Source organism: Cupressus sempervirens, chromosome 10, assembly GCF_028749045.1.
Source record: "Cupressus sempervirens isolate cs-2001-9-10 chromosome 10, ASM2874904v1, whole genome shotgun sequence".
NCBI lineage: Eukaryota > Viridiplantae > Streptophyta > Pinopsida > Cupressales > Cupressaceae > Cupressus > Cupressus sempervirens.
Genome location: NC_143127.1, coordinates 126459446 through 126531534, shown reverse-complemented (window position 1 = coordinate 126531534; position 72089 = coordinate 126459446). Strand labels below are relative to the sequence as shown.

General features: G+C 34.7%; 2 pseudogenes; both read left to right on the top strand.

The window, feature by feature from the left end:
- The first annotated feature begins 15367 nt into the window (after window positions 1–15367).
- LOC149532945 (non-specific lipid-transfer protein pseudogene) lies at window positions 15368–15727 on the top strand (annotated as a pseudogene).
- A 9210-nt stretch (window positions 15728–24937) lies between these two features.
- LOC149532944 (putative E3 ubiquitin-protein ligase XBAT31) lies at window positions 24938–56740 on the top strand (annotated as a pseudogene).
- The last annotated feature ends 15349 nt before the right edge of the window (window positions 56741–72089 follow it).

The window sequence follows — 72089 nt, the reverse complement described above, 5'->3', positions numbered from 1 at the left end:
CTACACAAATTCAAGAGTTATTTGTGCAAATACCTATACAAGTTGTTTCACCTACAACTATTCAACAACAAGTTCCAGCAATGGCCTAGCAATGGCGTCTGTAGAATGCATCACCCCTTGCAACATTTTTCGCATACAATAATATGCCAAAGAATATTGAACACTTTTGTTCTAAATTGTTTGTGAATGATGTGAATCGCACTACTGATGAACACATTAAATTTTTTGAGGATGTCCTCCAGAAAAGAAACATGCAAGATGAGGATGTTGCATGTAGACTATTCCCTTATTCATTGGGTGAGGAAGCATTTTACTGGTATATCAACCTACCTTCAAATTCAATACAGACTTGGCAACAATTGAGGGATGCATTCCTCGAGAAGTTCAGATTGCCTATCACCCCTACAGAATTGTATAGACAGTTTATTGAGATAAGGAGACAAGAACATGAATCAATTGGTGCTTTCAATAATAAATTTCAAAGGGCTTATTCAAGATTGCATGATCCATATCGCATAGGAGATGATGCAGCATGACCTATCTACTATGTAGCCCTAGACTGTTTCACATCTATGTTTGTTCAAAAAACTCATCTGGCTCCTGCAAGTTTGATCCAAGCATATGCTGAGGCAGAGAAAGTTAGTTTACAATCACCGGCAACTACGAATGGAGCACCTAGCTATTTTGGAAATGCAAATGCATTGAATAAAGGAGCTTTGAATTATGCTCCAACTATCAATCCAGTTCCTGCCCCTCCGACCCAGTTGGTGTTGCACCCTGGAGCACCTATGTCACAGGCAATGCCCACACAACCAATTTATCTCCAGAACACGACAAATTTTACAAGGACCCAAGAAGAAAAAGATGAGATGAGAGATTTGATTGAACAAGTGAAAAAGTTGTCCACTGAGGTCACTTACCTTAGAAATCAAAATAATCAGTTGCAAAATGTACAAAGGAATTATCAGTCATATCAAGGTAGCAATCAATGTTATCAAGGGAATACCCTCCACATCATGATAGTAATCAAGGACACAACCAAGGATTCAATGAAGGTAATCAAGGATATCGTAATAATAACCAAGGTCATCAAAGAAGATCATGGAACACTAATCCAAATAATGGGGGCGTACCATCACCATTCGATAATCCTCCATCAAAGAATCGCCCAGCTGATAAAGTTTTCTTAGCAGAAGCTGCACTATCTTGATGGTGTAGATTACATGAGACTAGTCAACATTCTGAATTATAGTGTCACAAATTTCAAAGAGCAATGGATATTTTCAAGGGAGAAGTGAGGAACACTACCACATCTAAGAATCCTCCTCCTACGGGATATGAGATGGTACCCTCACCAAGATATGACCAAGCATTGGTTTTTGATGATTTTAAGTTTCCTCCTCCTAATTCTCAAGATTACATGCCAATACAAGCTAATCAGAAATTCCCACAAGCTTCAGAAAATGGTCCTATAGAGATGCCGCATTATCAAGTCCCACCAAAAAATCAACCTCCACCAGTATCCCTAAATGAATCACTACATAAGGATGGATTTTTATTCCCTCCTCTATACAATAGTGTCTTGGTGGAAGGGACAAGTGAAGTGCAAGCTTATCAACAAACATCTGGTAATACTCCAATAAAGACATATCAGAGGAATTATAGGAACCATGAGCCATTAACATCATCAGTTCCTCCAAATAACTTTTCAACTCCCCCGCATCCAAATGCGAACAATAATCCTGAGCCTCTCAAAGACTCCCCTGAATATCGACAACTCATGAGCTCTCAAGAAGATAGAGGCCAATCTCCCATGACAAATTCTTCACAAAGTGATAAAGGAAGGAATAATCTTCAATCCTCTACTCGACAAGGAGAACAAAGGCAATGTGAAAATCCAGGACAAACACAGAGAGGAAGTCCTTCTAGTGAGGAATTGAAGAGGTTGAGTTATTTTGTACTAGAGGAATTCAAGAAAATTAAAGTGAGTCTTCCACTATATGAATTGATGAAGATTTCAAAAACTAGAGATACATTATTGGAAAGTTTCAATGACGCCCCCACAAAGATTGTTTCTCAAAATGTATCACATCCTCCAAGAGGGGTATCAAATGTCCAACAATACAATTTTGCGCAAAACAACAATGTTGCAGATGATGTATCACCATATGCATCTAAGCTTTCTCAGAATCCTTCAAGTTTCATTGGAATGGTGCAAAACTCTCAGGATGATAAGAAGGTTACATCAAATGGACAAGTATCTTCAAAAGATCCATCACTAGAAATGATCAAAGATAATTCTCCTATAGTGGAAAGTTCCATGATAACTCAAAATGGGAGAAATTCTATACATAACAATGAGACATTTGATTCAAAAGGGCAGAAGCCAGTGGTTTTTTATCAAGGGAAAGAGGAACCTGCACCTTTCCTAGTATCTATTAGAATTTTTGGAAAAATGTTACATAATTCTTTAATTGACTCTAGTACATCAAGTAATGTAATGCCATTGGACATACGTAGAAAGTTGGGATTAATTCCACTTCAGACTAACAAGAAAGTCACACAATTGGATAAAACTAAAGTCCCAGTCGTGGGAGAGTTGAATAATATTCACATGCAATTGGCCTCTGATCCACGTGTTCAAAGTTGTATTGACATATCTGTTGTGGATATTCCTGAAGGGTATGGCATGCTTCTTAGTAGAGATTGAGCAAGGAAATTGAATGGTTATATTGCAATGGACTTTTCACACATGTGGCTCCCATGGAAGGGAATTCCCAATCAGATAAGGATAGAGAGCACTCCAAGGCTCCAGTTGTTGATCACTGAGTATGGTGAACACAATAAGATCTTGTTTATGGAAACCACTTTGGGATCATATATTCCCAAAATTGGAGAGGATTTAATAATGTTGCAAGGTTACAATCAAGGGAAATGTCCTGATGTGACTCCAACTTTTACTAAGGTACCAGTTATAGATAATTCAAAACCATCACTGAATGAAGGAATGTTTGAGAATTTTAGGAATTTTGTCCTAAAAAGCATTAAGTAGGAAGTTGAACTAGGAAAAGATGCATCCATTCAAAATCTGTTGTTACCCAACTGGTGTAGAATACATGATGCTTTTCATTCTGAGATATCATGCACCCTATGCAAAGAAGCAATTGCACAAGTTTCCAAAATGGTTCCACAAGCATGGACAACAGAAAATGTGGTCAGAATGAACTCATCCTGTATGAAAATTTTAGACCCACAGTAAGAAATAATTCAAGAAGGTGAAATAGGACAAGAAGAACATCAAAAATAATCCAAGGATTCAAAGGTAAGATCACCCATGGAATATGAAAATGAACAAGTGTGGAGCCTATCCTTTGATGGATCCAAATCAAAGAAAGGTAGTGGAGCTGGTGTTGAACTCATCAGCCCAACTGGAGAAACATATTTGGCAGCACATAGGTTGCAATTCCCTTATACTAATAATGTGGCTAAGTATGAATCATTGGTCATTGGATTGCTCCTCGCTATCCAAAAGGGTGCCAAAATCCTACATGTACGTGGAGATTCATAAATAGTCATTGGACAGGTATGCAAGAAATATACATGCCATGATAAAAGATTGGGCTAGTATCACAATAGAGTTTGGGACCTAATCGAAAGCTTTGATGCTTTCAATATTAAAAGGGTAAGTCGAACAAGCAATCCAGTAGCAAACTCTTTGGCTCAATCTACAAGTTCATTAGAAACATTAGCCATGGATTGTGTGAAGAAATTTACAGTTGAGCTGACTTCAGTACCATCAGTTCCTGACAACATCACAAATTTTCAAGTGTTTGAAGATGACAAGCATATTCTTGATTTTTTGACAAGCTTGAGGGTATTTGAAGCACAAGTCATAGATGAAGGAGAACAACAACAAGCTCAATTTGAAATTGATGAGATTATGAATTTAAGGACAAATACCATTCCAAAAGGAATGATTGAACTAGAGAGAATTTTTGATGCCGACAGACTAAGTTCCCTCAAGTACCAAAGTACTGAAAGAGGGGAATGTGAAAAGGTGAACTTGGGAACGAGAGAAAATGTCAAGAATGTATTTATTGGGAAAGTTTGTACCCCCGCAGAAAATGAAGGAATATTGAAGCTTATGAAGGAATTCCCTTACGTGATAGCTTAGGGATATGAAGATCGAAAGACATATGATACATCTCTCATTACACATACTATTCCACTAAAGCCAAATAATAAACCATTTAGACAAAGGCAAAGACCAATAAATCCATTGTTAGAACCACTAATACATCAAGAAGTGAAGAAGTTATTCTCAGCAAGGATTATATTCCCAGTTCGACACTCAACGTGGGTCGCCAACCTTGTACCTATTAGAAAGAAGAATGGAGAGATAAGGTTGTGTGTGGATTTTAGAAATCTCAATAGAGCTTCAGAGAAGGATAATTATCTAGTACCATCATTAGATGAAGTGATACAAGTTGTTAATGGTTCTAAAATGATGTCATTTTTAGATGGTTATTCTGGGTATAACCAAGTGATGGTAGAAGCAGAAGATAGACTAAAGATGACATTCACAACTAAGTGGGGTACATTTTCTTATAGAAGAATGCCTTTCGGTTTGATCAATGCAGGAGCCACTTTTCAAAGGACCATGGATTATGCTTTTAGAAACTTGGTAAAGAAGTGCATCATCATTTACATGGATGATCTCATAGTATTCTCTCGATGCAAGGAAGATCACATCGGTGATTTGAGGAGAATCTTCCAAAGATGTAGAAGATATGGGATTTCCTTGAATCCAAAGAAATGCATGTTCGCTGTCACTGAAGGGAAATTGTTAGGACATGTAATATCAGAACAAGGAATCTCAATTGATCTTGAGCGCATTGAGGCAATATCAAAGATAGGATTGCCAACTAGTCAAAAAGAATTAAAGTCATTCTTTGGGAAAATTAACTTTGTAAGGAAGTTCATAACTGGATTCGCAGAGATAGTAAGGCCATTAAATGACATGCTAAAGAAAGGAGCAAGGATAGATTGGACACCTACAGCAAAAAAGGCATTTGAAGAAATCAAGCAAGCAATTATGGATGCTCTTGTTTTGTTGAGTCCTGACTACACCAAGCCTTGTTATATATATTATTTTGCCTCAGAACACACTTGTGCAACTATCATCACCCAGAAGGCAGATGATTAGGATGGACATCCTATTGCATTCATGAGTTCACCCATGAAAGATGCAAAATTGAGATATCCGAATGTTGAAAAACAAGCTTATGCTTTAGTGAAAGCAATAAAGAAATTCTAACATTACATCCTAAGAAGAAAGGTTTATGCAATAGTTCCTGATGCAGCAGTAAACACTTTGCTAATGCAGAATGAATTGGGAGAAAGAAGAGGAAAGTGGATGGCAATTATTCAAGAATATGACATGGAGATACAACCAATGAAGTTAGTACAAGGACAAGCTCTAGCCCAAACCCTGTCTACAACTTGTCCCGGGTTAGTACAACAAGTATATGTGTTAGAAGAAGTATCCCTAGATGAGTGGTATGATGATATTGTTCATTATTTGTTGAACCATAAGTCTCCATCACACTTGAACTTTGTTCAAAAGCATTCATTGAGAATGAAGAGTCAAAATTTTATGCTTCAAGGATTTGTGCTATATAGAAAGAATCATGATGGGGTTTATTTGAAATGTGTTGGAAAGGAAGAGGCTGGACACATAATTGAGCATTTTCATAGTAGATATGGAACCAGTCATGGAAGTGGTTTGGCTATGGCTCATCAAATATCAAGAGCAGGGTATTATTGGCCAACCTTGTTTAAAGACACTTATGAACACGTGAAGACTTATCACACATGTCAGATAGCTGCGACACGTCAAAGAAATCCTGCTATGCCATTCCAACCTATTATTGAAGTAAAATCGTTTGCAAAATGGGGGTTAGATTTCATCGGTCCCATCAATCCACCATCATCAAGACACCACCAGTATATCCTGACTACTACAGACTATTGCACCAGATGGATTGAGGCTCAATCGTTAAAAAATTGTACAATAGAGGTTGTTATCAAATTTCTTGAAGAAAATATCATTACCAGGTTTGGATGTCCCCATGCATTTGTATGTGATAATGGGCCAGCATTTAGATCGTTGAAGTTCTCAAACTGGGCATTTGACTATGGGATCACACTAAACTTTTCATCAAACCATTATCCGCAAGGGAATGGATTGGCAGAATCAACAAAAAAAAATCTATTGAGTGCAATGAAGAAGTTATTAGAAAATAACCCTAGAGATTGGCATACACAGCTGGGATTCGCACTTTGGGCGGATAGGATCAGAATAAAGAGTTCTTTGGGGGCATCTCCATATCATTTGGTCTATGGACAAGATCCAGTTTTTCCTATTCAATTGAGGATTCCAACACTACGATTTATGCAAGATTTTATGGAAGGAGAAGATAGAGTGCAGACAAGTTTGACCCAATTATTGCACTTGGAAGAGAAGAGGGACGAAGAATTGGAAAAGTTTGCTAAACATCAAGGAGTTGTTAAGAGATGGTTTGACAAAATGGCAAAGGTTAAAGAATTTTGAATTTTAGATCTGGTACTTCGCTGGGATAAGGCACATGAAAAGAAAGGTGGACATGACAAGTTTGATAATCTATGGAAAGGTCCTTATCAGATTTTTGAAATTTTGGGAGATAATGTATTCAAGCTTAAGACTCTAACAGGAAAGGAAGTCCAATTGCCTATCAATGGGCAATTCCTCAAGCATTATTTCTGCCCTTAGGTTTTCTTTGTGAAGCCTAAGTTGTACATAGTTAGTTTAGGGTTTCATTTGTGGTGTGTTTTTGTTTTTGTTTTTTTTCCTTTTTTCAGTTAGGTGGGCATTTTGGTTTGTCTCCCCTCTTCTGGTTAGGAGTTTTGGCTTTTCATAGTTTAGGTTTCTTTCCCTTGTTTGTTTTGTTTTCTTTTTTTCCCTGGGTTTCTTTCCTCAAGTGGTTTGGTTTTTCTTCTTCTTTTGGTTTTTTCTTTGGTTTTGGCTTTTGCTAGGTGGCTCATAGCTGTGAGAATCTCCTTTTTGCAGGTGGAGTGGTGTCATGATTTGGTTACTTCATCTGAAGACTTCGTTGAGTTTTGTTTATTTCATTTCTTGGATAATTGTTATGAAGAGCGTTAAAATCTCAGCTATCCTTCATATATTTTCAGTAGGTTAGAAAAAATACTTGACTCGAAAGGTTAATCATACATTGTGTCTTGACGCATGAACTCTAAGGTTGCCACATATTTCACACTCTTAACTATTGCTCTAAGTCCATTTATGTGTCTTTGGAAAGGTCATGACTTGTGAAAATCTTAAGAATCTTTCTTTAGCGCCACTGTAACTCCTAAACCCATGGTAAGCTTCATTGCTTACAAGCCAAGAGAAAAGAGAGAAATGAAATGCAAATTCAAAAAAAAAAAAAAAAAAAAAAGAGAAAAATGATGAAATAATGAGATTGGCTTTGGGGGTACACGGAAATCTCCATAGGTGTTCTAAAGAATAATTTTTCGGAAGTGGAGCAATCTCCGTTGGTTTTACAGCGACAACTCCGTCGGGGCTATGGACGCTTGACAGGCAATGGGGAATTGTCCAGGATGCTTTTGAAGTCAAGAGGAATCAATGACTTGTTATGATTAATCCTAGGATTTCTGAGTGGTCTTGTTGAGATGGAATTAATATAAATTGCACACACTCAGGTTGTTGCAGAGTAAATGTGTTTTTGATCCAATATATGATTATTCTCCTTGTTTGAGCTTGTTTTCTCTCTTATTGATGATGTAAGATTGAGAAACCAGATATTTTGAGTTCAGATTAAGTCTTCTCCTTGAAATGTTTGTAACATTTCACTCATGGAGTCGCCAGATGTTGTGACCGCCAGTCACCATCACCCTTGTCAAGGGGCCCCTTTCTATTTTTTTAATTTTTTGCCAGCTTTTTTCCTTCTTCTACAGAGCGCAAGAATGAAGAAGTCACGGAAAAACCAAAAATCCTCCAATCCTCAAAAACCCCGACCTATTAAGGCATGGAGCACAGTTTTAAAGGAGTCATGAAAAGTTGCAAAATCCTTCACTCCATAAGAATCTCACTTTCCATAAAGCGTGGACCGCAAGTCAGTAGGAGTGGAGGAATATGGGAAAATCTACCAGTTTTGAAAAGGCCCAACCCTGAAAATTGCAGAGTGCAATTTTGTGATAGTGAAGAAATATTATGTGAAGGATGAAATCCTTCGTTCCAGGAAAACCCCGCTCCCACAAATTGTGGAGTGCATAATTGGGTGGGCTAAGGAAAGTTTCCTTTGGAAAGTTAATCTGTGACTGATTAAAAATGGCGAAAAATGCATTTTTTCATTTACAATGCCTTTCCCAAGTTGAGGTGCTAGAGGATTGTTACAATCACCTGTATGTTTTATATGGCACCCCAACTCATACAACTCATCCGTGTGTCTTTATTTTAATTATGCTAAAAATAAACGAATTTAACCAGGTAATCCATTCTATAGGGTGAAAAATTGATTCAAGAAATTAGAATTCGGTTGAGGATGATTATAAGATGAATCTCCTTCTAAAGAATACCCAAATATCATGCGTATGATTCTAAGGAGATATAGAGCCGAGAATAGCTTGAATGAAATTCCTTGAGGAGTAAAAAATTGGTCTAAGAGAAAAAGAAAAAAGCAATGTTGCTTCCAAAAAAAAAAAGTTTTTTGGATTTACATAAAAATAAAATTAAATATTAGTTTTACTAATATTTAATTTGATTTTTTTTTGAATAATAATCAAAAAAATAAAAATGGAGAAAACGTTGCAAATAAATTTGATTTTTCATTTAAAAATGGAAGTTAATTAAATATTGATTTTTTTAATTGATATTTAATTAATAAAACTAAAAAAAAATCAAAATAGAAATACTTAGCTTCATCATGAAGTTAAGAGCATTAAAGATAGCAACTTTTTGAATCAAGTAGAAAAAAGCGACAAGTGGCACAAAAAATGGAAACCTTAATGGTTAAGTAAAGTAGCTGCCTAATTTTGGTCTGCAGCCTTAAAGGCATCTTTTTTAAGGATGATTTCTATAAGAAATCCTCTCATTCATTCAGGCTCACACAAAAATTTGAAGAGCAGATTGAGAATAGGAGTAAGATTTGAGGAGTTCAAGGAAGCAGATTTTTTGAGAATTTTTTTGAAATTGTTGAGTTTTTTGGGAATTCAAGTCAGAAGATTTTGAATCCTATCAGAAAGGAATTTTCTTTGCAGTGAGTTGTGGAATTTCATATTTCTCGCGGAAGTGTTAAAAGTGAATCTTGAAAGGAGTATGGAAATTTTGGCAAAAATCCAAAATCTTTGTCTTATGGACAAGTCATATCTATTGCTTTTAATGCTTTCCTTGCATAGTCTTATCTATGTACGTTTTCTATTTTGCAAGAAAGGAAAATGGCAGAGCCCAGGGGAACAGGAGAAGCCCAGGGGAACAGGAGAAACACGAGGACAATTGATAAAGAATGAAAGGAGAGGATTCTATCCTGAATCCAAAATCATGTGAAAGTGGACAGAAATTGGAGATACAAGTCTTGGCAGCCTTGATTTGAAAGATTTTAACCGGAGAATGCTCGGATATAACGACTATCACCCAACACATCTGGCTACAAAAATTGTGAGAAGTGGAATTTTTGTTGCAGCTGGTTTCCCTCCTTCTTTTCAGCATCCAGAGTTAATCGTGGAATGTACCAAGCATTACAGTCCTAGATACAGAACCATCTGAGATTCTGAACGAAATATTCTGGCAAATTTTTCTCTGACATCCATGTTTGAAGCATTTGGAATTCCTTCAAATCCAAGGATGGTCACAAAAACACAAGAGCAAGCACTGAGAATCTATACATTTGGAATCAATTTTTGTGAAGAAATAATCAACAAAAGATGGTCGAAAAATAATAGACCACATCATTCCAAGATTCCTAAAGAAATAGTATGGCTCGACTTGCAGAGGGAATATAGTGATATGGTCATGATGTTGAGTCGCATATTTGGCATGCCTTATTCTTATAGGTTTGAATCTTGGATGTGGTATTTTGTTGACCAGGTAATGGAGGAAGGTGACAGAATAGATTGGGTTGGGCTCATAAGTGATAACCTAAATGAGTAGTTGATGAATCTAGAGCATACAAGGAAATTTTACATGAGCTCCTATGTCATCTACATGCTAGCACAAAGGAAAAATTATGATGGACTATGATGCAAAGGACCAATTGGAAGCGAAAGCCAACACCTCAAAGTCCACGAATGTTACCCGCAATTGCATTTGTATTCAAAGGATGATTACATGATGGTTAATGATATATTTTCCATGCGCATAGTAAGAACACCTGGTTCGTTCAGTTTCCTACCCTTTCATACATCCGAGTTCAAGGATTCTCCACAGAGCCATACAAACTTCCTAGATATCCAACGGATAAGATGGTCTTATTAGAGCTTACTCGAAAACTTACTGCCTATGACAAGATTCAGAAAGGGAAGAAGAAGTTGGGATTGTAGTTTCCAATTTCCATAGGAGAAGGGAAAACTGAGGTATGCCCATGTCTAAAAGCTGCAGAGAAATCATCAGATGAGCTCCACTTCTTTCGCCTTTCGCTTTATCCAAAGAGGAATGATTTTGATCCTTTCAAAAAGATCTCATTAGTAGGAGGGTCAAAGTACCAACACAAGGTTCACCTTGAAGACTTTTGGGCAAATGCAATAGACAAGAATGAGATTAGAAAAAGATTGCATTCAAGACTACCATTGAACATTAGTAGAACATGCAACATATTCAAGGTTCCTAATCAAATGGAGGAGGACCCAAATGTGATGCGAAAAGGATTCAATCCAAAAATGACAGCTCAACCATTTGATTGGAAGAAGAAAGAAATTACAAATCTCGAAACCCTTTCAAAACTAGTCTTAGATTTTACAAAGTGGTGGATCGAGCGTAAGCTTGAAAAATTAGTTGCACCAGCTAATGGATTCACATATAGGTTGCTTGGCCACAGACCACTCAGGGAGGAAAGATCAAGACAAATATCTGAAGGGACTGTTGAAGAAAGGGGAACTCCATCCGAAGATGTAGGAACCAAGAAAGGGAAGGAGGTACCTCAAGAAAAGCATCCTAGGATTGAGGAAGTCATCCAGGAATCTCAAAATAAGAAGCAAAAACACGGAGATGCTCCCTCTTCTCCAAGTCAAACTCCAAGTGTCCAAGAGATAGAAACTTTTGAAAGGCAGGATGTAGAGACAAGTATAAGGAGATTTGAGCAAGAAGAGAATTTGGATAGGCCAATTCATGATAGGTTGAGTATAAATGCTTATGAAAAATCCATGCAAGAAAGAGGGAGAGATCAAGATATTGCTACAGAAGAAAGTCTTGCTACGATCTTAGAGTGAGAAATGATTCATGATGGAGATGGTCCAATAGAGGAAGAAACTCCAAGGGTTGCAATAAATCTTCCAAGTGCCGAAGCTATAGCTCCTGAGGTTACAATGGATAGTCCAGGAGGTGAAGAGGAGATTGACATTCAAGCGGTCCAAAGGAAAGAACAATTGGTAATTCTGGGGACCAAAGTATACCCATTCCGAAATGGTTGAGGCAACAAATTCAATTACATCAACAAAAGGAGGTTGATCCAGAAATTGAATTACAAGAAATTTTTGACCGATCAAACCGATCAGAAGAACAAGGGAAAGCAAAAAGATAAACTAAATTCATCAGAGGAGAATACGGATCCAGAATCTTGCAGATTGTGACTCCCACAGTTGACAAAGGGAAAAATCAAATTGCTCCAGATGAATATCATGTTACAGAAGTAAATCTTGGTCGGGCCTCCCGAGAGCAAATATTGGAAGAATTTGATGACTCCATACAGGCTTTGAAGGATAGGCTGAAGAAAGTAGAAGAAGGGTATGAAAAGAAGAAAAGAGAAATTCAGGCCTTATGTCAGTACATCAATAACTTGCCTCATCCAGTAAGAGAGGAAGGTCCATCATTTGTCCCTCCAATAGGTGTTTCCAGTGAAGTGGTAGGTGATATTGACAGAATCAAGCGGATTACTCAGGGTGCAAAGATTTGGATCAAAGGAATTCAGGAGGTAGCCTTCAAACATGCAGACGAATTAGTGCAAGTGCACAATAGGGCATTGGTTGTAGTCTCTAGGATCCAATGCATGGAGGAATCATGGGTGGATGAGCATATTTACCAAGAAGAGGTGATTGCTGACATTCAAAGTTTGATGGATACCCCAAAGCAAGAATTGATTGATGGTTGACTTATCAGTGAAGGGGATTTCTATGATTTTATTTGATGGTACAGTGCAGTGATCATGGATAAGGAAATGTTTGAGAGCTTTATCAGGGAATCCAGTCGATGGAAAAAGATTGTTGATAACATCAAGCAAGGAATATCAAATGCAATTGCATCCTTGTTATCACAAAGATTAGGGGAAGAGGAAATGACAACTGATAATCTGAAAGTCAAGTTAGAGGAATTCTTTCAGCTAAACATATATGGAAGAGATGATTTTGAGAACTTCTCCATCTTCTCAAATACAATGCACACTACTAAGGACTTACTACTAGATTGGGATGAAAGCTTGGGAAAAGCAGAAAGAGCAATTGCAGTTCTAGAATTCAAGCAAGAATCTGCACCAAGCATTAGTACAAAGGAGTTGGAAATAGTATTAGATCAATTTCTATCTTTCAGGCGAAGAAATCAAGGATAGATGCATTAAATGCAGAGTGGGTGTGCATAGGGATCGTTTATTACACCCCATTCCTTCTTAAATTAGCATGCATGGTGGGCATTTATTACCCACTACAGTAGTGGATTCCTTATGGCATTAATGTAGTTTCCCTTCCATTACCCTAACCCTAATTAGGGCTAATGTGGCATGATCTGGGCCATCGGTTATCATGATCGTCCGAGCCACCTATTGTGATTGAGGACCTATATAAAGGCCTCATTTCTTATTTGTAAGTGGAGATTTTTATGAGATTGATGCTATGAGCTACTGAGATAATAAAGTTTTCATCAGAGTTTGGTGAATACTTGACGTGTCTTAGTGCTTGCTTGTTCTCCTAAATTTCTTCAAGTAGATTAAGTTTAGCATAGTCAATGCGTGGTGATTACAATGGAGAATATAATGGTGTATTGATGAATTCCTTTGGTTCATACTTTTGACGTTTTAGTGATTCTAATTCGTTGTGTAAAGTTAGCCTGAACCCCTTTCATGCATATGCTGAACTTCTATCATTTGTATACATTGTTCTTTATGATGGTGTATGCAGTGATATGAAAATCTTTGGCATAACCCTTGAAGATTGCACTACTTCATGCTTAGTTGTAGTATAACTTGGCGAAGCGAAATTCAGTAAATTGAGGAATTTGTCCACTAGAATACTATTTTTTGTTATCACTACCCTTAGGATTAGAATAGAATTCCTGAACCCCATCCTATTTAATTTCTGCATATTCTATAGAAATCCAAAAAAAAAGCGCGTCATTGCAAAACCTTAAGATAGCTCCCACATCCAGTATGGCTTGAAATGAATATGAATAAACACATAAGGCCCCTTGTGATCATCAGAAAATCACATCAACCACTGATCTTATCCACAGTCAAGACCTGGCATTAAAGGAACCTTGAAGTCATTGTATGAAGATCTAGCAATCTTAGCATACAAGACTTTATTCAAGAGAGGATAAGATATTTTGGCATTTTGTTCTACTATTTGGTGAGTCATAAAACACACATCAACAGGATCCTCATACTATGCATAACTATTGGACACATCTTAATCTAATTATTATGTGAATATATGATGTTGGAATAATATGGTTTGTGTGTTCATAGAACAATGTTGGAATGAAGAATTGGACTTGTTTGAAATCTCATTTATATCATTTTGTAATTAGGTTACTTAAAGAAAATATTTAAATGAATAGTTCTAAGTCGAAAGAATGATTAAAAAATCCTTATACAAGAGGAGTGGATTAATTATTGTGATGTTTAGTATAAAAGCTATGGTGCCTTTGATTTCCAAAAAAGATATGTACAAATAGAGTTGAATCATTGAAATAGCCTAAATGATTAAGGTCTGGTTGTAGGAATGACCTTGGCATTGGGAGCTTATCATTTTATAGTATAAACATATGACTGGTTGTGAGTCATTATTTTGATTGCAATTATAATAGTTCTAAAATTGCTACTTCTCAACCAAATAGACAATGATTCATTGATTGTGTTGATAAAGATTATGGATTAGAATTAGAGATTAGTTTTAGTTCTCTATGTCCGTGGTTACCACCTACTGCTCTCATTGTGTCCTTGTACACTCTAAAATCATTATCTTAGCACTTTATCTCATTGTTGTGTGTGTGTGTGAAAGTTTTTTCCTATGTTGAAACCTCCTTATTACTAATAGCCGATCACACGTACAATAGTTGATCATTTTTTTTAGCTTTCTTGGTCAATTTGTGTAAAAGTACTATTTTTTGTTGAGCAGCTATTGCGGGGTGAATATAACGGGTTCCAGGTTGAAAATGATAGTGTTAGAGCAATTGGCAGTCTGTGAGTTCTACATAGAGCTCAGTAAATGAGGGAAAGCCAAAAGGTTAGCTTTTAAGCTCTTCACTCACCTACATAGCTTCACCAAAAATATTGGCAGATTTTGACATACGAATGAGGAATTGTAGGTGTGCCAAATTAGCCCATGTGACTACTGAATCATTTCCCCTATGTTTTCTTGAAAATATTTTTGAAATGAATCCCCATGCATCTATGTGCCCGAAAAAAAACTGTAAACGTGGGTCAAAGCTGAAAGAAAGACTATGTAAGTGAGTGAAGAGCTTAAAAGCTGGTCATACATCACCAGTTATCCTTTGGACATGATCACTTTATTTCCTCAAATCGGCTAAATTTATTATGGAAATCAAGAATTTCTGTTGCTCGTCATATCAACTAGACACAAGTACTGATGTAGTATGTTACGATTCCCTGTAAAATAGCAATCACTATGCTCAGAGGTATGATTAAAGCAGTCAGCGACCTGGCATCACGATTTGAAGACATTGAAAACCAACTCTCCTAATCCTCATAAGAAAAGACAGTGACTGTAAACTAAACCTCACAAACACAAAATCTTTGCATTTAATGCTACTGCTCCTTTTTGCATTGATGGCATCTGTCTTTAGTCTCTCTCTCCATCTATAAATACTCTAATCCTTAACTCCAATTCTCAGACAGCTGAACTTACAAGTGATTTGTGGAGAGTAAGGATGGCAAGAGAAATGAAAAGCGTGAGGGAATTCGTGTACGTTGTGCTTGCAGTGATGGCGATGATTACCGCAGGGGCATACGCCGCTATATCGTGCATGGCAGTGGATTCAGATATAATGCAATGCACTGCCTTTGTTTCTGGGGCCAACGCCGAGCCTGCAAAGGCGTGCTGCGACGGCATAAAGAGTCTCAACTCCGCTGCCAAGACAACTGAGGACAGAAAGGCGGCGTGCAAGTGCATAAAGACGTTAATAGGCCGGGGAGCTCCCATTAACTACACCAGAGCCGCCCAGTTGCCCCAGCGCTGCGGCGTAGACATCGGCATTCCCATCACTCCCTCCGTCGACTGCAGCAAGTAAGTCGCAAAACCCTCTTCTTTTTCTCTGTTGCTCTTTAAACTCTTTACTGTGATGTCTCACCATTAAGATATGTTTTGATGAACAGGATCACCTAAGCTGCTTGATTCCTGCCCATGATGGAGCCACCAAGAGTGTTCCAGCTTATATAGTTGCTGGATGATTTAGTTTGCTATGCTTTATGCTGTTTAAATAACGCGTCTGTATCGCACTAACAAGTGCTTCTACTTCCATAAAGAGACGATAATAAGAAATGTATTATCCTTCAGCGACAAGGAAAGCCAAAAACTGTTTCACTGATATCGACATTTCAATTATACGACTGCTGTTGTTTTGCTGGATATGAGATGTTTTATAAGATAGAAGTTTAATAAGATAGAAGTTTAATGACATCTAAAGGGCCGGAAAATGTTGATTACTATATACATATTGCGATAACAATTTCGTTGATGTTATGCAACTGACAATGTGTCGTTTTTTAGATTGTGGCTTAAAACATCTCCAAACATCGTCTTTACCCCACTTTCTAAGTTTTAATTTATTTATTGGAAAAATCAAAATAATACAAGAAGAAGGCAGCAAACGGCTGCCATGTAAAAGCAATGCCTAATTAGAATTTATCATGGCTGCTACAGCCAAAATAACAGAGCTATAGGCTTTACAATGTTTGCTCGTCTTTACAATAGTAATAAAACAGAAATACAATAAACATGGGTCAAAGCTGAAAGAAAGACTCTATACCATGATGTATGACCACTTTCCTTTTAATAAGCAGTTTTTCAAAATCTACCTGTAAGTTCTTCTTAGCCTCACTCTGTAGTTACAAAAAGAGAGCAGTCAACCAAAAAGAAATGTTTGAATAAAGCCCAAGAGGAGCAGCTTCCTGATGAACATTAAAACAGTTTTACACCAGTATTTTCATATATGAGACAAACTAACATGTCTAACTGCCTCAGCAATGATATTAGTATGCAATCGCAAATCAAGGAGGGCTTCTTTCCAAAAAAATTTATGCAGAAAAATAGCTGCTAGATCCTTAAAAAATGAATACCACTATTCTTGACAAACAAACATCCCTATAAAATATGTCTTATGTTTTCAGGCTTTTGACAGAGTGGACAATTAACTGGTTGGACCATCATCCATTTCAACCTGTCTTCTATGGGTAGTTTGCAATGTAAGATCCTCCAAGCAATTAATTGTGCATCAGAGTTGACTTTCAATTTCTATATTTGAGCTGAAAGCTTTGACCAAAATTTTTCATTAACCCTAAGTTCTATTTGGAATTCAAACAAGATTTCAAGAGAAACTGTGAAAAAGAATGAGATGACAAACATAACCAATCCTTGTAGAAATTGCAATGAAAAGGAGTACAAAGCTTCATGCTCATTTTCAAAGGCACCAAAGAGTGAATAAAAATGAGAAATACTTTATATTTATTAGATAGATTATACTGATCTTTGATAATTTGTCATGTCATCCAACTCATAGAATGAAAATCCCAAAGGTCTCTAACATTATGGACACCCTTTCTACAAAGGAGAAAAGACTGTTTTGAAAGCTTAGGGAAATTGCTTGATCATGATATCTAATTAGATTTGTTGAAAAGCGCTTGACTAATTTTTTTGAGGAATTATCTACTATTCAATTCTATCGTTGTCCATTCACATAAGGTGATCTTAGAATTTGATCTTTCCCCAATTTTTTAAGTTTATTGGAAAGCTCTTGATTATAATTTTTTAGAATTATCTAGCACATGACTTGATGCTCCGTTAATTGCATGCTTAAAATCTTGTTGGGTCTTCAAAAGATTCTATATCAAACTTCTTATGAAATTCCTATTTCAATAAAATAATGTTTTTGTAATCCAAATTGAAAAGTAACGGGAGTAGAATTTTATCCTTATCCTAGCTCTTGATAATCATGTTTACACCTCAACCTAAATCCTATTACCTATTATCCTCTCATTTGTGCTATGTTATTATGTGGACTTTGAGATTGAAACCTAACTTTGTGACTCCTTTCTAATGTAGACTACTACCATAGAATATAATTAAAATACCAAAAATATAGAGCAAGACACGCAGAACCATATCCAAAAATATATGTGATTGTTCTTCATGAAATGGGCTACATAACTCTAAAGTTTAACTTTAAATTGAATGGATACTTTTAAATGTGATTTTGTAATAAGTACACATAGGTATTTTTAATTAAGGTTAGGGTTTAGTTTGATTAGTGAGAATTTTGTAACAAAGCTAAGGTGTGCAGAATCAATTCCTACACTAATCTTTGAGGAGATGATTATGTAAATTCAACTAACTATTGCAAAGATCTCAAAATGCATAACAATATAATCAAAACAAAAATGAATGCATAACACAATGATTACCATGGGGAAACCCTTCCTGGAGAAAAACACCACCCTCCAAAATCCACACAATTTATTCTCAAATATGGAAGATTACAATACACTTGCAATGCTACTGGGTAAAAAATCTTGGATATCAGATATTTTTAAAGAAAAAATTACATTTTTGCTATAGGAGAAAAAATTACATTTTTTCTACAGGAGAAAATTTTTCACCATAATCAATTCCTGCAACCTTAGAGTAACCTTTTGCAACCAAATGTGCTTTATACTTCTCAATTCTTCCATCTGAACCCATCTTCCTTTTGAACACCCATTTACAACCAATAGGTTTATGACCTTTGGCAATGGTATAAGGTCCCATGTGTCATTCCTCTTAAGAGATGCCATCTCTTTTTCCATTACGATTTAGCAAGACTCTGAATCATTCGTACCAAGAGCCTCTTTTATAGATTTTGGTTCATCAATATTAGCATTCAAGCCAAATATAAACCTTCAATCATTAGGAGAATATCTATACCTTTATGTTTCTTTCCTCTCTCTACCAGACCTTCGACCCAGATCAGGTTTAGGTTCAGGTTCAAGTTCAAGTTCATGATAAGGTTCTCCCTCTTCCTCTGATGATTCAAAACTCGTAGAGCTCTCTTTACCATCTTGTCTTTCTAATGGCCTTGATTTAACTTTCTCAAGTGTAGTAGGAAATTGAATCACATCTTTCTTTTCTTTCATCCGTTCTGGCTGCACCGTAATAGAAGAAGACTCAGTTTCTCTAAAAATAACACTTTTGGAGTAAAATACCTTTTTGTGCAATAGGATCCCAAAGCTTGTATCCTTTCACACCATAAATATATCCAATGAAGATACATTTGATAGCTTTTTTGTCCAATTTTGTCTGCTTCTCCTTTGGCACATGAGCATATACCTCACAACCAAAAACTCTCAGATGTCTAAGTGAAGGCTTGTAGCCTGACCATGCTTCCATTGGTGTCTTATCAACAAGGGCATATGTAGGGGACCTGTTTATTAGGTAGCAGGCAATGGCTATAACTTCTGCCCAAAAAAGAGTTTCTAGTCTAGCTCCACTCAACATAATCCTAGCCTTCTCCATCGAGGTCTTATTCATTCTTTCTACAACTCCATTGTGTTGTGGAGAATATGGAGTTATCTTCTCTCTTTTAATACCAAAATCTTTACAAACTATGTCAAAATCATTGGAGCAATATTCACCACCATTATTAGTTCTCAAATGCTTTATCTTCCTTCCGGTCTACAACTCAACCATTGCTTTAAATTCTTTGAAATGACTAAAAACTTCATCTTTACTCCTAAGGAAATAAACCCATGTTCTTCCACTGAAATCATTAATGAATGGGACATAATAAATTGATCTTCCAATAGAAGGAACATCAATTGGACCAAATACATCTGAATGGATTAGATCCAAAATACACAAGGACTTATGAGAACTTGAGTAAAACTGAACGCTATTTTGTTTCCCATAGATACAATGCTCACAAAAATCAAAATCAAGATTGCAGTCATTCAACCCATCAACAAGGTTTTCACTTTTTAAGGTTTGTAAACCTTTCTCACCTATGTGGTTGAGTCTCTGGTGCCATAGCATAGTCTTCTTTGCAGGTAACTTTAATTCAGTAGATAGAGCATCCTTGGGTACCCAAAAACAATGACCATCTTTTGAAAAAAAAACCCTCTCCTTCTCCAACAAATTAGTCCTCTTCACAATCTTATTAGAAGTACTATTTCACTCAACCGTGCATGCATCAAGCTGGTACAGTGTACCCAATATGCTTCCTCTTGCAATTAGTATAGCACCTCTCACCATTTTCACACCTGGTTTAGAAAACTATACATGCACACCTGCATCTATTAGTTTGCTAATAGATAAAAAAATCCTCACTAGTCCTGGGATATGCAAGACACCATCGAATCTTCTAATTCTACCACTAGAAAATTTCAAACAAATAATTCCATGGCCAACAACATCAAGAACTAAGTTATCACCTAAATATGCCTTACCACCATCAAACTTTTTGTATTTACTAAACCAATTTCTATTAGGATTCATGTGAAAAGATGCACTAAGTCTATCAACCATGCATTGTCACCTGCATGAATGACCAAGGCTGGAATCAAAGCACCTCCGTCTTCCTTCTTGGACTCGAAATCAGAATCTCGCTTCTTCTTCTTTTTCTTTTCCTCTTTATAGTCTTTTCAAAAGTGTCTAGGTTTGCCATAATTTCAAGACTTACCACAATATTTTGATCTCCTATTATTCTTGGACTTAGAATGGCCATATTGCTTCTTTTTCTTGCCTCTTTCCTTTGGTCTTCCTTTAACACTCAAATTCTCTTTGGCATTCAGAGAGACTTTCCTTCTCATCTCTTCAAAAAGTAGAGAACCAACAATGTCCTCCATCTTCAAGACAACTAAAGTGCTCCCTATGACCATGACAAGGTTGTTCCATGAGTCTGGCAATGAACATAGCAATATTTGGCACCTTTCTTCTTCATCCATCCACACCCCAACTAAGGTCAACTAAGTCACCAACATATTAAAACTTTCAAGATGCTTAGAAATCTATCCACCTCCCATTCTCAAGGAATACAACTTCTTCCTCAATAAAATCTTGTTCACAAGTGATTTCTCTTGATAAATATCACTTAGCTTCTTCCAAAGTTTCTTCGCAATAGGTTCTTCATGGACATTAATTAGTATAGAGTCTACAAGTCACAATCTGATGAGACTTTTATCTTTTCTGTCTCTCACATCATACTCTACAGTTGAAGTTGGATCTATGGGCCTTAGCTTCTTTTCATCGACTACATCCCATAGATCTTAATCAATCAATAGATCTTCCATCTTCAACTTCCACATTTCAAAGTTTGTGCTAGAAAACTTCTCTACATCTATCCTCCCTAATGTGCTTTCCATCTTTGCAATCATACAAAATAGAAATAAAAACCTCTACACAAGCTCCCACTCAAACCTTGATTACCTCAAAAAACCCTATACCCAATGAATAGAACCAAAACTAGCCAAGCACTGATACCACTTGCAAGGAAGCTAAGGTACGTTGAATCACTTCCTACACTAATCTTTGAGGGGATGATTATGCAAATTTAACTAACTATTTCAGAGATCTCAAAATGTATAACAATATAATTAAAATAACAATGAATGCTTAACACAATGATTACCATGGGGAAACCCTTCCAAGAGGAAAACCCCACCCTCCAAAACCCACACAATGTATTCTCAAATCTAGAGGAATGCAATGCAAGTTCTTATAGGAGCGCATCACCACAACTTGAACTCAGACTTAGACTCAGAGAGATACTCCTTCTAGCACCCAATCTTGCAAACTGAACTGAATGATTCAAACATCTCCCCAAGCCCTCCTTTCATAGTGATTTTCCACTTGGAAACCATTTTTGGTCTTCCAAAACCATGGGCCAAAACCATGGGCAAAACAACCATGCCAGATGTTACCCACTTGTCATTTGTAACTCCAAGAATACTATTTTTGTCCATAATTTTGTCATCTATTATAGACCCTCATAAAAGTCATATAATGAGTTGTTTACATTCTAGAAATAGCCCTTCTACATTGTTCTAGAGACTAGACACATTCTTAACAACTCATACACCTTTTTCCAACTCATAAACATGTGGAAAGCTACAACAAACAAATTCTAAAATTTTCTTTAAAAATTCTAGAGTTTTCTGGAAAAAGCTTGCAAGGTTGAGACACAATTCTCAACAAATTTCTTATAGGAGTTATGATGTTATATATTGGTAAAACATTATCTAATACACAAGATGTTGAAGTTAATGAAAGATCAACCCCATAGCTCCCAAGAATCACCTGCATGCAAACACCTATCACAAAGAAAGAGAGAAGCAAAAGGCTATGGAGGTTGGAATTGCCAGATCCATAGATGAGACATTCTTGAAGAGAAAAAAGAGAAATTTCTATTATCAATAGTGAATGAATAAATTACAAAGAGATCAATCCTTACAAAAGAGGATCAAAACCCTCATAGATAAAACCTAGGTTGCATGATAATAATCAATAAAATAATTAATTGTTATATGCCTAAAGTTTAGCTTAAGTAAAATAGAGATAATTAGTGACTTAATAATTAAATTAAAATGATTTAATTAATAAAGAAATATATTATCACTCTAACACCCGCCCCAACATAAACTTAGGGAGTAGCTACAAACTTGGAAACTACTGCTGAAAGAAAATTGGGTCCCAACAACAAGGCTTGATGAAGTACTCAAGAAGAACCAAATCTCTATAAAGAGGAGAAATCGAGAAAACCACATGCAAAAAACCCTACTCCAAAAAGAGACGAAAAGAAAATGTTCTAGAAGATAGGAACAAAAAGATAATCATGAAGAACTCCTCTAAAGCATGAAGCTTCAAACACTACCAAACTATTGATCTAAAGAACCTCCACTATATAGAATAGGACCAAGTAGAGAAGACTAACTCTAAAGAGTTGATCAATCGAAGATGGAAGGTATCTTCATGGCCTCCAATAATAGGAATGAAAGAATGTATATATGGTAAATAACCCATCTCATTGAAATGCATAGGTATTTAGCCATTGCAACCACCTAGTACATAGGATCAACTACTGAATACATAGCTCACTTCACAAACAAAGAAAGTAATATATCCAATGTAACCCCCCTCTAATGTTGAGAGGTAAGACATGAATACTAAAACTAAATGCAGTATCTCATGCACAAAGAAGAAATAGGAACATTGAGGCAATGATTTTCAGAAATTTGTCATGCAAATCAAGATTTTTGTCATGTTTCCCAAGGCAATAATTTTTAGAAATTTGGTACGATAATCAAGATTTTTTGAAAATTGGCATTTTGGTACAAATCCTAAGTAGTAACTTTTTTTATTTTTTCCAATGCTTTTTTGACCTACATGTGATTTTTTAGCCATAACTTGCTCATCCAAACTCCATTTTTTGATTTGAAAGAAGCACCTGATAGATTTGAGCAATACGCAATGCAAATCCACAAATCCTAAAGAATACATGCATGTAAAAATCCATCATAGATAAGAAAAAGACAAAAAGCAATGGAGGCTATAATTGCTAGATCCATAGATGAGACATTCTTGAAGAGAAAAAAGAGAAATTGCTATTATCAAAGTGAATGAATAAATCACAAAGAGATCAATCCTTATAAAAGGAGATCAAAACCCTAACAAATAAAACCTAGGTTGCATGATAATAATTAATAAAATAATTAATTATTATATGCCTAAAGTTTAGTTTAAGTAAAATAGTGATAATAAGTGACTTAATAATTAAATCAAAATTATTTAATTAATAAGGCAATATATTATCACTCTAACATAAGAATGTAAAGAGGATCCTTGATTTCTAATTTCATACAAAAATTACCAATATATAAGAATATAAATAAATATCCTATTATAATTGAACTATCTATCCTAATTACTATTATATAGTGAATCCACAATATTGGATTATGTAAGAAAGAACAATTTGAATATATTCAATAATAGAATAGATATTCATGCAAAGATATTTTCAAAGTCCTTGTTTCCAAGAATGTTGATGGCTTGAACCACATTATATATAATTTGGAAAACTATTTTTAAAAGTGCAATAAAAAATTATACTTTATAATATATATTTAATATTATATTAATGAAAATGCTTCAAATTTATCATACCATTTTTTTTTGAAGAAAAGATCAAATTCATTTAGTTGAAAATCTCTTATCTATAGAAGGATTCTTATGAAGGAGATGAAATTTGTTCTAAAATTTTGAGATAAAATGAAGGAATAAAACATTAAGGGAGACAAACTAGAGGAGGATGTAGTACAAATCTATGACATATTTGATTGTGAGGCATGGAATGGTAGCCTATCTCTAGTGCATTTTCTTGAGAAAAACTAGCCTATGCAACAATATACGATGTTTTGAAGAAAAGTCCACACTATAAATTTTTTAAGATTTGAAAGAGTTCATAAAATTTGAAGAGAGCACTCTCATGTTTGCTTCACAATTCCCCTAGGTCTTCTTTGTGTTGCAATCATAAAAGAGGCCACATGGTGTTATAATAAGAGACTAACTAGAAACATGGGAGATATGTTCTTTTCTCTGAGGAAGTAATAATGGAAGCTACACTCTACAATGAGAGGAAAATAAATGTAAGATCATTGAAGATGTGTTTTAGTTATATAACTTTGCTAGATAATTTTTTGTAATGGAAATTTCTATTTTAGACCTTCACTTCATCTATTCTTATAGTTCTAGAAGTATAAAACTTAGTTTTCTTAAACATACATATATCTTATGTTGCAGATGCCTCATAGATACCATTCGAGGTGGGATGTAAATTATGGTGTGTATGCCTTCATATAGTATTTTCTATTGTTGTGCTCTCTTTGTCATGTTTGTTTCATTTTTTATGGTTTTTTCTTATTTGTGGGCATCTCATAATGGAAACATAATTGTTGTGGTTCCATGAATATTTTATTAATGTTATTACTCATATTATGGTGCTTCCAATAACTTCCAATATCTTGAAGATATCAAACTTGGTCAAGGTATAGAGCACATTAACTACCCTATTGATGTGCTCGATGAGACATATGGGGATGAGTGTGGAGGAAATCTCGAATATTTTCTCCATAAGGTCAAAATGTGAGATGATATTTCCCTTATGGTTAATACTTGGATTTATAATGAGGTGAGTTAATTGAAAAATACTATGAGGGAATTATAGGTTAGTCTAGATGAAGAGAAGAACAAAACGATGGAGCTCCACGCTAAGGTTGCGGATATTCTGGGAAAAATCATGGACTATGAGGCTAAGCTTTGGTAGCTTGTTAAAAAAAATGAGCAAAACATAAACATGGTCAAGTCTCCAATCTATGTGTTATTGCTACTAGCCTTGGTAAGAGAAGTGTGGACCGGATTGTTTCCATTGTGGTAGTTTCTCTAAGTTGAGATTCTAGTAAGAAAACTTGGTTGAACACAAAGCAGGAAATTGAGGCGGGTCCAAATTTGATTGCAAAGGAATCAATTGAAGAGGTGGATAGTCTTGGGAAGAGGTTGGCCAATTCTATGAAGAAGCTTGTCTAGTGTAGTGTTCTCTCTTTTTATCTTTTGTTTCTTGGTTTATTTCATCCCCTATTTATTCTAGTTTTTGGTATTGGTCTTTGGTCCTAGTTGTGCTTTCTGGTCTTTGTTTTCTTCTATTAGTAATATGATTTTGCCTTTAGGGGATTTTGAAATGATTTACAATGTAATATCACTAAGGTTTCAGGTCCTTGTAAAACCCATACTTTAGAACTATCATTCTAATACTTTGGACTTAATGTTTTTTTCTAGATAATTTTCTATGGGGTTTTGGGTCCCTTCAAAAATTTTTCTTACATTAATCCAAACTATTGGATAAATAATTTACTCATTATTTCACATTTTGTACATATGCATGCACACACACAATGACAAGTAATGTGACCTATTATGTAAATGGATTTGTATTATTATTATATTATCATTCCCTATGTATTATTCAATTGATCCAAAGATTTGAATCTTCTTTATACATCCCTCTATGGACTTGGGATTAATCTATTTTTCTAGATGTTGTTAAGTAGAAAATATTTCATTAACAACCAATCTGCTCTTTTTGATGGATTGACAAACATCGCATAGCTTACCAGGCTATCAATTTGATACTTTAAAATCTCTCTCTCTCTCTCTCTCTCTCTCTCTCTCTCTCTCTCTCTCTCTCTCTCTCTCTCTCTCTCTCTCTCTCTCTCTCTCTCTCTCTCTCTTTCACACACACACACACACACACACACACACACACACACAAACATACACAGTTATTTCCTATTTTATATTGGTTTTAGAGTCTATGATGACATAAGACACTTGGGGACTTTATGTTTCCTTGCCTTTTGACCTTAATAAAATAGTTTCAAATGTATTGATGTAGGAGAATACTTGGTTGGCTAGGAATCATGTATGTCGGTATGGTTTGACCTTGGAGTTGGAGGACTTAGTCAAAGAATGAGGTGGTACTCGGTCATTATTGGGTAGTTGGTTTGGTTGTTATATTAAATGAGTGACTTGATTAATGAAGATATTTGGTGATGTTTATGGTACTTGACATACACTAAGTGCTCGGTTCATACTAAAGGGCTTAGTTATGCTTGGTTGGTGTATTGATCGAGTAGCTTGGTCAATGAAAGAGCTTGATTACTTATGGAGGATTCAACACATACTAGTTCTCAATTAGTGAAGGAACTCAATTATGGTTGATGGAGTGTTGATGTTCGGTGGTGGTTTTTGAAACTTGATTTGGTCTTGGTCTTTGTGGTACCTGAGTTGGCTAACAACCAACCTTTGGCAGTTAATTTGGGCTATGGTTAATTAACAAGTGTTGCAACTAACTTCTAGCTTATGAATTTTTTTAACATAATGGTTTATTTTAATTTGTAATGGGCTAGGCCAACTTGTGACTTATGTTAGGATAAACCACGGATAGAAATAAAACTATATGCAAATATAATCAATAACAGAAAATAATAAGATCACACAAAAATGAACACAAGGCACCAAGATTTAACATGGTTCACACAATCCCTGGGCTACGTCCACCAAACAGCAAGTCCGATCTTATTACAATCTAGTGATTACAACCTGATTACAATCCGTAATCCCTTACATCTCAATACCGCCGTAAGAACCAATTTTGCATCACAACATAATGAAAAATACCCAACCCTAAGCTCTTTTTATACAAGTATTAAACCGCTTTCGGGTTATAACATGTACTTTCCTGATCAGTCACCACAATCTAACAATCTCCCACTTGGGGACTGATCAGGCTCCACACTAAACAACAATCTCCCACTTGGAGATTAATCCTATAGCAATACCACTACCACATGGGGCTCCCACTAGATCAAACCACCTTGGACTCTGTTGTTCTTTTATTCATGGTCAGTCTAAAAGACCAACCGAAGCTGAAGAGGAGTTCAGCTTCTCCCTTGTTACAACCTTTGTCAACATATCGGCTGGATTGTCATAGGTATGTATCTTCTCCAACTTTAACTGTCCATCCTCGAAAACTAACCGAATGAAATGGTACCGCAACTGTATGTGTTTGGTCTTAGAATGCAGAGTTGAATTCTTAGCAAGATGAATGGCACTCTGACTATCTATGAACAAATAATTATCCTTCTGAGGATGTCCCAATTCTTCCAAGAAGAACTGAAGCCATATCATCTCCTTGGTTGCCTCTGTTGCAGCAACATACTCTGCCTCTGTAGTGGATAAAGCATTAATCTTCTGTAACCTAGAAACCCAGCTCACGGCTACCCCACCAATAGTAAAGACATAAGCTGTAGTACTCTGCCTGGTATCAATATCCCCTGCCAAATTTGAGTCAACATAGCCTTGTAAATTAGTAGTATAGCCCCCAAAGTGTAAACACTTATTGGTTGTCCCTCTCAAATATATGAGAATCCATTTGACAGCATTCCAATGCTCAAATCCTGGATGACTCATATACCTACTAACAACTCCCACTGCATGTGCAATATCTAGCCTAGTGCATACCATAGCATACATCAAGCTTCCTATAGCTAAAGCATAGGGTACTTTGGACATCTTATCCTCCTCTTCCTGTGTCTTGGGACACATCTCCTTAGTCAATTTCAAATGACCAGGTAAAGGTGTGCTGACAGCTTTAGCATTCTCCATAGAGAAACGTTGCAACACCTTCTCAACATAATCAGCCTGAGATAGCATCAAGATTCTGTTCTTCTTATCTCTGTAAATCTTCATACCAAGGATTTGTTTTGCTGCCCCCAAATCCTTCATAGCAAATGCATGTGCTAACTGGCATTTTAGCCCCTTAATATGATCCATGTTAGACCCAGCTACAAGCATATCATCAACATATAAACATAAAATAATGTAGCTATCATCATCCAACCTCTTAAAATAACCACAGTAATCTGAATGACACCTGTTATATCCATTCTCATGCATAAAACTATCAAATTTTAGATACCATTGCCGAGGTGCTTGCTTCAAGCCATACAAACTTTTCTTCAATTTGCACACTAAGTTCTCCTTACCTTTGACCTCAAAACCTTGTGGCTGAGCCATATATATTTCTTCATCCAAATGACCATGAAGAAAGGCTATTTTAACATCCATCTGCTCTAAATGCAAATCTTCAGTAGCCACAAGACTTAAAACAGTACGAATAGAAGTCATTTTAACAATAGAATAAAATATCTCATCAAAATCAATTCCCTTTTTCTGTGAAAATCCTTTTACAACTAACCTGGCCTTAAATCTTTTCTTACCTCCTTCCTCTTCTTTCAACCTGTAAACCCACTTATTCTATAAAGCCTTTTTACCTACAGGCAACTTGCACAAATCCCATGTCTTATTTTTCAGCAAAGAGTCCATTTCATCTTTCATTGCAGACTCCCACTGAATCTTAGTATCCACCTACACAACTTCATCATAACTTTCAGGTTCACCAGCATTAGTAAGTAAAATAGAATACAAAGAGGGAGAAAACCTTTGTGGAGGTCTAATTTTCCTCGTTGACCATCTAACATTCACTGGTGTGTGTGGTATTTGTTGTTGTGGTTGTTGCACATCATGAGGAATGGATGGAACATCAGCTTTTGGAGTATCATCCAACACTACATAATCATCTTCTTTCTTCTCGTGTTGCTGCAACAGATCTTTGTACAACACTTTTTCATTGAATATGACATCTTAGCTTCTTATAATTTTATGATTTTCAAAATTCCAAAGCCTATAACCAAATTCATTAATGCCATATCCAACAAAGACACATTTTTTTGATTTAGCTTCTAGCTTGGTTCTATTTTCAAAGTCTATATGAGCAAAAGCTTCACAACCGAAGGTCTTGAGAAAAGAATAACTCACCTTCCCAGTCCATGCCTCCTCTGGAATACCATAGCCCAAAGGAGTAGAGGGACCTCTATTAATCAAATATACTACAGTATTGATAGCCTCCGCCCACATGTGTAAGGGCAACCCAACATGCAACCTCATGCTCCTTGCGCGCTCCATTATAGTCTTGTTCATGCGTTCAGCCACTCCATTTTCGTGTGGAGTCCTTGGAATAGTTTTCTATCTATGAATAAAATTAGTGGACCAATAATCTTCAAATTCATGACTACAATACTCACCACCATTATCAGATCTGAGACATTTTAATTTCTTACCAGTCTCATTTTCAACCAAGCATTTTCATTTCTTAAAAGTTTGAAATACATCAGATTTCTGTCTAAGGAAATAAACCCATACTTTTCTAGTTGTGTCATCAATAAATGTAACATAATAATGAGAGCCACCAAGGGAAGATACCTAAGTTGGTCCCCATACATTTGTATGCACAAGCTCTAATTTCTCCTTTTTGTTTTCCTTCTCAGTCTTTACAAAACTCGCTCTCTTTTGTTTTCCATACACACAACTTTCACAGAAATCCATATTCACACATTTCAGACCTGGTAAAACATTCTTTGAATGAAGTACTTTGATACCTTTCTCACTCATGTGCCCAAGTCTATTGTGCCACAGCGCTGTATCAGAATCTACAGCAGCTATTTGTTCTCCCTGCTCAACTGCAACAATTGTTCCTGAACATTGATTTTTCTCTGAAAAAATCAAAGTAGAAGGAACAATTTGACCTATACAAAGATATAAGGTTCCTACTTTCACACCTTTTGCTACTACAAGGGAACCTTTTGAAACCTTCCAATTTTTATCATTAAAAGTAACTACACAACCTTCATCACCGAGTTGCCCTGCTGAAATTAAATTCATACTTAGTTTTGGAACATGTCTTACCTCATGTAGTAGCCAATGATTCCCATTCTGCAAGTTAATCTTAATTTTTCCCTTTCCAACAATCTAACAGGGTTCATTATCCCCCAAATAAACAAGCCCAAAATCCCCTTGGACATAATCAATGAAATAACCTCTATGAGGTGTAGCATGAAATGAAGCACCAGAATCCAAAACCCATGAATTATCAACACTCTCTAAAGGTAGAAGCAAAGCATCCTCATCGGTTTTTTTACTTACCACATTTTCCTCCTTGTCTCCATCTGATTTATCTCCTTCATTTTTCTTGCGATTCCAGCAATCTTTCTTTTTATGACCTGGTTTGCCATAGTACCAACAGTCGTTCGGTCCTCTCGATTGAGACCCCTTCCCCTTTGACTTTCCTCTTGATTTCCCATGATTTCCAGAGTTATTTCCTCTCTCAGTTGTTCTACCCCTACTTTGTGCATTCAAAGCACTTCCTGATGTAGATCCACCTGAGGATTTTCTACGAGTTTCCTCACTTAAAATAACACCAATCACATCATCATATTTTAGGGTACTAGATCTAGGAACAGAATTACTCACAGCCATTACCAAGCCATTCCAGCTTTCAAGCAAAGAACACAAAATCAAGAGAGCCCTAATTTCTTCATCAAAATTGATACCCATAGAAGATAACTGACTAGTAATAGTATTAAACTCATTTAAATGATCTGGAATAGATCCACCTTCTGCCATTTTCATATTAAATAAATACTTCATGACAAATACCTTGTTTGAAGCGGAGGGCTTTTCATGCAGTGTCGCTATGGTTTTCATCAAATCTTTTGTTGTCTTTGCTTTTGTAATATTAAATGCCACCGATGGTGCCAAGCATAATTGAATTCTTTCGAGTTCCTTTCTATCCAAAAGATCCCATTCAGCCTCTGACATAGTTCCCTGATTCTTGGCTTTGCCTTCCAACGACTTCCATAAATCCTTCTGATATAGATAGTCTTCCATTTGCATCTTCCATAACTAGAAGTTCTACCCATTAAACCTATCAACCCTCAGCTTACCCTCATCTACCATTGCTCCCACTCAACCGTGAGACTTTCTTGTAGAGGATAACTAAAAGACAACCTCGCTCTGATACCACTTGTTAGGATAAACCATAGACAAAAATAAAACTATATGCAAATATAATCAATAATAGAAAATAATAGATCACATAGAAATGAACACAAGGTACCAAGATTTAACGTGGTTCACCCAATCCCTGGGCTACATCCACCAAACAACAAGTCTGATCTTATTACAATCCAGTGATTACAACCTGATTACAATCCGTAATCCCTTATAGCTCAATACCGCTACAAGAACCAATTTTGCATCACAACATAATGAAAAATACCCAACCCTAAGCTCTTTTTATACAAGTATTAAATTGCTTTAGGGTTATAACATGTCGGCCATAATATGTTGGCTACCATGTCGACCATGGCCCAAAAAAAATTTTTACCCCACTATTTATGAAGTATGCACAGTACTTTCCTAATCAGTCACCACAATATAACAACTTAGTTGGGTATAAGTAGGGTGTTTTGTAGAGTCTTGGAGCAGGAGATTAAGGTCTCATCTAGTTTGGAGAAGAGGATAAAGTATAGGAGCAAACTTTAAAGGGCTAGTAGTTGAGGCTTGGTGAACTAGGAGATTTCTTAGTGGGCTTGCAAGCACAAGTTAAGATTTCCTTAGAGTTTTCAAATAGAGTGTGGATCTAGACTAGTTGGGATTAGGATTGTGAGTTGGATCTTATGAAATCTTGCAAAACTATTATTGTAATTTTTTTTTTTGTATTTGGCCCTAACCCGAAAGGCCTTATAGCTAGGCATATTGAATGTACATAGTTATTTTATAAATAAAGAGTTACATTTGGTATCAGATTGTGTATCTTTTTGTTGTGTTTCTACTATGTATTTATTTGTAGAGATCTAGATTACCTCCAATAGGGGTACCCTCAAATTCTCACTACATCAAGTGGTATCAAAGATCAATTATTCCTGAGTGTGTGGACCGAGCACCAAAGTTGAAGCAGTTTGCACTAGAACTTGGGTGAAGGTTGGAAGAGAAGGTTGATCTTGTAGAGCTGATTAATCTTTCAGATTTGTGAATTTATTCCTTTGGGTTTGCAAATGATCTTGGAAGATTCTTCCAAGAATATTGGAACTTAGGGTGATTTCTGATCTCTATGATGCTATGGAAGAAAGGATCTCATTATAACATAATTCAGATTTGAGATTGCATTGATGAAGAGTGACGTGATTGTTGAAATTGTGAGTGCTTTAGTTGGTGTACCTAGGCATGTGGGTACTAAAGATTATTATGAAGAGGTTTCTAAATACTTTGAAGTTTCTAGATCTAGTGGTGAGGACATAACTAGTCATGTCGAGGGACCTATTCAAACTATGGCTAGTCAGTTTGCTAGGCCTAGATATCAGTTGAAGTTGAAGCATAAGATGGAGGTTTCTAATTTCTTAGGTACTTTTACTCTTGAAGATTTGATTGATTGGATTGGTGAATTGGAAGACTACTTTGACCTTGAGGATACTAAGGATCCACTTAGAGTAAGTTTGGCACAAAGTAAGTTAAAAGGACATGCTGCTCTTTGGTGGAAAGAACTACAAAGAGATAGAGAGGAGGAAGGTGAAATGAAGATCACTAGATGGAGGTTAATGGTAACTAAGCTGAAGGATAATTTTATTCCTACTAAATTATGAACTTGATTTGTTCAAAAGGTTGTAGAATTTGAAATAGAAAGATATGATTATGAAAGATTCTACCAAGGAGTTCTAAAAATTGACTATTCAGTTTGGACATAGAGAATTTCCAAAGAAGAAGGTAGCTCAATACATTAATAGTTTGAGATTTAATATACAAGATGAGGTTGGCATGTTGAAGATTGATTTGGTTGAGGATTCTTATTAGTATGCCCTAAAGGCATAACATAAGTTGAAGAGGAAAATCCAAGGTGATGCTAGAGGGAAAGAGAAGTAGGATAGCTTGACAAAAGATAAACTAGGTGAAGAAGATGAACCAAAACTCTTTGATCAGAAGAGGACATGTAGAGGTAATTTTAGGGGTACTTTCTACAAATATGGAGAAGTAAGACATAGATTTTATGAATTTCCTAAGGTTGGTGATAGAAGAGGTCGTGTTTTGAATGAGAGATTTTGTTATCTTAGCAAGTGCTAATTAGTTAGAGGACAATGGAATCTTGTTAGAGGACTAGTTTGTTTAGGACTTGCTGTAAGTTTTCTAGTAAGGTCTACAATGTTATTGTGGATGGTGGTAGTACTGACAACCTTGTTGCCGACAATATGGTTCACAAACTTGGTTTGAAGAGAATGACACATCCTTATTCTTATAGGATTGGATAGTTGCAAGGTGAGCATGCTTTAGAAGTGAGGGAATAATGCCTTGTTTATTTCCAAATTGGGTAGTATAAGGATCAAGTGTTTTGTGATATTATGGACATGAATAGTTGTCATGTGTTTCTTGGTCAACCTTGGTAGTATGATTTTAGGGTTGTACATGATTCTGTCAAGAATGTGTTTTGAATAGTGAAAGCTAGTAGGAAGCATTCCCTGATTCCTTTATAGAATGAAGAGCTCAGTAGGAGGAACTTGATTATTGGCAGCTGAGTTGAGTTTGAGGATTCTGAGAGGGTTAGAGATCAACATGGAAAGAAGACATGTAGGACAACGAGGATGGATGTGAAGAACTAGAATAAAAGAAAGAGAAAGAGCATACAAGTTAAGGACTTGGAGGATATGTATGTGAATAACCAATTTGGGATTTATGTGCTAAATCTGAGAAGATGTTCTTCCAACTATTAAGGATATATTTTTGAATGTGGGGTATCTGATGCAAGAGCATCCTTAGTTGGCTAGCAATCCTACATGTTGGTATGGTTTGACCTTGGTGTTGGAGGACTCAGTTTAAGAATGAGGTGGTACTCAATCATTACTAGGTAGTTGGTTTGGTTCTTGTGTTAACCAAGTGACTCAATTAATGAAGAGATTTGGTGATGTTTATGGTAATCAACATGCATTGGAAGCTTGGTTCATACTAAAGGGCTTTATTATGCTTGGTTTTTGTATTGACTGAGTAGCTCAGTCATTGAAGGGATGTAGTTGCTTCTAGAGGGCTCGACACATACTTATTCTTGGTCAATGAAGGAACTCAGTTATGCTTGATGGAGTGTTGATGTTCGGTGGTGGTTTTTGACACTTAGTTTGGTCTTGATCTTTGTGGTGCCCAATTTGTCTAAGAGCTGAAATTTGGCATTAAATTTGGGTTGTGGATAGCTAATGAGTGTTGGAGAAAACTTGTGGCTTATGTAAACATTTAATGGAAGGGTTTATTTTAATTTTTAATGGGTTGGGCCGAGTTGTGGCTTAGTTGGGTATAAGTAGAGCTGTTTTGTGGAGACTTAGGGTTGGAGATTAGAGAGTCATCTAGTTTGGAGAAGAGGATGAAGTATAGGAGTGAAATTTGAAGGGCTAGTAGCTAAGGCTTGGTGAACTAGGAGATTACTTGGTGGGCTTATGAGTACAAGTTAAGATTTCCTTGGGGTTTTCTACCAAAGTGTGGATCTAGACTAGCTAGGATTAGGATTGTGAGTTGGATCTTGTGCGATCTTACAGAACTATTTTTGAAATTATTTCTATTGTATTGGCCCTAACTTGGAAGGCCTTACAACCGGGCATATTGCATGTAAACAATTTGTTTATGAATAAAGAGTTGCATTTTGTATTAGATTGTGTATCTTGTTGTGTTTTTGTTGTGTGTTTATCTGTAGGGATCTCAATTACCTCTAGTAGGGGTACCCTCATATTCCCTTTGCATCATGTATTGAATTTACTAAGAGCATGAGCTTTCCTCACACTCATAACAATGTGGATTATAAATTTACCATCCTAAAAATTTAGCATGTATATCTAGATTCTTAGTTAGGCCCATTTTGGTTAGATCAATATTGCATGTCTATTATGATTGACTCACCTACTTATCTCCACTTAATTGGGTATCCTATAGTTTTTGAGTTGTCATTTCACTTTGTGTTTAGTTTCCTTGGTATACAATTTTGTGAATGCTTTGTTCCAATGCATATAGTGATGTGGGCATTGTAAATGCTAAATTTTGATCACAAATTTAATTTGGAGCCCAATGCACAATATTTTATTGGTATATCAAATCCCATATTGGCCTCGTCTAGTTTTTTATTTCTAAAATATTGTGAGAGATATATAAGTTATATAAGTTGTCTATCTCCCCTTATTTAGGTAGCCCACAATCAAGATTTATTATGTGCTCTTGATATTTAAAGGAAACAATTCATGTTTCAAGCATTCTCAAGAATCAAGATAAGCATTATGGAAATATTATCTATTTTAGAAATCTTCTCTCTCATGATGGTCAAGTAGAGCATTTATTTGTCAAGATAGAAGATCCTTTTTCCATATATATCTTTTCCATCATTTTATTCTTTGAAAGAAAAGAGTTATCAAGCATCAAAACTTTGAAAATATTGAAGTTCCATTTATATATCTATAAATTTTTGAAAGCCATTTTGATTCCTCCCTACATTCAAAAATTCAAGAAACATAGAATTATCTTTGAAAATACTTATGAGATCAATATTTTTTCATGAAGGTATATACAATGTAGATCTAATATTTACCTTAGCATTTACATACTTTCCTTTATGAAATTTCATTTCATTTTTAAATTTTATTTTTAAATAGGAGCCTAACTTAGGTAAAAACCTTTCCAAAACCTTTTGTATATTTTCTTATGTACAAGAATAGGTGACACATCTATCAAGACTTAATTTGGAATGTGTTAAATCTATCAAATTGACTGTGAAATTTTTAGGCAAATTCACTTGGTATACAATGCCCAACACAAACTAGAGTTTGGAATATAATGCCTAAGGAATTCTATAATGATAAAGTGTACTCCTAATTCAAACTATAGGTCAATGCAATCTTCAAGTTTTTGTTTTGAGTCATTGGAAGTTTCAGTTTATTTTCTATTAGTTTAGAAACTTATATAAATTGTCATATTTTCTTATTTGACCTTCTATATTTTATTAAAATTTTATTTTCCCTCAGATAAAACTTACTCAAATTTATTATTTTCAAAGGTTCATTGCACTTATTTACCACTTAAACCTCACATCACACCCTTCAATTTTTTTACCATACAATGTCCTATATATTCATGATTACAATAAATTTTGACACTAACTTTATGGCTACTATACTAGAAATGTAAAAAAATAACCTTGTAGAAAAAGTATGTGCATTCGACACATTATGATTTATAGATATGAGACAAAAGTTGAAAAATAAAATGAGGCTAGAATTTTTTTTTTAAAAGTGATGATGAGAAATATGTACATATTTAGGTAGAAATATAATTAACATGTTAAAAATATTCATAGCTAAATATATGGGTACCCGAACGAGAGAATAACTTAGAAACTATACAACAAGGATGCTTATAATGTAACATATGAAATTAATGGAAAAAGAACATGTGTTATGGAATTATCAAAAGTGGGAAGAAATTGATGCTTGATTTCCCTTAATATTCAAGAGATTTAGATCATAAATAATTATTTGATATTGTATCTTATTTGGATAAGAAATTTGAAATTTGAATAAATATTGAATATCTACAAAATTGAAATAGACAATTATTAAATTAAAGGGAACGTGGTCTTTTTCTCATTCTCCGTTTACTTGTGGGCATGTGCACAAGTAAACATGCCTTTTTGGTTTTAAATGACAAGTTTCATGCTAGTAAATTGTAATATAGAAATTTTCATGAAATCTTAAGAATTCAAGAAGAAGAAATTTAATGAAGCATATTGCTCTTTTTTAAGAATTGACATCATGAATAAGCATAGAATATAGTAAATAAGAATAGAAAAGAAGAAATTTAAGAAATTTATAAGAGGAGACATAAATCTGAAGGATTTGAGCAATACACAATACAAATCCACAAAACCCTTGAATACCTACATGTAAAAATGTAGTGCCTGGCCCTAGTTCGCATTTTTGTTATCATTGTCTAACTCTTTTAGGGCTAATTTTATGCTGATGGTTAGCAGCATTATTTTGAGACTATCAAATATTGTTCTATGGATTCAGTTTATTATGTGATGAGATCACTTAGACTATATATTTCATGTATGCATGATGATCATTACATTGCTTTTAGTTATTGATGATGATTAGTTAGATGGTTTATTATCATATGTGTTTTCTTATGGATACTTACCTCATACTTGCATGTGTATGTTGTACGTTTTTTTTCTTATGTATGGCATGTCTGATGTGGTTAAGGAAGGGAGTTGTAGTCACCTTCTAGTCGGGATCTTAACGATGCACCACTTCTTGCCATTTCCTGTTTAGTTTAGTATATATTGTGCTTGTACATGCATGGTTTTTATGCAGGTTGCAGGTACTAGGTATCGACTTTCCTGAATTGCCAAGATGAGCATACCCTATCACATTATCTCAATGATAAGAGAGGGGAGATAAATTCTCAAGCCCAAATCCCAACCTTTTTAAGCCATTTGTCCTAATTGAAAATTAGGACAAGTATCTGAGTTGAGTACCCTCCGAATGTGTCAGATGACGTAATTCATGATATTAACCTTTGGTTTGATTTTGTATGTGTTTTGGCTATGATGGGTTTTCATATTTTATTTTATGAGTCCTAGATGTATTTTCTATTTATTAAGCTTAATTAAAAGATTTAATTAATGGTTTAATTTAATGGAAAATTAATATGATATTTTAATATCTATTTTATTTAATTAATTGGAAAATTAATTAAATAAAATAATTAAATTTGAAGATAAGAGTTATAAGTTTAAATTTGGAATGTGACAATATTTATTTTAATAATAATATATTTGGAGTTCATTTTTAAATAAATGACTAAATAATATTATTATTAAAGCTAATAAATATTTTAGCAATTAAGTTTTGAAACTAAAATTTAAAAGTGGAAAATATATTAAAATTATTAAAAGATTATAGATTTCATGTGATTAAAATATAAATATATTAAGATAAGAATAAGTGGAATTATTATAGTTAGTGCATGAGATTTAATAAATTAATAAATTAAATTGAAAAGAGTAAAGCAAATATTATATTAATTATTGTGCATTATTTTAATATTTGCTCACATAGGAGTTTGCACTCTAAGTATGCACTAGTTGTTACACTTAGGAGTTAGCATTTTATTTGAGCACATGGTGTCTACAACCTTATGACTCATCTAGAAGGTTGGAGAAGACTCATGCTTGGTTGTCATGCCTATCTTCTAGTTGTTTCTAGACACATTCTCGATGCATCTTAGAGGCCTTTAAATAGAGGCTCTCCTAGTGTGTTTGGACAAGCTTCAAAGCTTACATGCATTTGAGAAGCTCATATTCTTCTACATGCTCATATGTTTCTACATGCTCATATGCTTCTATAAGCACTTCTAGTCACATGGGAATTTCGGTTGGCTTGGATTTTGAAGGAATTGCGAATGTTGGAAGGAAGGGACTTTTTATGGACTTCTGAGTCATGGCAAATTAGCATCAGTGTCCAGTGCACTCGTGATAATCACATATTCTATTTGCACTCTTTCTCTTCTTGTCTTCATATGATTGAATCTGTAATTTGAAATTGGAATCTAGATATATATTTATTTGGTTGCAAAAGAAATCAATAGAGAACTCATTAGAAAACCCTAGCTTCAATTTAAGAAAGAAATTAGATCTGAATCGGGTTTGGGTTCGAATTTATATTGTGAAATTAGATAGACAAGATTTGAAATTAAAATAGAAATTCTAAGTTGAAAATTTGAATAGTTAGATGTAATCTTTCTATCAAATTATATTTTCAGATGCGTACAGACAAACCTATTAGATGGATGAATGGGTAAATTTAGAGAACAATTACCTTTTTGGAGAAATTCTTAATTCACCACAAACTGCCCTGTCGCTGCCCCTTGGATGGACCCGAACTCAGTCATTCATAACTTTTTATTATGATCGAATTTATTCGATCGCTCCAGTCAGAATTGGTGCAACTTGGCCCTCTCCAACATATTTCAATTTCAGCCCAATCCAATAGTTCATTAGGGAGATATGGCCCTCGTACTAAGACTATTTTATTCAAGGACAGATATTTCTCCATTTCCCATAACCAAGAGTTCTTTATGCTTAAATATCACAAAAATAATATATCAAAGCATGGAAATGAATTCATGTTATCATGAATGAAATTAAGTTGGTGATTATTATATTTAGAATCATTAAAGATTATTTTAGACAAATGATTTTCTTTGAGGTGCATGAAGAAAATTATAAATTATTTATTTGATTATTTTAGTAACTCGTATAATGGGAATGTATCTTAAGGAAGTTATATTCAATTACTAGTGACATTGTTGTTAGCAAAATAATGAAGAATCTATCATCATAGATTTATTTTAATATAACTTTTTATTAGCTATTAAATTATTATTAACTCAAATGTTAATGAAATGGAATATAGTTGATTATCAATAATATGGGTTTGTTAAGAAAATGTTAGTATACTTTTAAAAGAGTGACGAATGTGGTCATTATAGATTTTCTATAACTTGCTATTAAATAATAACAAGCCGTTATGAATATTAGAGATTTGAATTATAGTTGACTTTTAACTTACAAAATTATAGTTAGTTATTAGTCAACTGATATTAATTGGAATGTTTCCATGGATATGTAATTATTAATTAAATTAATTAATAAGAGTTAATTAGATTTAATTAATAATTAAGTTATGTAATAAAGTTTAAATTGATATGTTAATATTGGTTCCTCTAGCGAAGTTGTTAGGTATTTACATCAAAGTTGATAAGTCGTACTCTTATGGCTTGAATAATGACTTCAGATATTATATGGTTGTCAAAAATGATAGCGAATAAATTAAAAGGCTCAAACTTTAGTAATACTTAATTAAGTTTCTAATTGAGAACTAATAGAATGTTGGAAGGTCATGAACTGTGTACCTATGTTAATTGAGTTTTTTAATAATGTTATAATCTTCTTATTCGAAGATTGATAAATGGTTCTCTTATAAACGAATAATGATCCTTTGATTATGATGAAAAGTTGAAGTAACATTAAAGAAGAGTTGTTCAATTAGAATATGGATCATAATTAAATAAAGAGAACAATTTAATTAAAGGTCAGTGATGATTAGTTTAATGAGTAAAGTATTTACCCTTATGTTATTCTTAGAATATTATTTTTAATAATGGAAGGATAATGCTATCGGGGATACAAATGGGTTGACTTGTAGGTCAAATGATAACTCTTAGAATACTTGAGTAGAAAACTGGCAACCTCTACACTTAATTCAACTATGTGATTTTAGTAAACCAAAACATGTGTTTGCACTGTGTATTCTCTATGCTTCTTGTTTTGGGTTTTGGGTTGACTAGATTGTTGACCAGTCTTAGGTTGTTACTAGAGGCTCAGGGGTTATGATATGTGATGGCATGTTGATCTTATTTGGTCTCAAACTTTTAAAATCCAACCATAGTAATGTGATCGTATGCTCTATGAAATATTTGTATTTCCTGATTGTTATTGCTTTTCAGTCTTCATGTGTGAAGCTAAGATGTATGTGTATGAGACAATTGAGCTAATCATTTTTGAGTCATCGATCAGTTATCCTTGGATTATTTTGTAGTCACCATGATGGGACTGAAATGTGGATTTATTTCTTGATGATGTAATCTTGTGACATGTTTTGACTCAACCATTTTGGAGTCTTCGATCAGTATGATTTTGAGACATTCTTGGTTGCTTGTTGAGAACCAATGGATATTGTGATTCATTTTGAGATATATTTTGGTTGTTGAGAACCAATGCATATGGTGATTTATTTTGAGATATATTTTGGTTATTGAGAACCAATGGATACTTATGATTATCAGTAATGCCTTCAGTTGCCAATAGAGAACTGTTGTGGTCATGATTTTTTATGGATGCTTTTCCAAATGTTCATGGAGATTTGATGATTCTTATTGTGGATATTTGATGCTTTTATCATGGTTATTTGATGATTCTTTTTTATGGATTATCTTTTGGTATTTTTACAGTCACTTGTACAGGACTGTGGTGATTTTATGATTCCATGAGCTTAGGGTAGGTTATCTACTTGTAGTGTCGGGAAGTAGCTTGCAATGGGGGTCGGGGCCCTAAGTGGCTGCCAGAGTAACTCATTATAAGTTTGGTTAATAAGTGATAACATTTACACACTAAATGGGGATTAAATGAACCTAAAAAGATAATTGTTTTGATGTTCTCGCCCATGCCTTGAGTGCTTGTACAAACTAGGATGGGAGTAGAGAGAATGCATGGTTGCAACCTTGCATTCCATAGTATGCCTCGTCAATATGAGAGGATACTAGTGGCTGCATGAGATCAGTATGGACCCATGGAGTTTAGCTAACTGCCAGGATAACTTGTACATGATAAATGCGATTACACTTTCCCACTTGTGGAGTAGGTTTCCTACATGTCATTGTGTGCCTCAAGGAACTAGATGTCAAATTTGTGTTTGGAACCTTTGACTTAGTATACTTTTAGGATTCTTAGATTTATAGAGATTTATGCTATTTATTTTTGGATAGCCTGTATGGAACTTGAGATTATCTCCTCAGCACAGTGGGAGTGGACCACTTATGTACCACATGGTTGGGTGGTAGCATTTTTCCACTCTTATCATTTGAGATCTGTCGGAGACACCATGGCTGGAGCATTCTTGGTTGGTATTTATCTTCATTATGTTCTTGGAGCATTATGATAGATGATATACCTTATGATAGATGTATTTACTGGTATGTTTCTTATATTGATGATCTGCATATGTTAAATGATGTTATCTTATGCTTTACTTTGTATGTTAGTAGGATGTTTTAGGAGTGACATTCCTACTATGATAATATCGATGATCTCTTCGGTGCTTTGGAATGTTATGCACGGAGGGATGGCTAGGATCCACGATGGTCTAATGATGCTATTTATGGTTGGGAGGAACCGGGCACTTAGTTATTTATGTTTTGTGATGTATGGTTATCTCTTATGGTGGATGTTTATATCTTATGTGATGATGTATGATTTGTGGTTTCATTTATGTTATTGCATCATGGATTAATATTGGATGATGATGTACTTTATTTACATGGATGCTTTATTCTTTTAAGCCTTTCATACCTTGTAACATGTACAGTGGATGATTAAGCAATCTAGAATGTAATTACAAAAAGGACACTTGTAATATTGTTTAAGAACATTGGATGTAACATTGCTAAGGATGTGATGTTAGATGAAAAGATAATTTAGATGTGATACATTGTTAAGGGATTCATAAAGAATGTAACCTATTATGTTATGTTTACTTTAATTTGAATTGTTTCTATTGCTTCCGCAAATGTTATGAATGGTTTACTTTCATGATTAAAAAAAAAAAAATTGTTTGGCAAACTTAGTGAAATTATTTGGATCCCTTGGCAGGGCATTACAAAAACATGATATAGAGAAGAAAAAGACAAGAAGAGGCAAGGGTTTTCTCTGAAAATATGGAAATTGTATTCTCAGAAATGAAAAAGATGCAAGATAATTACAAACCTTATATCTTTATAGAAGGAGATTGAAACCCAAAAAGGGTAACCTAAAAGGTAAATGCTATTAAATAATTACTAATAAATTATTAAAAAAGAATCCAAAGGGTGCATAAAGTGAAATATTAAGAAGGGAGAAAAGGCAATTTAATTAATGAGATTTAATTAACCTTTTTATCTATAATCCCACCATAAGATGAGAAACAATGCAACTACAAACAATGTAGAAAGAGTAAGGAAACTATAATGCAATGAGAAAAGAAAACTTGGGTCTCAGTAACAATGCCTAATGAGGTACCTAATCACAATAAAATCTATATGAAATGGAGAAATAAAGAAAACCCAGTGTGAAAAATTCTACTTCAAAAAGAGATTGAAAAAAGATGGACAAATGAAACATCCCAAGAGAATCTCTCAAGACCATAAGTATAATGAAAGCCTCCATGATAGAAGCTTGAGACTCCATAGCCCCCCTAGAATGGTAGAACTCCTTTGTCAATGAACATACCAATGTGGCTCCAATCTAAAGGAAACAAAGGAAGTGGACAAGGATGATAAAAACCATGTATGTAAGGTGTAGCTAGAAGTCCTAGCTAATGCTCAAAGGAGAAAGTGTGAAAATCCTGAAATGGAATCTCAAATGGAAGTGGAATAATAGGTGTGTTGAATCTATCATCTAAGAGGAGATGTGTGTCCTCTAATATATCCTCAACAACTATAGTAGGTGGCTCAATGAGTGGAGGTACAATAGTAGGTAATGCTAAGGAGTAATTCTTTGCAAGAGATGTGATCTAAATAGGAGGTGGAGATGTAGAAGTCACAACACTAGTCTCAAAAAAACACATAAGTTCAAGCAACCTGACTTCACCTCAATAGACTATCATGAAAAAAAAGAGTGAGTGCCTAATAATGGAGATGGTGGACCAAAATATGAGAAGGAATATAGGCACAGAGCATGATCAACAATTCCTATAGAAATAATATATCTTGTCTCAATACCTCTGATGTGCACTGAATCCTATAAAAAATCAATTGTCTTCCCTGCCCTACTGTGTGTAATCTAATAAATAGAGAGAAGGTTAGAGGATAAATATGGAACAAAAAGTACATTATGAAATGTACCATTATCAATGTCGATAAAACCTTTCACATGTACAATCATAATAGTGTTGTTCCCCATCAAAATGTGTGGAGTAGAAAAAGCCTCAAAACAAGAGAAAAAATCTTGAGAAGATGCCATATGGTATGAACCACCCAAATCTAGTAACCATCTAAAAGAATAATTAATAGTAGTGTCACATAGTGCATGACCCTTTCATATATCTTTAGCATCTGACTGAAATGATGATGATGAAGAAGGTATGTGAGCAGTAGAAGGAATATCAATGATGCTCTTTTGAAGGAGAGTTGTCAAATCTAAAACCTGTTTGGCATAGCAATCTAACTTCTTCTCATAGTAGTGTGACTCATCATGATTAGGCTTATTACAATAAGCACATTTCAATCTTTTTGGCTTTGATTTACCTCCATTAGGAGGAGGTTGCCTCAATGAACTATGACTTTTGGAATCAATCTGAGACTCTATAGAATGAGATTTTTGAGTCTTCTCCTTCGTCCCTAAAGATGATCGAGCTGCCAATGCATGACTATATGAGCCTGTGAGAGAATCCAATTGAGACAGCTTACCTTTCTCTTGAGTGAACCAATCACAAAAATGATCAAAGAATGGCATGGTAAATCTATTACCCATAGCATCTATTCTACAATAGAAGGTAGAAGAAAAAATCTAAAAGTTTCTATGAAGCTTAGAAAGAATTACGTAGATACATTCAGTATGAGTCTCCATTTTCCCATAGACCTATAATAAAGATCTCAGTTGTTTGAATTTCATTGAGAAGTCCTCAATGGAGGGAAAAGAATCTAGTATAAGAGAGGTAAGCTCTACCTCAATCTAAAGTGCCCTAAACTCAGTCACTATACCAAACAAGCCTTCAAGCTTGGTCCATATAGCTAGAGGGATATTGCATAGGCATCAAGATAAAACTATAGACTTTCAGAGACCTATAAAGCAATCAATCCTATTGCCTTATCCATCTTGTTCCTATGTTGCATGATCTCAAAAGGCCTCTATAAAACTGGTTGCATACATCTAAACAAGACCACAACCCCTATGACTGGAGAAGCTATGCCATCAAGGTCTTCCATGTGTGATAGTTATGATGAGTCAAAAGTTCTAGAAAAGAAGAGGTCTCAACTATTGTTTTAAAAGGTGTTGAATTATTTTTTAATGTAGTTTTGGTTTACATAAGTAAATAAAAAAAACAATATGACAAAAGACATCCCCACAATGCAAAACACCAAACCCTGGTTGTTAGAGTAAATAATTATCATTTACGCTTTTACTTAAGTTTACTTAGGTTAATGCATTTATTTATTAGTTTTAGTCTAGGAGTTGTTGACAACATGGGAGGTTTTTCCTATCTAATTCATACTTATCTCCTCACCTTGATTAAGGATACTCCACCTTTTGTGGATATATGCTTAGTTTTCAACCTTATCTTCTAGCACCTGCCAACTTGTTCCAGAAGCTTCCTTGAGGCCTTTATATTCAGGCTCTCTCATTGTATTTCTCAAATCATTTTCAAGGCATATTATATAGCAATACATTTTTCTTTGTTTGCAATATATTCTCTCTCAGTCCTTTTAGTTTTTCCAAGCTCCACCTCTTCCTTCTTTGGTTTCCCTTTAGCAGGTTATTTGCATGTAGGTGATCTTGGTGAGCTGTGAAGTTGGCTTTCATAAACTTGTACATGGTATCAAAGCCTCCCTACTGCTTCTTAGCTTAAGGATTTTTGAAGCTGCGATTTGGAGACACAAACCCTAGTTTGTTTGTACATTTTTCCTTCAATTAGGGGGAAGAGTGAATTTTCATAGCACTTTGAGCCTAAATGGATGTGGCCATTAAGTTCAGAAGGTCAGTTACAATTAAAATTCATATAAAAAAAAAATTATTTTGGCTTCTGTGGCATCTACAAATTTTTTGAGCCCCCCTAAGTCTGGAGATATGGATTATTTTTGCAAGAAAAATAAAAAAAGGGCAAGCCACTTTCGTGCCACCAGTGCACAACCTACGCACAGCTACCACCGGTAGCACAGCCATGGGGCAGCCGCTCCACCACTCGGTCAGCCCACCACCCACCTCAGTGGTGCCTCCCTTTCCTACCACCTTCGCCAGGGCTCCTCCACCTATGCTCTGCCCACCTACGGCCAATGCCCAATCACCAGTTGCTATTACATGGAGTTTCCTACAACAGACACTTGGCATATTTCATGAGTATTGCATGGCATGGGTACCACATTGACATCTACCATGTGACCCTTGCCACATCACCCACGACATTAGCAACTTGCAATGTTGATACCACGTGGCCCTTTTTTGCTACAACAACCCCCTAGCCATCAATTTAAATGTAGTGACTTGCTAATGTTAGCATGACATCAACACTACATCACCATCTACATGCCTCTTCTTCAGGTCCTTTTTTGACTTGCAATTTTTTTGCCATAAGTTGAGCATACAGAGGTATTTTTCCAATCTGAAAGAAGCACCAGAAAGTTGGTTATGAGATGGAGACATTGGTGCAAGTATTTTTTTAGTTTTGATATATTTTTGTGGTTCATTTTTGCATTCAAATTTTGTAGTTCTTTTTTTTTTTTTTTACTCTGGTAAGCATATCTTGTGCGTCTCATCTCCATTTTTAGAAAACGTTATATTTTTAGAAAGTTGGTTCTATCTACTTTTGAAAAATGTTGTCATTTCCTTTAGATTCTTCCCCATGCTCTTTCTATCATGCTTTTTGTTTTTTTTTCTCTATGGTGGATATCTTGGGTGTTCCAAGTCCGAGGATCATTTTCATGGCATGGGATCTTTTGTCTTGGTTGTACTATCTTTTTGTATCAGCTTTTTCCCTTTCTAATCATTATTAATATCATTTGTTATAATCTTTATGCAAATGTACTGAGATAAAGTGCCACTCTTGCATTTCGGGTTTAGGAATGTTGTTTTGAGATAGTTGTACTTACACTATTTTATAAAGCGCCATGGGGGGAATAGTTATTGCCATTTTTTTTCCCTCTTCCTTTGTCAAGTGAGTGTCCCTTCAATGACATTAGCCCCATGAAGAGTCAATGACTATGCCTTTATAGGTGTTTGGACCTCTTCAACTCTCTCATCATTCTTGGTTCTTTCTACAAAGGATTTTGATCCACTTTTTTGGTTGGCTATCATCTTACCCCATCTACATTAAGGTGGATTATTTTGTTGTTCTAATGCTTCCTTGGTTCGATGGTTCGATAGTGTGAGCTATGTATTCAGTACTTGATCCTATATACTAGGCAATTGCAATGGTTGGCTACCTATGTATTTCGGTGATATGCATCATCTACCATATAGATACTCTCAGTTTGCGCCTTCTATTTTCCATGGAGGTTCTTCATATCATCAATTTCTTTCTAACAAAGTTTGTGGCTTCTTCCTGCTTCAGTGATGCTCTTCATGATCTTTTTTTTGTTCTATTTTCTAGGACATTCTACTAGTTGGAGGCTTCTTCAGTCCTTCACTAGGTTTTCGTACCCCTTTCTAGGGGAGGGTTTTTCCCATGTGGTTTTCCCTCTTTCCCCATTTTTAGAGATTACATTTCATTGCATTTGTACATGGGTACCTAACATGCCCTTGTTTCTAGGACCCATTCTGCATTTCATCTTAGCTATTGTAAGCTTAAGTGCATTCCCCTAAATTGCACTTAAGGGGGGTGTTAGAGTAAATAATTATTATTTACACTTTTACTTAAGTTTACTTAGATTAATGCATTTTTTTATTAGTTTTAGTCTAGGAGTTATCGACAAAATGGGAGTTTGTTCCTATCTAAGTTATACTTATCTCCTCACCTTGATTAAGGATATTCCACCTTTTGTGGACGTATGCTTGGTTTTCAACTTTATCTTCTAGCACTTACCAGCTTGTTTTACAAGCTTCCTTGAGGCCTTTATATTTGGGCTCTCTCATTGTATTTCTCAACTCATTTTCAAGGCATATTGTATAGCAATACATTTTTCTTTGTTTGCAATATCTTCTCTCTCAGTCCATTTAATTTTTCCAAGCTCCACCTCTTCCTTCTTTGGTTTCCCTTTAGCAAGTTATTTGTATGTAGGTGATCTTGGCAAGCTATGAAGTTGGCTTTCATCAACTTCTACACCATCTGCTAGAAGGAATACGTGAATGAGAGAAGAGAAAACAAACTTTAGAAATGAATCAAAAATACCTTGTATGAAATACTGGTGAAATGATAGAGAATTTGGAAAGTGCTCGAGTAGATCTTTCTAGGCCTTTTTTGGAATGGAAAATATAGCTATAACAAAGAAGTTATGCCCCCATAGAAGATAGAAGTCATCAAAAAACTTCAAGCACCAAAACAGATACCAAACCTTAAACAAATCCCAAAAATACCTGATCCATCATCTCTCTCTCGGAACCAACTTTCTAATGCTTTTTTTGGAATGAAAAATGCCTCTGTATGCTTAAGATATTGCCAAAAAACTATAGGGCACTTGCATGATCATCATAAAACTTTTATTTTAAATTTTTTTAAAAAAAATCCACCAAACTCTGTACCAACAGAGCGGTGGTCCTAGTGGTGTGGTCACGATCAACAAGCGAAGCCATTCGGGATGAGCACAGTTAGTGGAAGGAGTTGAGCATAGGTGGTCATGTAGTGGTGGCACCACTGCGGTTTGAAACATCTCTAGTGGTGGCATTACACTATCAATTTTCTAACTGCGTAGTGTTAAAAAAGTAAAAACATGTGATTTTGAGTTTTTTTGCAAAATGTTTTATTTTTTTTCTTCTGAGATTGTGTGTAGAGGTCAGATAGTCCTGCTATGCAAAAATGTTTTGCCTATTAACATTGTCCAAAATTGATTGACTTTATATGAAAATAATGGTCTTGATGCCTTCTAAATCTAACCATAAGGTCTTTTTGGCATCAAAGTGCTCTAAAAATTAGAGAACCCCCTATTTTCACAAGAAATACCTAAAAAAATCTAGATCTATTCTATAAAACCCTCGTTCTCCTTTTTCTCCAAATACCAAATAAGCTACAGTAGATCTGGCTCTAATACCATGAAGTGGATTTGAACAATATGCAATACAAATCCACAAAGCCCTCAAATAATTGCATGTAAAAACCTATCACAGAGAACAAAAAGGCAAGAAGAGGTGAGGGTTTTCTTTGAAAATATGCAAATTGTATTCTCAAAAATGAAAAAGATGCAAGTTAATTACAAATGATCTATCCTTATAGAAGGAGATCGAAACCCGAAAGAGTAACCTAAAAGGTAAATGCTATTTAATAATTACTAATTAATTATTAAATAAGAATGCAAAAGGTGCACAAAGTGAAATCTTAAGAAAGGAGAAAAGGTAATTTAATTAATGAAATTAAAGAAACATTTTTACTAATAAAATCTAGTGCTAGCACATAAGATTCTAGATATGAAAATAATTACTATAATGGGCAAAGTAATTTTAGGAGAGTATTGGCTCTACTTATAGGGGTCTTATAAAACCATTTGAAATAATATCCAAACCACTACACATCATACACTTCTTTGAAAATACAATATCATATATTTCTTATTCAATCATAAATTATATTATGCATTTTTTCATTAACATTAATCAATTCTTGATAATAGAATTCACTTTCACTCACTATAGTAGTATTCTTCAAAACTTCTAATTTCCTTCTTTTTTTCCCAATGGTTTCTTAATTTAACTTTATTCAAATGAACAACTCTTGAAACTAGATATTTCTTCATGTGTCCCTTGATAGTTTTATACAAAGAACATAGAGTTACTATTTTATCTAGGTTGAAGAAGTTGAACTTGCAATTATTTCAACCTTTTCCAAAACTTAAAATTTCATTCTACAAAATGTTTTATTATCATTAGTACAAATAATTTTGACCAATTCTTTCATACCATTAAAAAAACATGCTACATTCTTTTCATTCTTCTCATAAAATAAATTATTCTTTAATTTCTTTCAAAACTTATACTACCATTTGAACTAGTGAAAATTCCAAAATATTTTTTTTTAAAGCTAAGATGGTCCTCTACTAAACTTGTAATTTTGATAAAAATGGGATTTAATGAATTTAATTGTTCACATCATTGACTTATTTTTAATGTTTTACTCTATTGAGTTTTTAGAGAAAGTTCTTTCAATAGCAAAAGATTTTTTAATATAAAATTTAATTCAACCTTCGATTTGAATTTCAAAAAGAATAAAGAAAAAAATTAATCACCTTGAGAAGTTTTGAACATTTTGATAAATCCTTAGAGTGTGTATTTGAATAATTTTAATATGAAAATTGTTGAAATGAGAAACTTGTGAATTAGATTTATTTTTCAAACTTGGTATTTTCAATAAAATGGGGGATTTGAAAACATTTGAATTGTTGAAATATTCTAACTTATTTTGTGGGTCACATTTTGCCAAAAACTTAACTTAGGATGAGTCATAAAAAAATCAAGTGAAACACAAAAAGAATTAAACTAAAACACAAAATAAAAGTTGAAATCTATTGAGTTATGTAAGATTACTTATGAGATTAGACTTTCCTAAACCAAATATGTTGTTGGCATTATGTTGTATTTGTCATTAGTGACAACACTTATTCGATTCTTAATACTTATCGAGCTTATCACTCAGTCTTCAGTTTATACCAAGCATTCAGTGGTTACCTTATAAGCTTAGCAGTTAAGCAATTTACACTGAGCATTCCTGAAGCTACCAAGTTTTTCAATGTCTACCGTGCTTCACAGTGTCTTCCAAGTAGTAAGTTTATGTCATCGAGATTCAAAGTAAACTGAGCATTGGAAGAAACAATGTTTATCAAGTAAAGTAAGGTAAACTCAGTGTGCAGTGTCTACTGAGTGACACTACATCTACCTAGTCACCAGTTGTTACCGAGTTCAAAACTACTTTGAGTGATTAGTATGGACCGAGCCTTCACTTCTAATGAGTGCATGATGATGTCGAGTAATGCAGTGGGTGCCATGTATCAGAAGGTCACTGAGTCAGTTCAGTGAACCTGAGTTATTTACTATTGGGCCAACTTTGTAATGTATTTGTTCACTTGTGTTTTGGCCAACCTTGCAGTTTTTTAAATTTGAAAGGTATATATGTAAGATGTATTGTAAGATATCAGATATCATTAAAAAAAAAAAAAAGGAATGTGAAGTAATTTTGAAAAGTATCTACGAAGGATTTTCAAAAATAGTTCAAGGAATACAGCAAGGTCAATATAGAGGCAAAAAAGTTATATTCATCACATGAGGTGATTAATGGATAAAGGATCTTATCAGCAATCAGTTGTAAGTAGATCCACTACTTCATCTTAATAGGTGAATCAGCTTCTAAATCCTTTAGCACGGTAGACATAATAGTCTTTATATAAATCTCTTAACTGAGTGCATACTTCATTGTATGTTTGTAAATCCTTTAACAAGGTGGACCTAGCTGTCCCTTTTGCTCCTAACAGGGAAGATCACCAAAAGTGGTCAATGTAAGCCTTCATAGGCCAACTTTGTGTTGTAGTATTGAAGTTTTGTGGGTATCATCCCCACCCCAATTTTACTTTCTATTTGGAAGGTTTCTGGATCACCAAAATATTGTGTTCTTTTGTCTGATGAATGTTTTATCTTTTAGAACTAATGTATGTAGTAGCATAGATGGATGTGTGGTAAATTTAAAGGAAAGTTTTAAAGTTACTAATTCACCCCTCCCCTCTTAGTAACTTCTCATATCTTGAATATTTCCAACAATTAGTATCATAGCTTTGTGGTTCTTAGGATAAAAGTTTGGCAGCTTGAGCAAAGATCTAAAGACAAATGGAGATATTCAGACTTGACAAGGCAATTGAAAATGAAAAGCTAGATCTGGAGATGGCCATAGGTCAACTCAAAGAAGCAAAGGAACTTGCAAGACAAATGGATGACCACCAGTATGTTTAAGAAAAGATTGAAGATCTTTTACCATCAAGTAGCTCAGATGAAACTAATAAGGCAATCAAGGAACTCCTAGCAAAGAATGGCTCTCTATAGGAAGAAGTAAGAAAACTCAAAAGAGAACAAAAAATCCAATCAATCAGGCTATGTGAAATTTTGGAACAAAGGAATAAGGAAAATTAAGACTTGGAGGCAAGAAACAATGAAGAACAGAGTCAATCGAATGAGCATGAAGACCTCATTGATCAAATCACTAGAGCAAATGAAGAAATCAAGATTCTCAAAGCATAGAATGAAAGAATAAGAAGTGATCTAAATTATGAAAGGGAAATAAATGAAAGAATATTGAGAGAACAGAGATGTGAAAAGAAAAATGTTGAAAAATTGAAGAATGACCTAAATACTAAAAAGAAATCAATGAGAGAATGTTGAAATCACAAGAAGACATGAATCAACTAATTTAGGAAAATGGGCAGCTTCATAAGAAAAAGGGTAAAGTAGGACTTGGATACAATGAAGAACAAGGTGAATCTTCCAAGCAAGCTACAAAAAGGAATAAAAAACCCTCATGCAATCATTGTGGAAAAATTGTTCACATATCAAACAAATGCTAGAGCAATGGAAAAGCAAAATTCAATGGGAAGTGCTACAACTTTAGTCAACATGGTCACAATTCTCATGAATGCAAGAGAAACCAAAATTTGAAGGTAAATGTCATAAATGCAAAAAGCATGGTCACAAGGCATCTCAATGCAAATCCAGATCGTTTAATCTAGCTGAACAACTTGTAAAGGCAACATTTGGATGGGACTACAATACCTGGTGCATATATCATTATTGTGGAGAATATGGACACACTGGTATAAATTGTGCAAGGCATCACCTAAGAAAGAGGGATACTACTATAAGGTGTTACACATGCACTGAACTCAGTCATATAGCTAAAAACTGCATGAATGTAGGAAAAGTTGAAGATGAAAAGAAAACAAGGGCTAACAACATAAAGAAACAAATGAGGCAACAATGGATTCCAAAATCTACCAAAGAAACAAGCTCAAATCATGGAAGTGAAGTCACTCAAGAAGTGGGTGACTCCATCCCCTCAAACTAAATTCCTAAGAATGCGTTGGAGTTGTACTCCACAAGAAAACCATAAGTAGTTCCAAGAAATATGAGGAATGCAAATGATCCAATTAGTATTCCACATACATTAGGATCACAAAAAGGTTATGTTTCACTGAGTTGCATTAGACTCCACCAAGGAAAGTTGGTTAAAGACCTTATTGAGCAAGGTCAGGAGTAAAAGGAATTTGGTTCGTCTACCAAGCTGATACTCTTGCTGAGTTAGGTCAGTGGATAACAGTCTATGATGCACTATGACAGTATGGTACTTAGCATTAGTGGAAAAAAAAAATTCATCAAAAAGGGCAAAATTCAACTTCATTTTTCACTGTATCCTCAGAGCAAAGAGATTTCTAGGTGCATTTCAAGTGATTCCAAGTAGACTTGTACTTAGGGAATTTTTTTGAAGATTTCCATCACTTTTCGAGCAGCAATGGCATCCAGAAGCACCAATAGCAGCAAGGCAAAAAGAGGATTAGAGATGTTGGTCAAGGGTGTAGAGTGGAAAGCACCAAATTTCAAGTTAGTTCCAGCAATGGTAGAGGCACTCAACCCTAATGGCACACAATCAAAAATTTCACCAAAGGTACTTCTAATTAATGATATTCACACTCATTTTAAATGTTCAATTCAAGGGATAGGAACCTTAGAAATGGATAGTGCTTTAGAAGAAATGCATGTTGATGGCTCATTGAAACCTGAGCACAAGCATTTGGAAACGAAAGGGTTGACACACATATCTCACCTGCCAAGAAGCTTTTAGATAAAATGGATTAGGTATATTCTTAGCCATGTACACAATGGTCAATTATGGTTAGAGCAACCAGTATTAATCACCAAAAAGATGATTCACAATATTACTGGTCTTCCCATTTTGAGCAAAGCTAAGACAACCAAAACCCTAGGTCAAGAGGAACTATAGAAGAAAACCCTAGCCGAAAGGGACGATAGAAGTTTGAAAATTAGCACTATTACTTATGTGGAGCTAAGGTTTGGAATTCATGTAATTTCCCACAAGAATTATAGTTCTAGTCATTTAAACAGTTTTCCATGTGAGGTAGTAGACATAGCATTCAAAGTCGTAAAGAAAAACATGGAGTTTGACCTATCAAAGCTACTACTAAAGAAACTAAACAAAAATATGGATAGCATCAGGTCATCAAAGAACAAAACCTACAAATTTGGTTCTTTGTTAACATGTCTCTTCTTTTATGTGCAAAAATTCTTTCCATCAAAAGGTTTTTTCAAATGGAGAAAGGATGTTCCCAGTTTGTATCACATAAATGAGTTTATAGCAAAAATGGGTGTAAACTTGGACAATATTATGGATAATTATTTTGAAGACTTCAAAGAAAGAATGAACAATAGGTTTAGGATTCCTCCTAAACTTGTTGAGGACTATAAAGGTGATGTATGTTTCATGGTAGATTGTGATAGAGTATACATTCAGGCAGTTAGGCCCCGAGTTGCATGGGTGAAGCCTCTCACTTATGACACTAGTACATCTACAATTGTTTTTCTACCAAAATTTTTGACCAAAGCTTTTTTTTTATGTTTTCATTCCTGTGTTGGTCGAAAATGTCCTAAGTTTTCCTAAGTTGGTCAAAATTTTGACCAACTCAATGACATAAAAAAGGAAATCACAAGTTGGTTGAAAATGTCATAACAAAGAAAATGTGAATGAAATTATTATTATACTGAGCTTCATTCCCACGTAGGTTGAAAATCGTGGGTAATAGGCTTACAGGCTACCTGCCCCTCCTTCCTGACCCCAATATACTTTTATTCTTTCATGTTGGCTCCACCATGATTTTTGATGGTAGGGGAGCCAATGTCCATGACTGTAAACCAGCAGGAAATATCATGGTGAGGGATTCTCTAACTCATTACGGATACAGAAAAATTAGTGATGGTGATGGGGTTTCTATATTTGGGGGAAGTCATATTTGGGTCAATCATTGCTCATTTTCCAGCTCTGCAAATGAACTCTTCGATGCCGTGGGTAGGTATATTAGTTGAGTTGAAGGTGCTTTATTAATAAGCACAAGGCCCTACTATCCTAATGGGCAAAAATGAACTTTTCTGAAAATGTACGAGCACGAAGATACATGGCATTTAATGCTGGCAATAACCTGGTCTATCCACTCCACCTTCTCTCCACCCCCCCCCCCCCCCCCCCCCTACTATCTACTCTCCCATAGGTCCAATTCGAACTGCCATAAAAAGTATATGGCAGTTCTAGATGTTAAAGTCATCTCACCCATAGCATAGGAAGGGCCATGAGAAGCATAGGGCAGTTCTGGAACTGTCATTACCATCTCCAACAATTTTATGACTCACCATGATAAGGTTTGAAATTTTGAATCTTCGTTCACCCATGTTAGGTCTTCTTTTGGGATCCTTTCTACAAATGAACAACACGTTTTTAAGTTTTAACATGTGGAAAATTTAGAGAACATTGTAATTGTAACAAATTCTAAGTGTCATAATGCATGATGAATGTTAAGTTTCTTACATAAAAAGTGGCCAAGTTTGCAATTCTATTTTCTGTCTTGCATGATGCCTATCTTACCAAGATATTTTTTGACCAACCAATCTTGAATGTTTTCCTTATAGGCAGCCAGGGAGCACTCCTCTGCACTTTGCTGCTAGAGGAGGCAACTTGGATTGTATACGGGAATTGTTAGCTTGGGGTGTAGACCGTATCCAACGAGATTTTTCATGGTAAGATCTTGGTTTATTTTATTGAAAATAATAAATAAAACATTTTACCTACATACCCTCATTATTATATATATATATATATATATATATATATATATATATATATATATATATATATATATATATATATATATATATATATATATTTGCATTTGATTAGAAAAATGTACAATAATCCAGTGATATGTAAGGGTGCTATGGCATATTTATTATTGTTTCTTTCTTGGCAAGCGCATACCTTATGTAGTAGCACTAAAGTTTAAGCATAGAATGTGTGCAGCATTACTGAATCTAGGTGTAGCAGAGCCGTTAGTTTGGCCTTCTCCATAGAAATTTATAAGAAAACTCAATCCCGAATCAAAACACTTACTGGAAAAGGCCTTGATGGAGGCAAATTGAGCAAGAGAGAAAAACATATTGTTTGGATCCGCCTCTTCAGCATCTTCATCTACAAATCAAGAAGACAATATCGATGATTGTCTTTCTGATGTGGGTTCATGCTTCTCATTTCTTTATGGCTTATGGCTTGGAGTTGGATAGAGTTAGGCCAATATTTGGAGTTATAGGATTATTCAATAGAATTGGGCCAAAATTGAAGTTAAAATTATGTTGTTTTATTTCAAATGCCAATAATGGATGCTAAAGCTGATAATGTGTTATGAAAATCTGTAGGATAGTGATAGTGGGGTTTGCTACATTTGGTTTGATCAAATATGTACCATTGAAGTTCAAGATTGTGGCCAGCGAATGTGTGCTCTTTGCACATTGACATTGTTCTATCATAATAAACCAAATCCTACCATAGAAACTTCTTCTCCTCCCATCTGCCCTTTCTGTCATAGTAGTAGCGTGCAACTGATGGTTGTCCCTGAAAAAGAGGCCAGTGTAGACATAGAGTCTTCCAAGATGCACAAACCAAGATAGTCAAAGTGTTTCAATGAAGCAAGTAGTAGCTTCAAAGGACTGTCAACAAAGGGATATTTTGGAAAATTAAATGGAAAGGGATCCAAAAAATTTGCTGATTGTAGTGATTGGATGGACAAAGCCTTGATATCTAAGTTTGGTGAACAATGATTACACGCCCGAATGGAAACATATCATACCAGTCTTTGTCCCTCACCAGGTTCATCATGCTCATTCTCCTTGCACAAATTCTGGAGAGGATTCAACAATCCTACCATATACATATACATTGAAAACATGTTGGTGAGATTCACATGCCTCTTTCCCTGCTCAGACATCTTCCATACTAAACCCACAAAGAGACGTCCTTCTTCCTCTATCACACTCTTCAATGACTCGATCCTTATGGCATTCAACAATCCTACCACACATAGTTTCCTTATGTGTCTTCAATAAGGCCCGTATGGAGCCATTACCATGTCCTTGAAATTATATGTGAGGTATTTCCCCACAACCATTGCAAGTCTACTAGAGAACACCAAATCGTGGGTTTTCAACAAGTCTTTCACCATAGCAGAAGAAGAAACCTCAACTCATATGGGAAAAGAACCTAATTTCAACATCATAATGGGACCATATTTCTTAGCCAGTTCACAAAGGTCATGAAGAGGAAACCTTTTCAGTTTATTCAGATTTCCAATGATGGGCTCCGCATCAACCTATGATGGCATGGATGGAAAGAACCAAAATCCAGAGCTAAGCTATAGGTTATGGATCCAGATACAAGCTAGAGGGTTACTTTCAAAATAAGGTTAAGATCGATGCTCCTACTTGCTCCACCATTGCATTACTTTCTTCACTATAGGTGTTGCTTTTGTTTGTTCAACTAGGTTTTCAATGTGCCTCTGCTTATGTCCATTCTTGGGTTGGATTTTCTATGTGGGTTGGCTTTGCTCGATTCAGGTGAAGCTGACCTCCCCATCTCCTTTCTTGGCTCCCTTGTTTATGAAGGGAATTTGCTATATTTTACTATATTTTAAGTATTTTTGTGGGCATGTTAAACATTTTTCATTTCTATCAACATTCTTACACCACAATCTTTGGCATTCACATCTACCCTCCTATTGTATTCTTCATATGGTCTTGGAACTAGGTGTGCTTGATTAATTTTAGGGCAACTCACATATCTTGCGGTGTGTCCAAAACAATAAGCATCAAACATACCAAATATAATTTAGTGTCTTTGCCACATAGTGGGCATGCAATATATAATAGTGCAGTTTAATACCGTTTCAATTTCACTTGTTCATGCAAAAAATTGTCTTCCTTTAATTACTATAGTAAATATTGGACTAGGTAGAAACACATATGGTAGCATGCTCCTCTCCATTCAATTCTGAGGAAAGAAACACTCACAAACACAAGTACCAACAGTTCCAAGCTCAACAATAAGAAGACATGAGACAATATATTAATAAATTTCCAATGCAACTTACATTGTATCCAAATCTCTAGGAACAAATTCCTCTCTATAATGCCTTGCTAGTATGCAATATTCTTGCTAAATACTAGGAAACCCTTTCACCATATGCTTCTTCTGCAGTGAATTTGGTCCACCAAAATGTAAATCTCCATGCCATAAATGATATAACTAGGACTCGTCTAAAATGTTTCACTGAGCTTCTTCTTGGATACTTATCAATGATTATAAATACTAGCTTGTTCTTTAAGAACACTTTACACATTTTCTTTATCGTCTTCTAGCACTTGATAGCGAAATGACCATGCTTTTGCAATAAAAACATTGTAAATTTGAGTTATCAAACATTTAGTTTCCTTGCTAGATGGCATTCTCTAGCAATCCATTGGATCCCCGTATGTCAAATTGGTCAAATGCATGTGATTAAGGGAAAATTCATGTAATTGAGTCACATTTGAAGTAAATATACTAAATGTAACCATTTCGGTTTGATAGAATGGTTGGAAGAGTAAAATGCAAAAAGTTGCTCAAAAGTTGTCAAGTGACTTAGTAACTTTTGTTGACAACTTTTCACCAATGGCTAATTTTAGCTAAATATTTGGTTGAGAGAAGTTGGGAAGGCTTAGAATGTATTTAAACACTCAGGTACATGCCCAAAAAGATGGTGTGGAAGGATTTGGGTTGTAAGACAACAAATCTAATAATGCAAGATTTTCTCTGCAAATTGGTGGTTGCAAATCTTCTTTCTAATTGAAATCATATTGGACGTAATAGAAAACTATCCTAACATTCATTTGGTATGATTTGAAGTTCATTTAAACCATTATGTTCAATTCACCTTAACTGTTGTTGTAGACTGTTATATCTGACAGTTTCTTTGTAGTTTGAGGGTTATCATGTGGATATGACACATTCCACTTTATGTGACAACTGTTCCTTGTGGAATGGGTTTGGAATGGTGTATTATAGGATGTTATAACACTAGGAGTGTAGAGGAGATCATGGAGATTACATGTTAATACCCTAAGGTAGAGGGTTAAAAGGGAAATTGTGCATTCTTGGTGCCATGTATTGGTAGGGCCTTGCAGAGACCCTCTCATCCATCAATCAATCTCTAGATCAACTGTAAAGTGTATATTAATGTGAATTAGGACATGATGCCCAGGTTTAATGTAGGCATGGGGAAGAAAGCAAGAAAAAATGCCCCCTGCACATGGACAACTAGATTTTCTGGCACATGCTTCAACATTTCTTCTTCAAAAAGTAAATCTCAGTTATAGGAATATGCCTTATTGTTCTTTAAATAGCATAAAAATGCACCGCATTAAGTGTTTTTAAAATAATAGGTTACAAAATAAGAAGAATTACTTAAAACATAAGATTTATAATCATCTTTTCCTAATGTAATTGGATATCCCATAGCGATTAATCATTAATGTCTCTAATTAATGTATAATTGTTCACAATAATGAGCTTCTTAAAGACTTGGTGGTGACATTGTAAATATTTGTGCTTAGTTGAAATGGTTTGAGCTGTAAATTGGTTTTGTTTGTGATGAAGGGCAAGGGGAAGCATTTATGTCACCTTAGCAAAAAAATATTGGAGAGAGCTCAAATGAAATGAGAACAAGGTAATAAATATGCTTTCTTCTCCAAAGGAAGTAGATTACCTAAGTGGGTACGTAAAAATAGAGTCAACCATGGCAAGAAGGAAAAAGGCTTGAAATGTAGTTGTCTATATAAGTCCTATTTTGGCAAGGCATCATTGCATAACTATGAGAATTTTTGTAAGAGTTCAGTTCCCATGAGGGTGATGTATTTTTGGAATGGCTCATGGAATGATTTTTCTATCCAAGTTTTGGATTCACTTAGAGTTGAGTTTTTGGCTGGCATGCCCACTATAGAGTTGGCAATAGATAGTTGACCATATGTTGTTGATTTTTTTCGAATGCTGCAAATAGATTCGAGGGCGGGCTGTCAAAGGTCCATTGCTTGGATTGACGAGAGTGGCTCGTGCTTTTTTCCCAAATTTATCATTGAGGATAATGCCGATGAAAAAGTTTCTTCTAAGGTTGAGGTTGAGATTGAAATTCGAGTAAGTCCAATGGAGGCCTCAAACACCGAGAATTGTGATACAGTTGCTGCTAATATGGATTGTGATACAAAGTTTGTAGCTATGAAAAATTGTTTCCTTACTAGCCTAAATAAAATTGGACTTGCAACCAGTGTTACTGGTATTTATCAAAATTCACATACAGGTAGGCTGGGACAAGCTCGGTTGTAGATTTTCAACAAACAGGTTGAGATAACAAAAAATTCTCACGGTAAAGAAAATATTAAATATGCATGGCATGGGGCATCCGATACAAGTATATCATCAATTATACTACATGGTTTTAGCAATAACAGATTAATGAATGGTGGTCTGACATATGGTGTTGGTGTTTATCTTGCTCCTGAAGATTGCTCCTACTTGAGGTATGAAAGATTATGTTCAAAGATGATGTCTTTGGTGGGGATTTCTTTTAAATGTTTGAATTCTAGAATAGTCTTTCCTTTAATACGCATATTCTTTATTTAAGAAGGAATGTTTGACTGAATATTATTGCTTATTATTTACAGTGTTCCATTTTCAGACTTGGACATTAATGGGGAATTGTATACTATGTTGTGCCGAGTTATTTTTGGGAATGTTGATGAAGTTCCTCTTGGCTCTCTTCAGTTTCATTCGAGTTGTGAAAAGTTTGATTCTGACATTAATGATATCGCCAATCCAAAGCATTACATTATTTGGAGCACTTACATGAATACACACATTCTGCTAAAATATGTTGTCAGTTTTAAGCCTCCTCACCAGTCTCCTAGTATTGCTGAATTGTGCTTTTTAATACCATCTCAATTATGCTAAGCGATCTACAATCTGGATAGTTGTATGTTTTGTTTACTCGGAGTAATAATGTGTTTTGAGTGTTACAGCTTGTTTAGATAGATTGGGAGAAAGTGAACTTGCTTCTGATGTTTGCAAAAATGCGAGGAGTGATGCTCATGTAGCTAATGGATTTTATGTTTATGAGATGGTAATCTGAAACAATCTAATTTAATAATTATGTTGATTAATATGTGTCACATACTTAATTTTTTTAAGAGCTTTCCCACGGGTGGCTTATTGAGCACGTACTTTCTTAATTAGCTTCTAGGAGCCATGCATAGACACAAACAAAGAAAAGCAATATAAGGTAGAGGCGCCTAGAAGAGAACATGTGCGAGATCCCAGAATAGGAAACATGCCATTTATGGAGTTATTGTCTATCATTAGAAAGTTTCTTCCCACAGCTAAAATAAAATTATTGGAAGATCAATGCAATGTGTACAAGGTAGATCATTGTTTATCATAGTTTTTGTTATCATTGAGGTAGTGTTATAGTTTCAAGAGCAAATGCACATAAGACTAGATCTATACAGTGCCTATAATTGTCAGGCAGGAAGAATTAGCAAAGATACATTCATAAGGAGGGTGAGGACAATTGCCATTGATAAGTTGCTGATTGAAGTTATTTGAAACTTAAAAGAGCAGGGATTTTAGTTTTAAGCATAATTTGACATGGGTTTATTGGTTGCATTGAGTTATTCTCCTTGAAATCTTGTGGAAGTTGATTAAAAGGGGTGTTGAATCTGTCTCCTATCTAGGTTGAAGACCCTATGAAATTTTCTGTACATAAATACACTAAATAAATGGTGATTGCACATAACTGTCCATGTCTTGGTACATTGTTGCTTAAAGTTAAGATGCTTTTCATTTAGTGTTGTTTGCAACTTTGTACATGGTTATTGTGATTTACTTACCATTAGTAATGTATGTCTGTTTATTGCTTTCAACTAGGTCTGTTTGCAGTTTTAGATGATTGGATCATTTAAAATGTATAATTTCTTGCAAAAAAAATCTTGATATATATAAAAAGATTTTTCTTTATCATTACTGGCATTTTTATTTGGTTTCTTGGTTTCTAACTTTTATTCTTTGAAGTCTTGGCCTGATCTGCTTCTACCTCTCATGGGTGATAAACTGATTTTTGTTGACTCCAAACTGTGTTTCAAATTTCCTCAAGGTTAATCTATATACAATGACCAGTGTCTTATTATTTGTTCTTGCATTCTTTCTACTTGTGTTAGTCTACTTATATGCAATTTCATTTTATCTTCCACCAATTTATTGCTTTGTTTTTGGCCCTTAATATAATAGAGAAATTTTCTATATTCCATTTTATATATTTATGTATTTCAAATAAATATTTTCCATTATAAAAGTATTCTATGTTGGACATTATGAGCTAGAGATTAAGGGTGGTGTTCTATGATGCTGAGAGAAAATTTGAAAACTGATATCACATCCTTTTAGGAACTGGGTATCACAAATGAACAGGTCTTCATAATGTACAAAAAAACTAATATCTCGTCTCTCCAATTTCTATTTATTTATCCTTTTCTTCCTTGAATTATTATTGTGCCTGTTAAGAAGTTGTGTGCTTTAGTAACTATGAATGTAGAAAAATGTTTTTTTGATGGTGCTTTAGAGACATTTGTCAAATACATCTTTATCACTGCATCTAGCTTGCAGAGAATGTGTAAGGACCAACCATTTCTAGTTGGTGTTGGAGTTCTTTAAAACTAATTGCTAGAATATGTTTAGCTTTCCTAATTATGGTCTCAATGTTTTGATATTTTTAGTGCTGCCTTCAGAATTGTAATATCTATGGTTATAGACACATCTTCAAATTAAATCTATATTTCTGATTGCAACTTCATCTTGTTGGGTTTATTCAGTTATGGTTGTGGAACAATTTTTTTTTTTCTTGAAGTATAACTGCTTGATAGGTATTGAATTTTATACACATTATATGACAAGTACCAGGTTTAGCTACTAGGCCAATCCAATGTTTTTAATATGGTAACATTGGACATGTATTGTATGTACAACTTAGTTGCTCAGATTGATAGCATGCTTTTTTTGAGATCTCTTCTGATGTAAGAAATGGAGCATAACTTATTTTTGGATCTAATGTAGGTTGACAGAGAAAATGGTGTTCCTCAATTGCTTCTTGATTCAAAGAGAATTAACATGGACAGTCAATCTACCTTATTTGTGGGTCAAGTACCAAAATAAATTTGAATAAATAAGTAAATGATAATCATAATCATAGACTGTATCGCTGAATAGTATATTGTTTGCTTGCACGATATTGGATCCCTCTTGTATTTTTCACATGCTGACATACTTTGTCTTTCATTCTCTTTTAATAAATACTTTGATATCATTGTCTCTTTTATTATATGTAGCTTTCATTATATGTAATTGTTGTATCATTCTTATTTCATGTAAATACCCTTTATGCATTTTGATGGAGCCTTAATTTAATACAAAAATTAAGGCTCCCATACCCATTTCAATCTAAAAATTGCTACAAGAAAAAACTTGTAGACTTGGCAACTTTACCAATCTTGGGGCAGTAACATTCACTTGCTTCATCATTCTTTAACATTTGGATTTAATCTTATTTTGAAAAAGCATATATCCATATCCACATACACCTCCTCTTTGTATAGTCTAGAATACTCAGAGTGGATATTCTTATCTTAGATATTTTAATAATATTCTATACCAAGCATAGTTTTAATCTAAATTTTAAAAAATTACTCAGGAAAAAAATGGCTAGTACAAACAAATAAATGAGTAGTAATCTCGATCTCCAAACTCTTGAAAGTAAACTTTAGTGTAAGCTATAAAGTCCTTCATGCATTTTTAGGAACACAGTCTCTTTTATGCAAGTACGATGGCCAAGAAAATAAATTAAAGTTTAATGATTTACAAGTGTTGCTTACACAATGATTTGAAGCATCTTTTTTTAGGAGAAAATTGAATTCTAACCTATGAAACCACTAAAGACTACTGACCCAACACACATGGGGTTGTATTCTAGACCTTAAGTCCTGGTGGTTGGCTAAAACCACCTACAAGTTAAAATTGGGAAACTAACTAGGTGCTCCTGCACTAGTTTGCATTCTTGAAGCCAAGTTAGGCATATGTTTTATTCATGGGTGCTATCATTTTTGGGCTATAGGTTCAGTTTTAAGAGATTGTTAACATGCAGAAATGCTTATATCTCCTAGCTACAAAGAAATTCTTTTTCTTGGGATGTCATTGGTCCTACTGTTACTCTAGGTAAGTACACTTAATGGTTAAAACTTAATTTTTATGGTAAGTGTCTAGATGTAGTTGAGAAAAATGTCTAAAGTGTACTTGTAGTTCTTTTTTTAATAACTATATCAAAGATTCAAAAGCTTAGTCTTTCCAACAATTTTTAGAGTTATTCATTTGCAGGATTTTTGTAAAAACCTGATTGAAAGGAAAATTTTTGTGTCATGAGTATTTTGTAAAGAAAATTCATCTTATTCGTAGGATTTTTTTTGTTTCGTTTCGATATTAGATTACCTTTGTATTTTCTAATTATCATATGGACTCAATTTGCTATGGTGTTTGCTTCCTAGGTTAGCTTTATATTTTTGAGTTTAGATGCTTTTGGCTGTATTCTATCAACAATGTTCATTGTAGATATTATTATATATTATTTCTTTCATCATTTTTAGTGAATCATGGATGCCAAGCCACATCTATTCCTTTGTTAGTGTGGATTGGCTTCAACATTTCTAAATGTGTTATCATGCACTCATTTGGAACACAAGAAATATTTGTCCTTAATGTCTGGTAGTTGCAGTATGTTAGCTTTTATCACCCTTTTCATGGGTCAAGTGAAGATTAATCTACTGAGTGAGTCTAGAATATGGTAGAAAAGGGTAAGCCATTTGTGAAATACCATTGGCTTTCAACTAGTTTTCTGACATCAGTGCCAGTGCAAAGTAAAAAATAGAAAATTTTAGTGCAAAGTAATTCCTATACATTGCATAGTTACTGCCTCTCACTTTTGGGTCATATAGGTGATGTCCTTTCTACAAGGCACATTGTGTCAAGTTCAAGAACCCTCATCTACTCAATTTCTACATCTGTAATAGAAACTTTCTCAGGAAGTTTGGGATTGTATTTTGATGCTTAAGAGAATAGCTACTCTGATAACTCTAATGGTCGTCTATTCAATATCATTGTCAATGATAGCTAGAAGGTTGATTCATTCCTATCTAGGCTGGAAAAAGTTGATGCCATGGAGTTGTTTAGGGTTCACTTTATAGGAGGTGACAGATCATATCTAATTTCAGGTTCAGATGATCATACAACCAAGGTGCTCTTTACAAATTCCTTCTTGGTTGACATTTCTTACTTTTTGTATGGATCTTTTTGAATAATAGTCCACTGCTCATTTTATTTGGTGTACTTGTATCAGGTGTGGGATTACCAAACAAAAAGTTGTATCTAGACTCTTGACGGACATACCCATAATTTATCAACAGTTTGCTTTCATCCTAAACTTCCTATAATTATCACTAGTTTTGAAGATGGTACTATACGCATTTGGCAATCAACGACCTACAGGCAAGTTTATTGAATTATTTTTTTCACTGGATTTTTTAAAGCACAATGTAATTTTTCATATCATTTTATTTTATAGTCATCGAATCATTTGTAATAATAAGGGCCAATACAAATTTATTAGATGATTATTATATACCCATTTTTTTTGTATGGGGCCTACATTATGTAAATTAATTTTGTCATGGTTGAAGGTCTATTTACATCCCATTTTGACTGTTGTGTCCTATTTTTGCAATTGCTTCCTAAACACAAGGCTTGCTTCTTGAGTAAATCCCTCTAAAAATTTCAGACAATAGTCATCCCTATTCATTTTCATAATTTGCATCATTTGAGTTAACAATTGAGTCAACTACTGCTACCTTATAACAAGTCTTTCAAAATCCATTGCATATTATTGTCTTCATGAGAATATCTTCTATCAAACATGATTCATTCTTCCATCTATCTCTCAACTGGAAAATCTGCAATAGGAACTCCTTATGGGTTTCTTCGAGGATTAAAAGTTATTCTTGGATAATACCTATTTATCTATTCAACATGATGCATGAACTTGTTCAACTACCCCAAAAACTAGTAGGATTGTGGCTGTAATACTACTGTAATATGCTTACCTTTCAATTTCCAACAGATCTGGATTTTTTTAACTTGAAAGTGTTTTATCAAGTAATTGATGTATGGTCTCCTTCTCGGACTTAGTCAACCATTGTTTCCCATTAGCCTATTCATGGGTTTCTATAGGCTAGTTGGTAGTGGTTAGGGGACGTCTAGCTTTCTTGGAGAGCTCAATATCAGTTTTTATGGCTTTTGATAGAGGTGTGGTGATCAGTTGGTGTTGTTATTATTGGCGACACGCTTTGCAACATTTTTTGGCATTTTGGGTGGTTCTTGGAGGACATCAATATTTCCTTGGAATGATTAGAATTAGATTTCCTTTCTGCAATATGATCACAAGGATTATTTTAATTATTAAACAAGTTATAAAGTAACATTATATTATTTACTTCAGTGTTTTAATTTTAATAAAGTGATGTTACATCCTACCAAGTTGGATGCCTAGGGGAAAAAGGGACTTGGACATAATTTTTTTTATAATTGTAAAGACATTTGAATGGAAATGAATAAAATTTTTAACTCATATTGTTCTTTTAGGATATTCTGGAATTTGTTTACTAATAATATTGTCAAATTTATGGTCACTTCAGCATTTGTTGTTTTGAATCTTTTTTTTTCTGTAGATTCCAAAGTTGCTACTTCACAGGATCTTCCCCAATGTGAATTATTCTTTGTGGATTGATGGGAACCTTCAGCTTGTGGCTGATCCAATTCAAATTCTTGAAAGGTAAGTTTCCATAGTTTGTTTTTGATTTCTTTTGCTCCAATTGTACTCATAATTATGTATTTCATTCTATCCTCCATAATGAGAAAATTGATCGATTAGACAGTTGTATATATATATATATTATCTATTATGCATAAGTATCATAATGGAAAGAATAACAACATACAAATAAATATGAGCAACAATATGTTAACTGCTTACTAGATAACAAGTCAACAAGATCAAAGTTCCATGCATTATGCATCATATCAAAGTCCAATTGATGTTTGATGGATGATTGAATTATTTTCTCTAATTTGATAATTTTTTGTATGCTTATTATTGCTCAGTCATATGTTGATTGATGTCCTCTTCATTATTTATATTTATTGATACAACTTCTCTTGATTTGTGTATCATCCTGTTACATAGTAATCATGGACGGCCATTGGATATACATATGATCATTGATCAATTATCACTTGGTTTTTGGTCTTCATAGTAGCTATCATACTTATCAGCATTTGGGAACTGAAATACCCATTATGGATTCCTCATTTGCTATTTTGTATCACTCCATATTGATTTAGTAAGTGGTTCATTAACCAAATCACTTCTTCTCATGATGCTGATGTGTATTGACTTCTCTTCAACTTCTTCCATGTATGATGCAGATTGATATCTTAGCTATTGGTAAAAATAGTTCTAAATGACAATTTATCCATAGTTGTGATTCTCTAATATGAGTACTATCATTAAACATAGAGTGTCTGATGCTGATGAAAGCCTATATATGAACTACTTGAGCTCATCCTTTCCTCTTTTTGGTAGTTGTAATGATTTTTATGCATCCATAAAAAAAATCCACATCAACCTCTGATTGAAGACAACACAATTTATAGTTTAGAAACTATCATGTGTATGCTTATTGCTTGATGAAGATAAATATTGACTTAATTCCTTTATTTTTTCATCTCCTATGCTACATCTTCTCAGTATGAAAATAGACGTTGTGATGTGTTTGACTATTTGTCATCTAGCGGTTCTAATGAATGTAACTTGATATCTTTCTGTTTTGATTTGTTTAATTTTGTAACAATATTAACTAGTTCCTATTGTATTCAGATTGGTGGAGGTTCTTACTCATCTTTGTATTCGAGTCATGGCATGGGTGGTGGATACTTACGTGGCAATGGCTCATCCTATTATTAAACTGTAAGTATAATTGTCAGATTTTCTACTATAAAATTTTAGTCTCTGATAGTGAAGTTTAATCTTTTGTTTGTGAGAGCTTACTGGGGTTTGAGTAGTAGACTACAGAGCTATCTTAGTATGATGTCTCCTTAACACATCTTTATGGCATACATATATGTGATCATGAGGTTGTCATAGGATGGAATAGAATCAGGCTCTGAGAGGCATAACTTAATTTTTTTAAGGCAGCATTCTTTTTATATGAGAAGAGGCTCTTGTAGCTTGAGGTGGCTAAATGAGAATCAAACTGCAGAAATATTATACAAGCTGCTAGTTGGTAGCTTGAGAATTTGAAGAAATTCTAGTGGCAGCATTTATTGTTTCATAAATTAAATATATTAATATCTCATGTGTGGGAAGACATAGGATGCAAGATGAGTAGAACATTATTGTTTGCTTGTATCTACAACTTTGTTATTTTTGTAGGATTTTTCATAGAATGACTCTTGCAGGTCAAGGTTCTATGCATCATCTCCAAGTCCATATTACAAGTACATTTCAGTATTGTGGATCTTATACTGATCTACAAATGTTTGCATGCCTTTCTAGCACTTTTAATGATGGGATGTTGTTAGATCAGCAAGATATATCTAAGTTTGAGCTGGTATATGGCAAACTAGAAGATTTCCTTTGTGATTGCTGCAAAGTGCTTCATTATGCCCTTAATGATACTGTCAAAGCTTTCCATTAGAAATAATGTTGGATGGTTTTCTTATAACATGAGATATTAATATATTTAATTTATGAAACAATTACAGTCATGATATGGGTGATGCACAATTACCTCCTGGATTCACGTTCCATCCCACTGATGAAGAGCTCATGACACATTATCTTAGTAGAAAGGTTTTAGACAACAATTTCATAGGAAGGGCCATTGCTGAAGTGGACTTCAACAAGTGTGAGCCTCAAATTTTTTTCGAATGCTTGGAGTTTTCTACCAAGCATTGGTCAAAATTTTGACCAATGCTTGAAGTTTTCTACCAAACATTGGTCAAAGTTTTGACCAATGCATCTTGTAGCATTGGTCAAAATTTTGACCAATGCTATGGAGTTTTCCACCAAGCATTGGTCAAAATTTTGACCAATGTTGTGGAGTTTTCTACCAAGCATTGGTCAAAATTTTGACCAACGCTTGGTAGAAATTGATCAACAATTTTGTACAATTTTTGACCAATGTGCTGGTCAAAATTTTGACCAACCAAAAGGTTAGTCAAAATTTTGATGAGAAAATTATTGACCAATGGATTGGTCAAATTTGGTTGAATTTGGTCAAAAATTTTGACTAATGTTGTGGAGTTTTCTACCAAGCATTGGTCAAAATTTTGACCAACGCTTGGTAGAAATTGATCAAAAATTTTGTACAATTTTTGACCAATGTGCTGGTCAAAATTTTGACCAACCAAAAGGTTAGTCAAAATTTTGACGAGAAAATTATTGACCAATGGATTGGTCAAATTTGGTTGAATTTGGTCAAAAAATGACCTCAAATGTACTAGTGTGAGGTCAATATTAATAAAACTAGGGAAATCATTGAAGCACTGGTAAATGAGCCTGTAGATCCCAAGCAACCAATCTTTGGCACTTATGATAAGGAAAAAGGAAGAATTGAATTAGAAATTAAGCTACCTCAAGCAATCAGCAAAGGTAAGAGGAAGATTGCTAAGATGAAAACTGTCACTGGTCCCTTAATTCTTACCAAGGGAAAAGGAGAGGATGAAGAAGAGAATCAAGAACAAGAAGATGAAGATCAAGAATCAGAAAAAGAGGCAGAGCCAACAAAGAAGAAAGGGAGGGTTATCATTACTAAACCTCCAAAGGCATCCACAGTTGTTTTCACCAAGAGAGGCAAAGGAAAAAATAAAGGTGAAGTAGTGTTCAGCAAGCCCCAACTTACCTTCCAAGAAAGGTTGAAATAGATGGAAGGAGCTAGCATCACAAACTTCAAGGCTTTAAAGTTTGAAACCAGAATTGATGTAGAGAAAATCTAGATTGAGGAGTTGGTACTCACCAAAATGGGAAAGTGGAAGTATTCCCCATACTAGATTGCTCCCTAGATCTCAAAAGAATTATTAGTAAGGCTACAACCAAGGTGGGAGTTAGCCACACAGATAGCCAAGGACATCTAAGAACAATCCTTGAAGAATCTATTACCAAATTTCATTGAGGTAGAAGTAAAGGAAGCCATGAAAAATAATGAAGGTAAAATGATGATTAGATTTCACACATGTTTGATTCTAATTAAGGACATTGAGCATGTTGTAAGAGATTCAACAAACATGTGGAAGAATATCTATCATCTGCATAAGCCTAGTGATGATCCAATTGTGATCAAGGATGATGATGGTGATAGTGATGATGAAGAAGATGACAACACTCCATGTGCTTCTGTTGATATTGAAGATTATCAGGCACTAAGGGCTGATGATGAAGAGAAAGGGGAAGAAGTTGAAGAGGAAGACAAACAGGAAGTAGATGAAGAAGATGACCCAATGAAGATTGCAACAGAAGTCATTGCTTCCCTTCCTCACTCTCCACCAAAGCTGGCAACATCATCAAGGTTGGAGACAACTTTAGCAAGATTAATTGCTTCTACATCAGAAATATCATCTGCACCTACCACCCCCACAACTCCAAACATCTTCTATGGAAGTATCAGTTACTTCATCTATCGAGCTACAACCCTCTTCATCAACACCCGAGCAATCAATCACAACATCATCAACTATGCCAACTTCTTCTACTCCATGTACAGTAAGTTCACCAGCCCATTCTACATTTTTTTCTACCATAACTCTAACTGCACCAATCTTTGTTAGTACTTCAATTGTAAATATTTCAGCCTGTACATTACCTATGAGTACATCATTTTTGGGAAGCACATCAATTTTGAATACAGTTGGTACTTCTTTAAGTTTTCCTCTAGTTGGACCAATTCAAATCTTTTCTGCTAGTCCATCTATATCAACTATTGTTTCTATTTCTAAATCCAAGGAAGTAAGCATTGAAGTAAAACCAAAGAATCCTTTAAAACTTCTACTTACCGGTAAAGAAATTATTATTCCCAAAATATATTTTGACACTGCCTCAGCCAATGAAATGAGATTGGTCAGTCAACTTTTAGAGAAAAAGGCAAGGTAGAAGTAGCTAAGAGAAGAGAGGGATAGAGAATTCACAATAATGAAGAATGCCAAAAATATAATTATTGAAGCCATAGGTGTTGATGTTGATCCATATCAACACATTTTGTTAAGAAGAGGTTGTAAATAAGTTCAATAAGTACACTTCTAGTCAAGAGAAGCTCATTGAAAAGGTAGAAAAGAAATTTGACAATAAGGTGCTTGAGCACATTGCTCAACACATTACAATAAAACACATAGAATTATCCACAATTTTGTGCAACCTTGAGAAATATTTTACAAATGTAACATTACTTTTTGGAAAGCTCTATGATGTTACTGAGTACACCAAGGATGTTAAAGAAAAATTAAATAAGATAGATGTGGACATAAAGGCTAGTGCTCAAAAGTTACAACTTGACCATAGTTCAAGCACATCACATCACATGAAGGTGATTTTTTTGTCAAAAATGCAGGCAAAGCTACTTAGAGAAGAAGCTAGGATCAGGTCTACACTAATTAACATCCAGAATATGATCCTTTCAGTCATGGACCAAATGCAGAAACATATTGTTTATTCAAAAACATTGATTCAAGAAAACAATTTTTCTATAGCAGATCACATGATTGAACTTGCTGCAGAAGTTCAAGTGGCACTCTCCACCTACAAAATTTTGCAAGATAATTTGGATAAGACATTGTCTCTTATTCTCAAGGTACACTCTAAATTTCTCTCCCATTTTAGTGTCTGTATTTGAATTTATTGTATATACTCTTTGGCATTATTGTCAAAAAGGGGGAGTATGAAAT